Source organism: Squalius cephalus (assembly GCF_949319135.1).
Source record: "Squalius cephalus genome assembly, chromosome: 3".
NCBI lineage: Eukaryota > Metazoa > Chordata > Actinopteri > Cypriniformes > Leuciscidae > Squalius > Squalius cephalus.
This window is the reverse complement of record NC_137124.1, coordinates 34,466,521-34,537,942: the sequence shown is the minus strand read 5'-3', so window position 1 is coordinate 34,537,942 and position 71,422 is coordinate 34,466,521. Positions and strand designations below refer to the sequence as shown.

General features: G+C 37.7%; 5 protein-coding genes across 7 annotated transcripts; 2 read left to right on the top strand and 3 right to left on the bottom strand.

Moving 5' to 3' along the window:
* Positions 1-1,882: 1,882 nt before the first annotated feature.
* On the bottom strand, positions 1,883-3,715 carry ascl1b (achaete-scute family bHLH transcription factor 1b). Its single transcript, XM_079865213.1, has 2 exons — positions 2,780-3,715; positions 1,883-2,497 (listed from the first exon to the last, which is right to left on the bottom strand). Exons 1-2 carry the CDS (start codon positions 3,342-3,344, stop codon positions 2,466-2,468), a joined length of 597 nt encoding a protein of 198 aa, XP_079721339.1. The 5' UTR covers positions 3,345-3,715; the 3' UTR covers positions 1,883-2,465.
* Positions 3,716-4,657: 942 nt separating this feature from the next.
* Positions 4,658-16,973, bottom strand: LOC307154961 (malignant fibrous histiocytoma-amplified sequence 1). The gene is made up of 10 exons (XM_079865212.1): positions 16,513-16,973; positions 15,162-16,029; positions 13,313-13,604; positions 13,041-13,227; positions 12,782-12,954; positions 12,191-12,687; positions 11,840-11,988; positions 5,482-5,680; positions 5,253-5,320; positions 4,658-5,165 (listed from the first exon to the last, which is right to left on the bottom strand). The coding sequence occupies exons 1-10, from the start codon at positions 16,526-16,528 to the stop codon at positions 5,152-5,154; spliced, it is 2,463 nt and encodes an 820-aa protein (XP_079721338.1). The 5' UTR covers positions 16,529-16,973; the 3' UTR covers positions 4,658-5,151.
* An 8,505-nt stretch (positions 16,974-25,478) lies between these two features.
* Positions 25,479-40,651, bottom strand: rassf7b (Ras association domain family member 7b). Of its 3 annotated transcripts, none has more exons than XM_079865090.1 (6): positions 37,732-38,116; positions 30,108-30,252; positions 29,139-30,022; positions 26,778-26,934; positions 26,523-26,630; positions 25,479-25,754 (listed from the first exon to the last, which is right to left on the bottom strand). In XM_079865090.1, the coding sequence occupies exons 2-6, from the start codon at positions 30,208-30,210 to the stop codon at positions 25,723-25,725; spliced, it is 1,284 nt and encodes a 427-aa protein (XP_079721216.1). In that variant the 5' UTR covers positions 30,211-30,252; positions 37,732-38,116; the 3' UTR covers positions 25,479-25,722. The 3 variants fall into 3 exon arrangements, with proteins under 3 accessions (XP_079721216.1, XP_079721218.1, XP_079721217.1); XM_079865092.1 differs by lacking the exon at positions 37,732-38,116 and adding an exon at positions 40,534-40,651 and having other exon boundaries at positions 25,480-25,754; positions 30,108-30,255; XM_079865091.1 differs by having other exon boundaries at positions 25,480-25,754; positions 30,108-30,255; positions 37,732-37,974.
* A 1,265-nt stretch (positions 40,652-41,916) lies between these two features.
* hrasb (HRas proto-oncogene, GTPase b) lies at positions 41,917-49,941 on the top strand. Its single transcript, XM_079865093.1, has 6 exons — positions 41,917-42,189; positions 44,130-44,263; positions 46,180-46,358; positions 46,451-46,610; positions 46,727-46,850; positions 49,187-49,941. The coding sequence occupies exons 2-5, from the start codon at positions 44,153-44,155 to the stop codon at positions 46,844-46,846; spliced, it is 570 nt and encodes a 189-aa protein (XP_079721219.1). The 5' UTR covers positions 41,917-42,189; positions 44,130-44,152; the 3' UTR covers positions 46,847-46,850; positions 49,187-49,941.
* Positions 49,942-52,041: 2,100 nt separating this feature from the next.
* tsg101b (tumor susceptibility 101b) lies at positions 52,042-57,417 on the top strand. The gene is made up of 10 exons (XM_079866173.1): positions 52,042-52,260; positions 52,345-52,429; positions 52,709-52,774; positions 52,910-53,073; positions 53,170-53,296; positions 53,433-53,493; positions 54,968-55,062; positions 56,379-56,581; positions 56,806-57,045; positions 57,138-57,417. The coding sequence occupies exons 1-10, from the start codon at positions 52,216-52,218 to the stop codon at positions 57,225-57,227; spliced, it is 1,176 nt and encodes a 391-aa protein (XP_079722299.1). The 5' UTR covers positions 52,042-52,215; the 3' UTR covers positions 57,228-57,417.
* Positions 57,418-71,422: the final 14,005 nt, after the last annotated feature.

Below are 71,422 nucleotides of genomic sequence, written 5' to 3'. Positions count from 1 at the left end.
CTGAGAGATATAGGAACTTCAGGAGCGTATTTGCTTACAAGGCCCCTGGCCAGCACCAGCGCTCAGAGAATACTCACTGACCACACACGGGTTCACCAAATCACTGTTTGTTTAAACGTCATACATTACAGGACTAATCTTTCTCTTATCTCCTATTTTTAAACAGCACTAATGAAATTTTCTCAAAAAGGGAGTCAAAGCATGAGCGTGGAATAAAGCACGCTCTCTCTTTTTGGATCGGCCGCTGGACTGAGGAGTACAGTGCTCAGAGCAGGGTTTGTTTTGGGTGTGTGTGATGAAGTTTGAGGGGGTGGGAGGGGGGTCTGGCCCTCGGCCGAGACGGATGACTATTGTGTGTGGAAGAAGGAGTGTGTGCGGAGGGTGCTGGGCAATTTAAGACAGCGTTTAGCATGCAGAGCCAGACAGGGCAAATCAACCTGACTGCACACAATCATGAGCCGTGAGCGAGAGAGAGAGAGATAAACAACCAAATGGAGAGAGAAAAAAACGGAGAAAGGACATTTTGTGAAGAATAACGGGAATATTGTCAATGTAAGGCTTAAAATCCAAGACTAAAATATTGTATTTCAGTATCTGGTTGCTGATTTGGAAAATAGTTGGAAAATTGAGGCTGTTGTTTTCCACACTGGGATTCCTTCTTTGAGAACTATCCTCTCTAAAATGAGAACTAGACAAAACTATAGAAAAGTGTCTAGATAAAAAAAAAAAACCAGAGGGAGTGAAAGATTAAAATTAGTCTGAATGAGGCCCACACCCGGCCCCTTTCATTTGTCGCCGGACCCAAATCAGGCTTTTGTGTGAGGCTCTGTAAAGTAGTGTCAATCATTCTGCTGGTGTTTTATCAGAGAAGAGAATTTTTTTATGAATTCGCTCTTCACAAATTAAAAGGACCTCCTGCTCTAAGTGCTGAAAATAGGTAATACAGACAGAAGTTAGACATCACAATGCCACTCGTACACTGGAGCGACATCAAAGTGCCCAAGACATCCAATCAGATTTATGTTGAAGGCACAATGTGATGAATATGGTGTAGCCCTCACACAAAAGTGCTTTTGTGTCACTTAAATCAGAGGCCATTCAAAATCAGCACGGGTCTGTCTGATTGGATGATGGCGAAAGGCCTTACAGTGCATCCAAACTTCACACGCACAATAGAAAATGCTAATTTTCATGCACTCAGAAGCTTGGTGCTCGGTTGACTCACATTTGAAGCACTTTGAAGGATGTCATTTGAAGCAAGAATAGATCTGCTTTTTTGCATGATCCATTTTAAATGGGGAGAGTTTGAACTGCACAAACCTAAACAAGTCTCCTTATCTTTGCTGATAAGACTCCTGTATATATCTGAAAGACAAATTTAACAGGAAAACAGACATTGGTAGGAAATTTTGGATGCCCTCCAGGACAGTTAGTTCATCACCATTAGTCTTCAGTTGACGTCTATTCACAGCCTCCATAGGTTGGTACGGACACATTGGTTGCAGCACAAAGGTATTCGGGGGTTATAAATTGCTTTACACTTCAACTTTTTTGTTGTTGCTTAAAAATTAACTGTTCACACACTGTATCCCAAGGTTGTGTTCCTTCTACAGCTGCCTGTCACTCTCCTTTGTGCTTATACAGTAAATGACTCCCATTAATTAAACCATGCTGACATACTCAAAAGCCACTTCTTTTGAATATTTGAAATCAAGAGTGTATCTGTAGTGGTTATTTCCATGTAAATCAGCACTATTCTATTATATATACTTAAGTATCTACATTTGTGTAAAGTGTATTTCCGCAAGCAAACGTTTATTTTTCAAACTTTTTAAACATATTTGGCGTTGGTTGATTTCAAACAAACACAAGGCAATTATCTGAATAAATAAAGTCTTTATTTTACATAAAATAGGTTTTCTCTTATAAAAAATTGCATATACACAAGTTTGTAGAAAAACACACAAGTGCACACTTTGATACAAAAGTTATTCATCCAGTACAAAAACGCTGTCACATATCTAGAACAAAATATTATAATATACAGGTTGCATGTGGGCTGCCTAGTGTAACGTTAGTGTATTCCCCTAACAGATGGCGTTTATGGGACCTGATACTATTTTTCCTCATTCGTTTATCTACAACTGGTCACCTCGATATTTGTACAATGTGGAAGGAACGAACTGGCTCATTCAGTCGCATTTACACATTATTGCATCAACGGGGCAAAATGTTGAATACAGAATGGGGTGACAAGACAAAAGTCAGCAGTTTAGACATCCTCGCTCGTCTCAAATCCAGTGCAGTTCTAACGTTTGGAAACGTGCGAGTGTTGCATTTGTGTGCATGAGCACATTGCTGGAAATGGCCCTCTGTGTGTCCAGTGCTCATTCAATGAACTCGGATTCTTCACAGGCACCAGCAGACAACGTATCTCCGACCGGTACCGGTCTTGTGCTGTCCATTCAGCACCAATCTTTAGTAGTCAGTGAAGCACCTGTAATAGAATAACAACAGTTATGAGTCACAGGCATACACCAAAAATGAATACAATTCAGATAAAAACTGAGGGTTTTCAACCAGAAGGTAATCAAGAAAAAGATATAGAACTCTTTTCTAATGGTATGTATCTATGCTGTTATAATAAAGTGTCAGAGATATAAATAATTTTTTTTTTTTTTTTAAACTGGAGGCCCCTGGTTTGGCTGAGGGGCCCATGGGTATGTAAAAAACAAAAAAACAAGTTGGGTCTGAAAGCGAAAAAAAAAAAAGTTCGTACCTGATTCATATCTGTCGAACCATGTGGTGAAGTCCAGCAGCTCTTGCTCCTCAGAGCTGAGAGGCTCGTAGCTGCCTTCATCAGAGGAGTAAGCAGAACGAGGAGACTCCGTGCCCGCAGAGTACGCGTTGGAGACCGATGGAGACGAGACACCGCACTGCAACACAGCAGACACGGCGTCGTGCTCGTCCAGCAGCTGCTGAAGCGCTCGGATGTACTCCACTGCCGAGCGCAGCGTCTCCACTTTGCTCATCTTCTTGTTCGCCGCTCCGTTCGGCACATGCTGGCGAAGCGTCTGGAAGCCCATGTTCACCTGCTTGACGCGGTTTCTTTCGCGCTCGTTCCGTCTGGCCACCGCCATGGGCTGCTGTTGAGGGATAGTATAGCCGAGTCCGTTGAAGGTCAGTCTCCTCTTGCACCTGAGTAGCTCTGGGCTGCTCGAGCGCTGTCTCTTCAGCACTTTACACTCCATGTCCTGCTTCGCATGAGGCAGGAGGGTCTCCGAAAACGGCTGATAAAACGAGTCTTGCGTTATTTGCGTCGTGGCGATGACAGTTGCCTCCATGTCGCGTCAAATAAATAGATAAATAGATGAGGTGAGGAGTTTGCAAGTAATGCGCCGCTCTCGTGCCTTTCGCGTGGCTCGCAAGAAACGATACACCTGTTAGGCGAATGATTTGAGGGGAAAGCAACTTGCTCTCCCTTTTCTACACGTGCGCCACACCTCCACCCCCTTTCGGGCCGCACGCTCCTAAAGGAAGACCCCGCCCCCTGTATGAATCCCCTGCTCGGGCTTCGCGCGCCGGGCGCGTGGCTTTGACAAACTCAAAGGAACTATTCTGTGCGCTCACTGCGCCACGCTTATGAGGCATTGCCCATCTCTGTGGAATCATGCTCTCCCGGCGCACGCGTAGGCCTACATGTTCCGTGTTGTGGAATGTAAAACGTGCCAACTATTGATATTAAATAGAACGATGGAGTGACGTCAGTTTTTAGAAGTTCAACTATAATATACCTGTTGTCAGTCTGCGGGTTATTACCTAACAGCGACTTACATGTTATTAACAAAAAGTGCCAAAAAGTAGGCTATCATGGTACAAATAGCCTATCAAAGAACCATCATCAACATGGAACTGCCACAGTTTTGTTAGGGGCATAATGCAAACAAGTAGCCTGAATGAGAAATTTAATTTGAATATAATAACTTTTATCCTCTAGATTGCATAGCAGCCTATGGAGGAAAAATAAGTTTTTATAAAGACTTTTTTTTTACCATAATTAATATTTTGATCCGATTTTTCATTGTCGGGATCAAATGTCTCCACAAAGAATAGTACTGAAATCGCCTAAATTTTGTGGATCAGCCGGTCCTAATGAGAAAAAAAAAAGCACTTATTAACTCATGTCTTAACAAGGCTTAGGTTTCGGGGATATAAAATAACATTGTCTCAATTTAAATATAAAGTTAAGTCAACGGAAAGCCTTGTGTTTGTGCTTGCGCGCGTGCCAAACCCCAGATTGCTCCAAGCTGAACCGTCAGTCATAATTATAAGTATAGGCTACTGTAAATCTCGTTCAAACAAATCAACTGGCATAGACAGCATGCTAGGCTATACTTACTTTATAATGAAGTAAACATCGGAACATAAATGAACAGATGGAAATTGAAAAAAGAGTCAGATAAAAAGAGTTTGTGAAAAATATAACTAGGCTATATATATAAAAAATATACTCTCTCTCTCTCTCTCTCTCTCTCTCTGTGTGTGTGTGTGTGTGTGTGTGTGTGTGTGTGTGTGTGTGTGTGTAAAAATTGCTACTTGTGTTGAAGTAAACAAGTAAGTAAGTAAGCAAGTATGATCTGACAATACAAGACTTGGTAAATTCCATGGTACTTTGGTATGTGGATATCTTTATTGGACAATTAACTAACATGATAAAGCCAGGACTCCATAACAGCAAGACTTTAGCCCTCAACAAATAGTTCTCAAACAAAATGTGTCACGTAAATGATTGGATCACCCCCTAGCGGCGACAATATGTTTCTACAAGACAGCATATCCACTGAACAAATTTATAACTGTAGATTAAACAACAAAAATGTTGTGTATTTTCACCTAAATAACGTTTGATTGTCCATTCTAGACACATTTTAAAAATATATAAACATTTCCTACATTAGGCAACTAGTTCATTGGTTTGGAGCAATTACCATTTACAGTGTTGAATATATTAAGACAGTATTTTTTATGCTCACAATCAAGTTGATTATTAATTAATTTATCAATCACATAAACCTTTTACATCAAGTCAAGTCATTTTTTTTTGTATTAGTTCTTTGTTGCATTATTATTTCAGGTGTCCTCCCTTCAGGTCTAGGCATCAGGAGCTGCATACAAAAAAAGTAATTACAAAGAATTATAAAAGGCAGAAGAATAAATGTGTGTTGTATTTCTCTGTAAATAAATGCATTTACTTCTAGGGAGCAGCAACTCTGTCCTTCGTTGGTGACCATTACGGCAAGTTTGATTCTCCTCTAGTCCTCTATAAGACAGAACACAGTACTCAGTCACCTGATTTTATCTTAATACGATTAAAAACAAGATGAGCCTAACATATAATTCAATAAAAGAATATGACTATACAACGAAAGCAAAAATGCTCTGTTGAGAACACAAAACAAGACGAATCAAATGACAACTTACACATTAAATGGGTTTGTTCCGAAATCTTCTAACCATTCTTGCCAGTCATTCCATTCAAAGTAGTCATCACAGTCCTGGGCCTTGCAAGGACTGTGGACAGTCTGGTACAACCCTTGCCACTGCTCTGTCAGTGTGTTCAGCCGTTTCATAATCTCCCTTATCACTTTCCATGCTTTCTGGATGTCTTCTGAGGTTTCAACTACAGGAAGAAACATTTTGAAAATGTACATTACCAACATTAAGTACAATGCAGGCTACTTGTACAGTGGTTGTTTTTTTGTGAGCTATTGTAATCCAGTGATATTTTCTATGATCAGAGTCATTGTCAACTGTTAATTTAAAATATAGTTAATTTAAAGGTATAGCGGAGGATTTTCTTTTTCTGGGTGGATCAGCAAGACTATTGGTCCTCCTAAGTGTCAATCATTCTGGTGATATGTTTACGTAAGGCCGTCGTACGTGCTCGTCCCTGAGTAGTTTTCGCTTTCTGCGCATGCGCACTTTCAGGTGTATATGAGTGGTGAGCTACGGTTTCAACCATTCCTTTGAAAATGGCAAGAGAAAAAAAGTCTACGAGGTGTATGAGAAGAAGAGAAAGGCCGCAGAAGATAGAAACAAGACCAGAGTGTTTTTGGGAGAATATTTCACATGATGGCGTGCACTCAAAACACAGGTTGGGCTTCCCACTGATGCCTCAGTCACGAAGTTTCTACTCGACAGGTAAAGTTTGGCATGCTATTTGGAGAAATCCATTTAAAATCACTGCTAGTAAAAGTTAATGTAAGCTATGATTAGCGATGCTAGCCCTGGCACAAGTCACGCACCGCGTAGACAAGTTAAACATCTCGATTTGCTCTCTCGTGCACACGTTTAATAGGCGTTCCCTCTCGGGAGCAGAGTGTTGCGCATGTGCATTTTTCCAAAAAGTGGAGAGGGCGGTTCTTTTCTAAAATTCGGGAAAATCCTCCGCTATACCTTTAAAATATAGAATTATATTTTTTTATGAAAAAAACACAGACATACATACATGTATAAAAATAAATCCAAACTTCAAAGCAACTTCTGCGTCCATCTTCAGGCCTTCTCGCTTTCTAACGTCCCTGCAGCGCTGGAAAGCTTTTCCAATATTAACGCGGGTCCTAGCTCTTGCCTGATCGTTCCAATTATATTCCTCTGACCTTTTCAACTTTGGTAATATCTCAGCCATCTCTCTTTCTACAGTCTTTCTAAAAAAATGTCCCGCTTGTGCACTCACTTTCTCAATACCTCTCCAACAAAAATGTGTTATATACTGCTCCTGCGTTTTTTAACGTTATAAAAGCCCATAGAAAGAGGTCTACATGGAATTTTCAGTCCCAGTCCAGTTAGATTCTGTCTCGTTTTGGTGTCTATAGGCTATTTTTTCCACACACGTTGCTTCATATCTCAAGTGACAGAATTCTGCGTGCTGTTATTATTAGATTATTGTATTTTTGCCGTGCAAATATCTCTATCTTCCCTCCTGTATCCGCAATCAGCAATTCAAAACTTGTCCTGCGCCGCACTCTATTGCATCGGGTCAGGATTGCACACCTCTACTTTGGGGCTCAGTCTGTTTTTACTGGATATTTGATTAAATTGATGCAGCCTTTGTGACCATAAGAGACTTCTTTCAGAAATATAAAAAAATCGGTCGTACACACGTTGCCAAGAGAGTCGAGTTTAGGCAGAAGGGTGACCTCTGACGCGAAGTATGACATATGACCCTTTCACCGGAAGTCGACTGTCTCGTGAACATGCGCATGGCCGTTGCTGGAAGCCAGGGATTAAAGTTTATAAAGTTTTAAATAAGGATATTTTTTCCTACAGAAACCCATAGCTTCACTTCTGAAGGCATTTATTAACCCACTGGAGTTTAGATTACTTTTATGATGGATGGATTCGCTTTTTGGAGTTGAAAAACAATCGGACACTATTCAAAGCCATTACAAAGCTGGGAAGAGACTGGATGTTATTTAATATACAGATGGTGGTCAACCAGAATGAGACTTTTACCGCCGCCGTTCCCGCGGCGGCAAAATTGGGATGTGTATTTGCTGCCTTTTACCGCTGAGTGGCGCTGTAATCACAGACTTTGAAAAGTGTCAGTTTATTCTCTTTATGACGTAATCTGCCGCGGCAGTAATTTGAGCTGAGGTCACAGATAAATTCAAGATAAATATTGTGGTTAAACGAATTCAAATTCATTAAATTTAAACAAAGTAGACACACGTTAACATTGTGTGCCCAGTTTTTCTATAATTTAGAAAGGCTATGTCAATAGGTTACTTGTCATTTTCTTCGTGTTATTTTAATGTGTTTGTAGATTTATTAACTGAAACATAACAGTGAAATAACTTAAAATAATTTACCGTGAAATTAAAACATTTTCAGGACTTGCAGCTCCTAACCGATGTAGTCGGTTTAAGCATTCTTTGTTATATTCAGAACTAAATAGCCTTACATGTTACAAACTTTTAAAACAGAGAAAATAGTAGACGTTGGCGATTCTGACGGTAGCTCTGTGGTCAAAGCATTAACAATAGCCTCTCGGAGCTTCAAACGATCTGAGATCGAATCTCAGTGTTGCCGACAGTGTTTATGTTTTTCCGTTCTTGATGCTTGAATATGTATCTGTTTATTAAAGTCAATCATCTTGTTTAATTATCAATTGTACATTACAACATAAATTTGCTACATTCCCGCTGCAAAGACGACACATCTGATGAAGGAAGACTGTCAGCCGATTGCACCAGAAAATGAAGATGATTCGTCTTTAATCTGCTAAATTATTTTTGTGTGTGTGTGTGAATCATTCACGAGATTGAGATGACTGACAGTGATACCCGGCCATATCAACGGAAGACATTTTTCAAAACAGATCGAACAAATCAGAAAAATACTTTCAATACAGTATTGCTTTCAATTAAAAAATAAACAATGAAAATGTAAAATAAAAATAAAATTAATTAAGTTTGAAAACCCATCGCACATTTTAAGATATGAATAAAGTGTCGGGACAGTTTATTTATTTAAACAGGGTTGCATCGATAGAGTTTATTCCCTTTGTGATGCAACATAAGAAACACAGAATCTTAGGCCTATTCTTGCAACATTTTAAATTTCTATTGTCAAAGAAATTGCAGCTAAATTAAAAAATTAAAACGGTACAAAACGGAAAAAGTTCAAAGCAACATAAATTAAGAACAGGCATTAAGAACTTTGTCTCTCTCGCGATGGATATTTTTTTAGTAAGTTTGGTCTCCCTCACTGCGCGCGGCGAGTCTTTCTCGAAATTAAGCATTTCAGCGTAAAAAAACACCATACAGCTGATAATACTGTATATGTCGCTGTGTGTCATCCACACAAATCACGAAAGAAAAAACTGTAACAAATAGCTTTTGTTCCTTCAAAGATACAACATGCCTTGCTGAATTCACCTTACAATAAAACGAGGTGGGTCGCCAATAAAAGAGCTCTGTATCTGCTAAATTTAAATTGTTTGTGGAAAACCTATACAATCAATAAAACTACAATATATAATTTAATAAGATATAGGGCCTACTGTACATAGGCTATGGACTTTTGGAGATTTTGAGATTAATCCTTAAAAGAATTTTGCCTTTGCCTCATCAGGCTGGCTCCGACACTCTCCATATGAAAGACGGAACATTAACACCTCTGTCCTCCACCCCCACGATAAAGCAAAGTATTGCCTTCTCCAAACCCCCCACAGGCTAGCTGAGTTTGCAAAACAAAACAAAGAGTTTGCCACTCGTCGTGCCAAACAAATTATAAACTTCAATATTTAATTCAAAACAATCTCAAAACGCTTTGTGACATTTTGAAAAGCCGTGGATGCATTACTGCCACTGGAACCATGAACGCAACAGAATACTGGTTCTGATTTTATTGTTTGTCGTTTAAACGTCATATATATGAATTATTATAGGCTACAGAAGTAAAGTCATTGTATAATATTTGTTCCTTAGTGTAAAATGGAAATGCATGGCGATTTTATTTTGTAAATAGGCAAAAAAAAAATGTTTTAGAAGACAAATCTCTCTGCATCAACAATAGACTATAAAATGCATTAATAGGCTAATATAAAAACACCAGTAGTCCAAGTTAGTTCGGGATTCGAACCCGTGTCATCTAAATGATCGTAACGTACGTTCAACCACTCGGCCACTATTCACTCGTTGCGATACGGCCTAACGTTCCAGTGTGTGTTCGCTCGCACGAGCGAGAAACGCTCTTCATTCAAATGAACGCGCCGCCGCATTTGTTGAACACTAATTCAACATGCCAGAATAAAACCTGGCTTTAGAACAATGCATAGCGCCACTCGTCGTGGTGTGCCAAAAAATTACAATAATTTAGTTTAATTTATTTCAGTGTTAATGTTTGAGTTAAAAAATCCTCTACAAATTAAATTAACCCAAAGTCGGCTATAAGAGTCCTTTAGGCTACGTAAAAAAGCAAAGGGCTTACAGTCTTAACATTTAGGCTACTTTGCTTAAATTCGATACATTTATTTTCAGTAGGGCCTAATACATTTGTAGGGATGTAATTTCAGTATGCTTTACCAACGCTATGTATTCAATTAAAGTTCCAAGAGGTCTGGTCTCTATATTTCCTTCCCAGCTGACACTTATATGCAAGTGCACAGCAAAAATCACAACTTGTGCTTGCTGCGAACGCAAGTTATTTAAGGTGTCTCAACTGTACACAGTCTACCCTACAGTGTGAATTCGTTACAAGGTTTCATTTAATTACATTAACGTGCAGCAATTTGTACAAATAGAGTCTATAGGCCTACTGTTGTAGACATTAAATAATCTCATTTAGTATCATATTTGTTAAAATATTATAATGTTGTTTTTTCAATCTATGTTGAATATGAAAAGTGAACAGCATGAGTAAGATAGTATGCATTATATCGAGAGATGGATATGGAGTGGGTCAGACATGATTTTGACCACTTCATTAAGTTTTGTTGAGTAGAAACCTTTTTTTAAAGTGAATTTCGTTTTCTATAAATTGTATCTTAATTTTAATCATTTTTTCATCACCCAATTGTCTGGATTCAATAAGTAAGAGAAGCAAACAGACACTAATCATAGAGGCGCCCGTGAGGTCACTTGCATTGCACGTCAGCTGGAGCGCATCTCATCCTCCTAACTTAACGAAACTCAGCGTATGCCTCACACAGACATGATAAATACATCAAATACACAAAGCTTGAAATGTCTTCAAACGAAATAATTCAAAACGAAAAAGAAAAAGGCTACTCTCTGATTATGTCTTTGTGCATTTCTCTCTAGGTGCGTTCACTACAAATATGGCGATCGTCAACTTCATCTTTGCAGTCGACACTGTCAGAAAACACTAGTTCATTGATAAAAATCATATGAAGACAAGGCATATATTAAGTTATTTTAGCTGTTATGAGAAAAATAAATCTAACAAAACCTAAAATCTAAATCTAATAAATAAATAAAAAAAATATTAACGCCAATTCAACATGCCAGAATAAAACCTGATTTTTGAACAATGCGTAACGCCACTCGGCCTGGTGTGCCAAAACACTACATTTTAAACTTCAATGTTTAATTCAAAACAATCTCAAAACGCGTTGTGAATTTTTTTTAAAGCCTAGCCTATATACATTAAGGGCATTGAAACCAGGATCTTAACTAAAACGTGTTCCGCGTAATCTCTCAAAAATTATGCCACACTACTCCATGTAATTTTTTTTTTTTTTTAAGGACTGCTTTTGAAATCACTATAAATTGTATCGCTCACGAGAGCTCTTCGTTTATCTAATTCCTCAATAGAATAGTAAAAATATTCAGCGTCATTGCTCCTAACATCGTCTCTATTTTTAACTTTTGATTCTATTTTTTCAGCTGTAAAATTGATTCTATCTTTGGTTCTATTCTGTTGTAGCCTAATAGGCCTATTTATATATATGAAAAATATGCCTATTATTTAACCCACTTACATTTTAAAATACGGCAATTGCTGCTGTTTTGCACAATGTCCCTTTGCGCCACCTGGCGGTCATTTCGGGAACGACTTTGAAATGCGGCTGGTTTATTTTCGCCGCGGTAATTTCGCCGCGGCGGCTGGCGCGGCGGTAATAGGCATTCTGGTTGACCACCATCTGTAACCCCTATTGTGTTAGATTGAAAGAAGATAGCCATATACACCTAGAACGGCTTGAGGGTGAGTAAATTATGGGTGAATTATTCCTTTAAAAGGAAACTTGCAAAACTTGCACACATAAAAAGGCAAAAAGTTAATGTATAAATGTAATCAAAAAGAGGGGTCTTACGTTCACTCTCTTTGCAGCGGATCTCAATGAACTGATCCTCATCATCACAGCGTTCTCTGAGCAGAAAACGTTTGTTGCCACTGCACAGCATACACTGGTCTTTTCCTATCCAGTATGGAGAGTATAAGGAGCATGTCCTGATGACAAGCCTGTAAAGCGACAGTATTACAAGTCATAACAGTCATCCAAGGTAATATTCACAATCAAATCAGTTTAAATTAGCTTTTTGAGCAAATTATTCTGGTATCTGGGTTGATGATGCTTTGCACATTCACTTACAGTGAATAAATCCAAAATGTTCTTCAATGTATTTCGTTATTTTGTCTAAAAAAGACAAGCATAAGCATTCACCTGTGGAAGAAACCATGTGGAATCTCAGGTAGGAGGTATACATGGATGTTGAGGTCTTCTGTATTGTCTGATTCCCACTTTTGCTTTACCTGTTCATTGTCTGCCAGGTTATTCGGGAAAAGACAAGCATCTGGCTCGTACACAATTGGATTTGAGGCCACCCAGTCTTTTTTTGGACAGAATTCGTTGGCTTTTGGATTGAGAGGACTGTTATGTTTGGTTGACAAACATACATCAAAGTGTTTTAGTAGTGAAAGGAGACTCCCCTCCTTCTTTCTGGACCCAACAACCTCCTCAATTAGCTCTTCATCATTCTTGCCGTAACTCTTCTGGAGCTCAGTCCGCACAAGGATCCTAATAGCCACATTGCTTAAGGATGCTCTGTCTTTATAGTCACTGATCCATCTTTTCTTCTGAATTACAAGTGCGTTTTCTGACTTCAGCTGTGCAGCGGAAATCTTGTTCAGTTCCTGGACCAGGTCATGTCTCACAATAGTCTGTGTCAGAATCAAAAGAAATAAGTGATGAAGGATTTTAAGTGATACACGGATAACATTTAATGGTTGTAGTTTAAATGTTTGACGCATGAACCTTGAACAGTGAGATGAGGAATGATGGTTTCACAAACACAGAACCTGCCAATTCTGGGATTTCCTTGTACCACATAATGACACCAATTCGGTGAAGATACTGAAGAATTAACCTCAGTTTGTCATCGTCCAGTGTATCATGTCTATTCTTCAGCTCAGGCAAGAGGACAATTCCTGTTAATAGGTGCAGATTTCAGACTTTAGAAAATGATCAATTAAAGAAACTAATTTAAGAACAAACAAAACAAAAAACTACTCACCATGCTCTGGAATATCACCGTTCTTCACAAGGTCATAGATATCCTTCTCCACATCACAGTAGCTCCTAGGTAAAGTCTTTTCAATGTTGGGGAATGTTTCTTTGTTCAAAACATCGTTTTTGATGCGAGTAAGTAGTCTGTCAATGTCTTCCTGTTTAGTGCAATCTATAAGTATAAATTCAAGGACCTAAAAACATAAGGAAATGAAGCAGATCATAGCAGCACATTTCATTGGATGCATATTTTAAGACAGCAATACAAAACCAAATTACCTTTAGTTTGTACTCAGTGAGTCTTTCGATTTGATGCATCTGGTCGTAGTTCAAAGATGGGTTGTCCCCATCCTGGAGGTTCTTTCTCCGCTGCTCTAAGGTATCTGTGTGCTTTTTAAGCATTTCCTTCACCCCCACATCGATGTGTTTTTTCTTTTCATTCACCTCAGTCTCTGTGCACTGGTCAACATGAGTGCCTACAAGCAGGACCACTGAGTCTGGTATCTTAAGCTGTAGATTTTTGATCCAGAACTCCACGTTCTCTTTGAAACTCTGGTTGTCCAAGTTGTAACTAAAATAAATGAATAAATATATAATTTTTTATATATATTCATTTAAATAAAGTTATTTTAACTTAAAGTTAATCTTAAAGGGGTCCTATTATGCCCTTTTACGAAGTCTTGAATTTGTTTTTGGGATGTTCTAGAATATGCTTTCATGCTTGACTATTCAAAACATACATTATTTTTCACATATTTTACATTATTACACAGCACTTCTCTCGTGGAAGTAAAATAATGTTTTTGAAACAAAAAAGCTTGTTGAATTGCACTTGAAAAAAATGTGCATTGCATTAACCCTGCTTGCATTTTAATGCATTGTATTTTTAGGGCTGGAATTTAAGCTGTGAATATTTCAATTCAAAATATTTCACACACGTTTTCATTTTGAAAAATTCAATGATCCATATTCACCTTTCAGATTTCACTTCCAAAATATTAATTCTGTTTAAAAATACAACCTATAATATTCGACAGGCAATTTGCTTCCACAAATTCAGTGGTTCAAATTCCACAGAAAATTCAACATTTGACATCCGGGAATGAGGAATATCAGTGCCGATTGATAATCTCCATAGCTGTTAGTCGACCTCATCAGCAGGAGGTGCTGTTGATGAAGACTAGAGCAACAGGTGAGAGAGTCATTCATTCAAAAAAAATGGATTTACAGAAATGGAGCAAGCGGTAAGTATTTGTGATGATTATCAGGGCCAGTATATGGAAAAGTCTTCACATTTAGTTTTGCACATGTAGCTTTCATACCGTGGAAGAGATTATAATGTTATTTCTCCATGCTGATGTAAAGATAAAACTTTAAATCTGATGTAGTAGACATATATTTCTCTCGGTTGTTTAGTTTTCTTAACTTTATATCGTTACAGCGTCTCTTCAACATAGCGACAACACTTTCTTCTCTAATGAAGCTCAACCAGGCCTTGTCCGCTTTTTTGCATTTTCCGTTGGTGGGAATTATTTTGATGAGTAACATTGTGACTTCATAAAATCCGGAAAAATCGCATTGTAGTCCAAACAAGCCGTTCGTTGTAGTTCTTGAAAAGGGGATTCTGTTTGGACTTTGAGCTTTGTAGCCTTGCAGATCTTTTTTATGCTCAACATTACACACTAACAAAGTTGAAAACGTGAAAAAGCATAATAGGACCCCTTTAAAAAAAATATCTAAAAAAATGAATTAATATATAAATAAAAATAAAGTTCATCTTGTATGACAAATATGTGCAAATTCACAATAAAAAAAAAAATCAATTGTAAAAATGTGAGAGGAGTTAAATGAATGTTAATTGTGAATCCTCTATAATATTCTGGTTTTGCCTATTTTATTGTCCACAATGCAGAGATCACATATCTGATTGTTTAGAAAAGTAATAATAGCCCATCCTAAAGCCCATCACACAAACGATTTAAAAGGACAGGCAAAAGTAATAAGAGATTCTTGCTAATAGAGGAATGAATTTTCATTGACTTGTATAGTGTGTTTAGTGGTTAGAGTATATTGAACCGTTTGATCTAACAGTAGAAAAAAGATTAAATGAAAAAAAAAAATGCTTTACCTGGAAAGGTTGATGGCAAGTATGACAAAGGCTTGAGCTGTTATAAAAACATGATGGGTGATGTAGTATTCCTCTTGTCCAGCAAAGTCCCAAAAGAAGAAACGGATGCCATCTCTATCAACTTCACTGATATCGATCCCTACAGTACGATCAGCCTCTTCCACTGGTACAGGGCAACCCTGCTCCAGACTTCGGCACAGAGTGGATTTCCCTGCCATGGAGTTCCCCAGAAACATGGTCTTCACAGTGTAGACATGGGGGGCGTTTGCCTCAAGCATTGAAAAATAACTCTGGATATCTCTCAATCCCCCAGTACAGACCTCCACAGGTGGCTTTCTAAGAGGGTTGCCATTAGCTTTGAACAGAGTTAAACTACTGTTTTGAAAGAGCTTGTCTGGTAGCTCATACAACTGGTTCCTCTCGACATAAAGTTCTTTAAGGTGTGAAAGATCCACAATAGGATCCAAATTCTTCAGGCAGTTGTTGGACAGGTTCAGATAGGTGAGATCTTGGCACCTGTTCAAATCGATGGGTAGCTTTTCAATCCGATTGGTGCTCAACTTTAAGAAATTAAGTTTCCCCAAAGATGGAAATACATTTTCTGGAATGGTTTTGAGACTGTTCTGATTCAAATAAAGTTTCTCCAATTGGTGTAACCCTCTAATCTCAAGGGGGAAGTCAGTGATCTCATTCCTGCTCAGGTTAAGCTCTTTCAGGTTTGTAAGTTGCGAGATGCCAGTGATTTGTTTGAGTCTGTTACGCTGTAGATCTACCCTGACAGCTTCTCCACCTTTCTTGAGTAGCTCAGTGGGAAGTGTTTTTAACTTCTTTCCAGAAAAGTCATCGTCCTTTTTGCCATTTTGATTTCCTATGTGAATATCATTGTTAATGTAAACACGTCACACACACACACACACACACACACACACACACACACACACACACACACAGAGACAACACAAAGTGTGTCATTTTATGCTTATTATTCTTTTTTTTTTTAAATAACCAACATACTCCTAACATCGTCAGATGACTTGGAGAAGCAAGGCATACATATTTCAACATGAATAATAAATGAGTGTTTTCATTCTAAACAGAAAAAAATAATTCAAACTCAACGTGAGTTTGTCAAGAATAACAATTATTATATCCACTATAATGATACACATTGATACAGCACGAAATGTTACATGACATGATACTACTATGATAAAGCAAATCCGGAGTCACCCTCACTGTACAGACAAACTAATTATAATAACCTATATGGTGTTCACTTTTCTTAGGTAATTATACATTCACACGAATCATTAGCGAATTTTGAAGATAAAGATAAAAAGTGTGAACATACCATTTAAAGTGGGCATGTTGTTGAGATGCTAAAGAAACTCTTTCGCTCGTCTGTGTGTCTGGTATGTAATCTACTTCCTCATGTCCCGTGGATCAGAGTGGTGACGGACTTTTAACAGAGCAATACGCCTGGATTTACTTTCATTTTCAAGAAAATGCAGCGGTATCGGTTTCAGATTCTCTCACGTGATTTACACAATGCAGCACTGCAGTGCCATCATCTGGCTAAAAAGTGCAACAGTGTGCTTACGAAAAGACAGAAGCAATGAAGTAAGATTCAACTTAAGTCACCATGAAGTCAAATTGACCATTCTTATTTTTCATGGAATATTGCAGTATTTCTTATAAAGGATTTATCTGTGCACATCTTTTTTGTATTATTATACATGATCCATTGTAAACAATCAAAATAACTTCCCTCCCACATGCAGCAGCTTGTTTGAGATGCGCCTTGCCTCGCCTGAAATGTAGACGAGAGTAGGCGGCTGCAGTGAGGGGAGGAGTGCAAGACCATCTCGCTGTGGATCCGGCCCCTGCGAGATCAAAGGCGGATATCGCGGGATTCACGCTCGTGCATGGTGTTGCTAATAAACTGGATGTAATTTAAGTTCTGTTGCTTTTAAATGAAAATAAATATAATGAACAAGACTCCCAAAGTACTTATTTAATTACATACTAAAGACGTGTTTATCAATCATTTTACTTTAGCCTACAGACATGTTTTATATAGTATATATTTTTATAAATATGACAACAATCAAATAACCCATCACACTGTCAGAGAGTTTAGGAATACTCACACATAATGTACACATAAAAACATAAATCAGTGTTTTAAAATCAAACATTTTAAAAGAGAACAATACATTACGGTTGTTTAAACCAATGAGCATTAAGCTGTGCCGTCAGCGAGTCGTTTCCCATCATGGCTTTTGATCAGCGCCACTGCGCTTGACTGCAGAATCCGACAGTTTTTTGACATACGTCAGCATGACATCAGAGCAAGTCGGACCGCACGCGGACACATTTCTAACCGGCATGTATCTCGCAGTGATCACCGGTGATCGGTTCTGCGCGGATTATTATGGAAAGCCAAAAGGGCCACAAGGTGTGAAACTGTTGTGTTAACGCAATTTACACGTCAGCACGCAATTTACGCATTAACACGTTTTGGCGCTTTTGGCCTTCCATAGAGTTCGCTCAGAGTTGGAGTAAATCACTCCGCAGAAGTAGCAGTGCTTCGCCTTCTGAGAATATAGTTCCCAGTATGTATACGGTTAGAAGATTGGCAGTGTCTCATGTGACCTTGTTATTTGTATACGCTGTGACTATACAAATCATAACATGCAAATAGGAAAATGTTGGCGTTATTTTGTATTGGGAGCAGTATGCTAGCTGGAGCCGTTCACCTCCAGTCTTTGTGCTAAGCTAGGCTAGCGGTGGGTGCGTCAGACAGAGTTACGGCACGCACAGAGATGAAAAGGGTATGTATGGACTTATCTAACTCTGGAGGATACGGTGAATAAGCTAAAGTCCCAAAAAGGCGGCGCGTTCCTTTAACCATAGGAAAAGTAAATTTCCTGCTAAATTTATTTTTTCATCTCAGTTTTTAGTGTTTATTTAAAATGCTTTTATTTTAATCTACATTCTGTTATTTCAATGTTCAGACACTATTATTTCAAGAAATGTAAAGCATTCTGGCTCGCCTGTTTGTCTCCTGTTCTGTGTGTGGTGGAAGGGGAGGGGTGTGTTGTGTTCAGCCCTGTAACGTTTCAATGTGTTTCTTCATCTATTTGCCCACATTGTCTTGAACTATGCTGTATATCTGTTTTGTGGTGTGTTTATTGTCATTTTTCATTAAAAAACGCCATTATTTTATATGAAAATAGATTTTTATGGACAAAATATTTTAGTTTTATATATATACAGTGAGGAAAATAAGTATTTGAACACCCTGCTATTTTGCAAGTTCTCCCACTTGGAAATCATGGATGGGTCTGAAATTGTCATCGTAGGTGCATGTCCACTGTGAGAGACATAATCTAAAAAAAAAAAATCCAGAAATCACAATATATGATTTTTTAACTATTTATTTGTATGATACAGCTGCAAATAAGTATTTGAACACCTGTCTATCAGCTAGAATTCTGACCCTCAAAGACCTGTTAGTCTGCCTTTAAAATGTCCACCTCCACTCCATTTATTATCCTAAATTAGATGCACCTGTTTGAGGTCGTTAGCTGCATAAAGACACCTGTCCACCCCATAGTCCACCCCATACAATCAGTAAGAATCCAACTACTAACATGGCCAAGACCAAAGAGCTGTCCAAAGACACTAGAGACAAAATTGTACACCTCCACAAGGCTGGAAAGGGCTACAGGGAAATTGCCAAGCAGCTTGAAAAAAGGTCCACTGTTGGAGCAATCATTAGAAAATGGAAGAAGCTAAACATGACTGTCAATCTCCCTCGGACTGGGGCTCCATGCAAGATCTCACCTCGTGGGGTCTCAATGATCCTAAGAAAGGTGAGAAATCAGCCCAGAACTACACGGGAGGAGCTGGTCAATGACCTGAAAAGAGCTGGGACCACCGTTTCCAAGGTTACTGTTGGTAATACACTAAGACGTCATGGTTTGAAATCATGCATGGCACGGAAGGTTCCCCTGCTTAAACCAGCACATGTCAAGGCCCATCTTAAAGGGATAGTTCAGGATTTTAGACATGAATCTCTATAGCTTCCCCATAAGCAGTGTGGTGCATTGACCATGACTTACCCCCGACAGCGTCCTGTGAGCCGAGCTCCGGTCCAGTTTTGGTCAAGATGAAATTAGTCCGGCAAGTTTGCTGGGGTCACGGCAATAAAGCTTTTTTCTTCTCAAATCAATATGTGTTCAAAAGAGTGATATATTTGCAGCACAAAACCGCTGTCTATGGAGAGGTCAGACCTCGTAATGGCTTGGCACTATTTTCTTCCCCGTCATATCACTGCGCGCTGCCGCTACCTACAGCCAGCTGGGAGCCGCGCACGTGTCACTTTGTTTATAGCTCGTAAAGAGAACGATAACATGTCTGACTACAGCAGCGACGATGAGAACATTGACTTCAACACACAGCCAAAAGGATTACAAACTGATCGCTCTTGGTGAGTAACGTTAGCTATGTTAGCTCGTTCGTGCAGCTGTTCTGAGCACGTAAACACTGCTGTAAACACTGCTGTAAACACTGCCGAACAACTGAAAAAGTGGTGTGCGCCTGCGCAGCTCCCAGCTGGCTGTAGGTAGCGGCAGCGCGCAGTGATATGACGGGGAAGAAAATAGTGCCAAGCCATTACGAGGTCTGACCTCTCCATAGACAGCGGTTTTGTGCTGCAAATATATCACTCTTTTGAACACATATTGATTTGAGAAGAAAAAAGCTTTATTGCCGTGACCCCAGCAAACTTGCCGGACTAATTTCATCTTGACCAAAACTGGACCGGAGCTCGGCTCACAGGACGCTGTCGGGGGTAAGTCATGGTCAATGCACCACACTGCTTATGGGGAAGCTATAGAGATTCATGTCTAAAATCCTGAACTATCCCTTTAAGTTTGCCAATGACCATTTGGATGATCCAGAGGAGTCATGGGAGAAAGTCACGTGGTCAGATGAGACCAAAATAGAACTTTTTGGTCATAATTCCACTAAACGTGTTTGGAGGAAGAAGAATGATGAGTACCATCCCAAGAACACCATCCCTACTGTGAAGCATGGGGGTGGTAGCATCATGCTTTGGGGGTGTTTTTCTGCACATGGGACAGGGCGACTGCACTGTATTAAGGAGAGGATGACCGGGGCCATGTATTGCGAGATTTTGGGGAACAACCTCCTTCCCTCAGTTAGAGCATTGAAGATGGGTCGAGGCTGGGTCTTCCAACATGACAATGACCCCGAAGCACACAGCCAGGATAACCAAGGAGTGGCTCTGTAAGAAGCATATCAAGGTTCTGGCGTGGCCTAGCCAGTCTCCAGACCTAAACCCAATAGAGAATCTTTGGAGGGAGCTCAAACTCCGTGTTTCTCAGCGACAGCCCAGAAACCTGACTGATCTAGAGAAGATCTGTGTGGAGGAGTGGGCCAAAATCGCTCCTGCAGTGTGTGCAAACCTGGTGAAAAACTACAGGAAACGTTTGACCTCTGTAATTGCAAACAAAGGCTACTGTACCACATATTAACATTGATTTTCTCAGGTGCTCAAATACTTATTTGCAGCTGTATCATACAAATAAATAGTTAAAAAATCATACATTGTGATTTCTGGATTTTTTCTTTTTAGATTATGTCTCTCACAGTGGACATGCACCTACGATGACAATTTCAGACCCCTCCATGATTTCTAAGTGGGAGAACTTGCAAAATAGCAGGGTGTTCAAATACTTATTTTCCTCACTGTATATATATATATTAGGGATGCCACAATTCTCAATATAATATTGAACCGTTCGGTACGACATCCACGGTTCAATACGCGCTTGTGAATTGCGGTTTTTTCGGTTTTACGTTTAAATAATTTATGTGCGTTTTATTTCTCTCCGAATTGACTGTTTGTGTGTGCCTGTAAGTCTACAAGCTGATAAGGAAATTCCCCGCGAGTAAATATTCAATATGCTCTAAATTTAGGGGGCGCTTAACCATCATTCCACACTTTAACATGGCGAGCGGCGGTGAAGTGAGGCTACAGTACGAGGAAGCGCCGGCGTCTTTCAAATCCGTGGTGTGGGGACATTTCGGTTTTGCCGTTGAGTATAGTGCCGAGGAAGAAAAAACGGTAAACAATAAAAATAACTGTGTGCAAGCATTGTTTTACACGTGTAGCCTACTCAAACGGAAACACTTCCAACATGACTGCACATCTGCGGCGCCATCACCCAATATCACTGTCTGAAGGCACATATGTTTATTTGAAATGGTCAATTTAAAGGGGTCGCACACCGGACGCGCAGCGCCACGTCTTTTAAATTCGAAAACATTATTCTCTATGAGTGTACGTAGCGCTACACACACCGTCGGCGCCTTTCGGCTCAGGACCGTGTTCAAAATCCTGCCGCGCCACAGAATGCCATCTATATAGTTTTACATTAAATGTACATTTATTTGTCTCAAATCGTCGTTAATGTATATACTGACTTCACCCTGTGCTGCAATATACATTTAGTTTTACATTCATTCACAGAAATCAGCTGCTTGAATGAAAATTGCTGATGTTATCGGATTTTCAGGTGACATTCAGTTAACGGACGCTCTGAGGTAAAGAGATGTCAGTGTTAATTGTATATTATACAATACACTAAGAACTAGTGGACTTTGCTTAGCTTTTAAGTAAAATAAAGGAGTATTGCAATAAATCGTTTTTATTTTTTTCTCCTTAACCTCTTACTGTTCCTATTGCCTAAGCACAGAATAACAAAAAAACACTATTATGTGTCAAGCCATCAGAACCGAACCGAACCGAAAACCGTGGTTAAAAAACCGAGGTATGTATTGAACCGTGGGCTAACTGTATTGTTGCATCCCTAATATATATATATATATATTTTTTTTTTTTATTACATCAGATAACATTTTGAGCTGTCATATGGTCATGTTACAACGTGATCCTCATGTTATGAAGTGCCACATGTATGGGGCATGTTGTCACATTTCACTTCCATTCACAAGACCACATAATTGTACTAGATGTGTGAAATTAAAGCTAGGGTAGGTAATCCTGTTCAGAAACACTTTTTTTTATACTGGGTGAAATGGTCCTTCCATCCTGAGAGTAGTCAATACATTATGTGTTCAGAAAAAGGAATGAAAACAATCAGACCTCTGTAGCAGCTGCAGGACAGTAAAAACTCTGACCAATCACTGCCACTCGGTCCGAGTGTAAAGAACCAATCAGATGCCTTCAGAGCCAGGAGGAGTGTCTTAGCAGTGTCAATCAAGTTCGCGTACGCACTGATCGCCCCTCTCTTGCACAGCGCGTACCGTCATTCAAAATCAAGATTGCCGGTGTGCCGAGCAGCTGTGCTAATGGCGGACAAACAACCAAAACTGCCAATTTCTCGAGTGGAACCTGCTCATACAACAAAGACAGGTAAACGGGAAAAGACCGATGACGATAAACAAGCCCGTCGGAGCCCATTGACTCAGTGTTAAAACTCTAGCCGCATAACATACAGATAAAATGTCACGCACTGTGCAAAGCAACAATTGAAACCTGCTAATTCACTGGCTTGTCATGTTGCTAAAATAATGTACTAGCAAACCTTATTTAGCATTACATATCGCTAGAATAATTATTTACATAGCCTACTGCAACGTTAGTTACCGTTATATTATCTTACTAGCTATTTATAACTCATAGAAAGAGTGCAACGTTATAAAGTTACATTACATGTATTGCATAATACGTAATGATTTGAGGACCAAGTTTGTAGTCAAAGTATGGGCAGGCCAGTCAATGTAAAGCATTTCGTCCCTACCAGTGAATGTGCCATAACTGTTTATCCGTCGTCATCGGTGACCCTGCATGTTTACTAGCCTGCGCGTTCACGGCAGGCTCCGCTGTGGGGGGAACTTTACATAACAAAATACATGTTTAACAGCTAGTAGGCCTAACGTTATATGTTATGAATCTTACACGAAATTCATCTTCATCACAGTGCAACTAATGGAAATGGAAAAACGTGTATCAATACAACCTGTTTTTAGCTTTGCCTTAGCTGCTATAGTTATAACTAGCTCGTTAGCGAATCAAAAAATGTAACGTTATATTTTAAACTTTACCAATATCGATATGATAGCTTGATAGTGAGTAGGCTACTAAAATAAATCTTATTTGTTTATATTCATAATGATAAAGTTAGATTTTTTTATTACATGTGATTCTGACATGATGCTACATGCACTGCGCTCCTTCCTCTCCGCTCGTCTCAGGTAAATAATGCGTCTTCCAGCTCAGCTGTCGGAGTCGCGCGTTCATGTGTTTTGGGGGCGTGGCTTTGGAAGGACCCCAGAAGGGAGAGGGTGGACTGAATGGAAATAACGAGCTGTCTTTAAAACAGTCGTTAGAGGTCTACATACACTCGATTTTTATACTTTCTTTTTCAGAATACTTACATTTTAATTATGTATTGATATATACATAAAGTTTAAACAAATTAGAAAAATACGTTTTTTAGACCATTCTTACCTACCCCAGCTTTAATGTAGAAAAAAACTAATACTCTGAACCCCATGTGGTTTAACACAAATTCAAAAAGTCTCCCCTAATGTTTCTTTTTCCTCTATAGTCTGCAAGAAATGTCTGCAAGTCTGCATGTCTCCTCTATAGTCTGCAAGTGAATGTTGCAAGCAATGAGTTAGTGAGATTTCAAAAGGTTTTTGTGCACATGCTATAAATTTAAAGATATATATTAGTTTGTCTTTAACAATAGATACAAAAATAAAGAGATACAATGTAAAACAGTAAGATAAACTTATTTGGAATATTAATTAGAGTAGCAGTAGCACTGAATCCAGAGACATCCTGTACGATAGCGTGTGTTTACTATCGTCTCTGCACACAGGAATGTAGGCTATATGGAAAAATGACCTTGCTCAATAGATTCAACTGCAGCATATTAAGTGATGAAAATGTGAGTTTTCTCATGTTGATCAAGTGGGTTTCCATATAGGCCTACTAGTTCCATTTATGTTTTGCCAACTGATTCTTGAATTAGTTGAATTAGTTTTGCTTTCATAAATTACATAAATTACATAAGTTATACCAGGGGGCTCTTGAATGCTTCTGAATGTTTGACGAATGTACACACACAGTTCTAGGTCTGCTGACCGCATTACAGTTCCATATTACTTCACCAAATTATTTCAAAGGTCCTTAAAGCCTACAAAGACACTGACAAAGCAAACAAATATGACAAACAATAGGATAAAAATGGCAAATATTCCATATTCTATGCCATGTACATGCTTGTGTCCTCCAAAATGATGAAAAACGTAATATAGCAGACATATACATTTCAAATGTAGTCTTTCTCTTCAGAAGAAACGGTCCAAAATATTAATTACTCATTCTGTAGAGAATTTTTGTCAAATCAAATGCTCCTCCCCTTAATATCGCCTGTAGGCAAACAATCCTGATCAGACATGAGAATTTATTATTGTTATAAAAGAGATCAACAAAAACATATGTATCAAAAGAGAGAAATCCTTTTTTTAATTTGAGTGATCAAATTGGTCTCAAGTTTAAATCTCAGCAGAATTCTTATAGCATAATCTAAATAAACCAAGTAAAACTGCAACTGTATATCAGTAGATATGTATCAGTAACCAATAAGCATTTTATTTTGTGATCATTTTGTGAACATATCACCCACTCTTATGTTAAAGATTGTGTTGATTCATCTTCAGAACAGAAGGCTTCCAGACAAACTTCAGTGTTAATGTTAATAGCTAAATGATTTTCAATAATGATTTAAAAATAATTAAAAGCTAAAACCTGTCTCAGCTTAAAAAAGGTTTTGTTGTGCTAAATTTTAAATACTTTTTTGTTCAGTTGTATAAATAATATAGTTTGTTGGAGTATATGTAGTTCAGTCATGAAACTCTAGATGGCGCAAGCTTACATACCGCCTGCTGGCAACCACATCACATGGCACAAGCTGATTGGCCTCTGCTGATTCTTCAGCCAATGAGATCGCTTGCTCAACATTTAAATGGTCAGGTTCAGTGTTTGCTGTTCCTCTGAAACCCTCCACCACCCCTAACTCCACCTGTCTTGATCTGCTGCAGGATTTATGTAAGTCTATTCACGCAGCAGCATATTTTACATGCTCACAGCAGCATTCTGTAATGAAATTGGCGGTAGCAAGTCCATACTTGTTTTGCAGCAGAGTGTGTAGCAGATCTATAATTATAGAGTGGGAAATCAATAAACCTAAAAACTTGTAATGATTTCTTTTTATTTTGGTATGTTTTTAGTTAATGAAATATATGAAGATTGTTAAAATACATTCAAAAATCTTAATCTGTTTAATAATTACAAAGACAGCACTATATTTACATAGACTTAAGTTGCATTTCACAGAGTATCATACAAAAGAAAATGTAATTAACATATTCAGACAAATAAAGAAAATAATATAAAGTGAACAGTGAATAATTCCTTGGGGTTGTAGTCCAGACTTTATCGCCATGATGTCTCTCTTAATGACAGGACTGCAACACACACACACACACAAAATGGAATGAGATTCTGGGCTTCATGGAGGATGATTGGAAAATATGTTTTAAATACAACTGGTGATGATAATGTTTCATATCGCAGATACAGGGAAGATTACATAAAGAAAGAAGGGTGTGGAAAATGTAAACAAAGAAAAAGACAAAAGCAGCAGCATAAAACCTCAAAATGCTCCATTTACAGTCAGACCTTGAGTCTGTTGCAGCATCCAGTGGAGACAGTTCCATAGAAAGATGTGAAATAAATAACTACTTGATTTCTTTCTACATAACACACTTGTGTCAGGCAGGAAACACGGAGCAAAGCACACTGATAGCTCATGATTCATGTGAGCCTACATGAAAGAACCCCAAGGCAATGCAGGTTTCAGCAAAATGAGAAAGTGACCATTTTTTTTGTAGTAGTAGCTTGACGCAGCAAGAAAGAGGCTTGCTATCTGATTATAGGAAACCACAAAAGACAAAGTGAGCATGCTGTTTTTGTGTTCTTGCTAAAAAAATAACATAATTAAAAATATAAATGTCCGCAATCTGTCTTTTTGGCAGTACACTTGAATTGTCTAATCAGAAAAATGCCCATTACAGTGCGTTTGACAATACACAGAGCCACCAGAGAGAAGAGGAGTTGTGCAGTGAAACGAGGAGTGTGCGTTCTGAGAAGCAGGAAGAGGTAGAGGTGGACAAGCAGAAGACTTAGGCCAGCAGAGGGCAGCGGTGTGCAAGCTGTGTGTCACACATACACACCCTCAGGATGAAGGCTGGAGACAAGCGGATTCTGGAGGCTGCGTGGGTTCCCTAGTATTTGCTTGGCAGTGGTGCGAGGGTTAAACTCCAAGATGGAGGAATTTGAATCTGTCATAAACACAGTGTCAGTTATTTGCTTATGTATAGTTTTCTTCTGAAACCACCAGATTCATTTGGAAGACATTAACATATTACCATGTATAGCAGAAAAGACCCAACTAGTGGCTTATGAAAAGTGCTTGTAATTTTACACACCTTCATCACTCTGTCCATCAGGTTTGAGGAGAGCAAAATCGATCTCTTCGGTTTGCTGATTGGATTGTGCTGGAGTGACTCCTGTTTGCAGGATAAATTGCTGCAGGTTACACTGGCGTAGCTCCTTGTTCAGATCATCCATTTCCTTGGTTTTAGCCTACGGGGAACATAAGGGAGGATTTAGTGTTGGGTTGGAGGGAAAAAGTTGAAGCAGTGACTTTCAAACATCAATGATCCTTTATCACACATAGTTCTCTTTTCTTGAAATGAAAGGCCCACACAGACTTAACTTCTACAATGAGGTCTAAATGCCAAGCGATGTGTTTGAAATGTCATTTTTCATTCCTTACTACGATCAGAAATAATTGTTAGATAAAGCCACAAACTCGCTTTTTTTATTTCAACCATCCAAGGTGTGACTAGTATTGTTGGTAATAACAACAACCTGTAGGACGAATTAATATAGCACTGCCCTTGCAGAAGGGAGTGAGACAACATATTACGTAGTGTGTATGCAGCCCTGAGGTTCAGTTAGTCATGATGAGAACACACAACATGCTTTTGTGTGTCCGCATTTAATGTACCGCTGTGAGGCAACAACTAGTACAAAGAGGTTTTATGTAAGGGATACTGTAGAGTCAGCCAGTCATTACCATTAACTAAACCCCGACAGGGTGTTTAGGACCCCCATATATGTGAACATGAAATGTTGAGTTGAAATTACTTTATAATCCTGCCTGTACATGATCTTAAAAAACTTCCACTAATAAAAATGTACAAAATAATCAGGCTAGCAACAGAACATTACAGTAATATTAACACTTTGGTCCACTGATGTCATTTTCACTACAATCAATAAATGAGATGAAACAAGAGAGGCCGAGTCAGGTGTGATACGAGAGACATGAGTGTTGTGCCTGTGAGCGGGCAAATATAGACCGTAGTCAGATTAGACGCCATATTGAATTTAACACGGATGAAAATGAGGCTGTGAGGGTTAGACTTACAGTCTTTACAATGGCAAGCACTGCATAAAGTTCCTAGATCAAGTCATTTTCACATCTCACAACTATCAATAATGTTTTAAAGAGTTTTTGTCTACTGAAAGGTTTTTTTGGAAAGATGTTTTGTCATCTGAACAATCGGGTTAAACAACAGTAAAATCCACTGAACGCACTTTACTTCTATCCCTCAACAGCTTCGTTCTCATTCTTGTCAAAACTTAAATATGGCACTACCCTGATTAAGGTCTTTACAGTGTTACAGAATATCAGACCACCAAATGCCAAGACTGACCAATCAGGATCAAGTATTCCAGTATTTGCATACTGTCTAAGTCACAGGTGTCAAACTCGGTTCCTGGAGGGCCACAGCCCTACACAGTTTTGTTCCAACCCTGCTTCAACACACACACACACCTGCAGTTTTCAAATAAGCCTGAAGGACTTGATTAGCTGATCAGGTGTGTTTAATTAGGGTTGAAGCTAAACTCTGCAGGGCTGTGGCCCTCCAGGAACTGAGTTTGACACCCCTGGTCTAAGTAGATACTACATTTAATGAAAAACGGTTACTTCTGTAACTGTAAACTGTTAAAAACGTATGTTCTATGTAGTATAAATGTGTGTATTATGAATGAAATCCGGGCATACTATATATCTGCTATGTTGGCTTTGTCATGTGACCTACGGCATCAATTGAATAGCTACACTCACATTCACAGCTCCTCACCCGTGGCTTCATGGGATAGTAAAGTGTCCATCGAATGCACACTCCAGAATCTCTGCGGAAGTAGTAAGTCATCCGGGTAGATTTTAACTACTGTTTTTCAAATACTATAGTTGGTGCAATATACACTACGCACTATGTACTCAGTGGTATAGTGCATGTCTGATAGCCCCTCCCTCTTAAATAAATAAATAGGGCTTAAAGCTGTGATAAAGCATAAATCTGTGCATCGAAGTATTTGAAGTGCACTTTTACTTTTTGGTATTTTAAGTCTGAACACACTAATCGCACTATTTATACTACAAAATGGTATAGAATAGTGCATAAGTATGAATTGGAACACATCTTTTGTCTTTGGACATACTACACTTTTCCCGCACTGTTTTTCACATTCTATATAGGGAAGTATGCATATTTGGATGCAGCATTTAAAGTACTAAAGTCTCCAAATAATGTCAGTGAGCCCATGCAATATTGTCTCATAATATACGAGGATACATTGATTGGATTATGCATTTTGAAGTGTTTTACACATGAAAATAAATAAATAAATGAGTATTAGAAACGTAACCTCTAGTGGGACAGATAATATGACAAGTGTGTAGCATTATGGGTGATAAAAACAGCAATGCACACCTGCAGTTGTTCATCTACCAGCCTTAACACCTTTTCTGTCTCTTCAACTGATGCCTGCAGTTCAGCCCCCTGACGCTGATGGTTGTCCAGTTGTTCTTTCACTATGAGTACAGATTCTTCAACACTGGGTCTGGCTTGAAGCATACCGTTTCTCTTGCTTTCAATAAGCAGCTGAATATCTCGCTCTAGCAGCTCAGATTGGCTGTCTGTGTCATGCAGCCTCTGACTGTGTTTGTCTAGGGATAAATGGAGTACATTTTTTTTCCGTAGCATGTCCTTTTCTATTTGAACTTCAGACTGAAATTCATTTTCCCAGTACGGCACATGAGCCAGCTCATCCTCGTTCCGTCTAAAAAGACGCTGTAGGTGGTCCATTTCCTCAAGGAGGTCAGGGGAAAGGGTTGGAGGAGGAGACTGCTCCCAAACGGCCGCCTCCCTCTCTAGAGTCTCCAGCTGTACCTGCAGAGACTGTAGCTGCCCCTGTTGTCGTAGAATCTGCTGATAGAGTGTGTCTTTGGATGGACCAGCTTGGGCAAGAGACGAGGGTGGCGATGGGGACACCCCTCGCGCTTGGGAGTCTCTGGGTGTTTTTTCAACCTGTTTTGCACGAGTCCGGGGTGACGTGGAGGGCCCGAGATTGAAAGTAAGAGCTTTTTTTGGCTCCTTGTGTTTGAGGGGCACTGGATCTGGGTGTCTGGGTAATTGCGGGGCTCGACTTTGGTCTGAGGCTTCACTGCTCGTGGGACCGGTGCGCCGTAGGATGAATTGCACTTCATTGCCCAACTGACCCAGTTTAGCCAGGGACTCCAATGGGCGCTCATTGGCCACAAGCTGCCGTTCTTTATCCCGTAGTTTCTGGATGAGAACATACCGACCTGTTTGCCCTGAAAAAGTTCAAATGTAAATGCATTAGCTTCTCAACGAGAAAGAAAAAAAAATGGAGAAAGAGAGAGATATTTAATAACTTACCTATAGCCTGGGCAAGAGCAATGACTACATCCTGACAAGATGTATCTTCTGATAGGCCACAAACGACACGTGGAATGCCATCCACCCATACTTTCAGCTCCATGACTGTGAGGGAGTCAAAGGAGCGTCTCTACATCACAATGCTCTGCTGAACAGATTGTGAAGAACAATTACTTACAATTCAGAGCAATTCAACTGCACTTGAAAAACAACAAAAGTTGCTCTAAAACAGCTCTTTAGAAACGATTAAAGGCATAATTTATTTATTGTTTGTAAAGTTTAAAAATTGTATATGAAAAATAGATTTTTATGTTCAAACGGTAATGTAAATTCAGATATGAACCACCAGGCACTGATTTCTGTGTGTTGTTAAATGCATATTAATCAAGGGAGAATGTACAGTAGAGAAGTGGGTTTGGATGTGAACTGTCCTTTAATATTCTTGATATCAGCAGTCAGCTTTACCTTTTAAGTGATTTGACACATATTGTGTTAAAGGGAAAGTACTTTATGAATGAGTGTTTAAGTTGTTATGTGTGAATAAAAGCCTAGTAAATGAAACATCATCCTATAAAGTAATTGTGTCCTCTTCAGAAGGTTTGGATTAAAACCCTCGATTCATATGGATTACTTTTACAATGTCTTACATTTTGAAGTGTCAGAGTTTTGGTTGCATGGACTTTTAAAGGAGGGATAGAAATCTCTCTGGTTTCATAAAAAAAATCTTCATTTGTGTTATGAAGAGGCTTATTTGTTTGGAAGAACATGGGTGATTAAATTATGACAGAATGTTCATTTTTTGGTGAACTAACCTATTAAGCAGTTCAACTTTTAGGACAATTCAACAAAAATGATCCTTTGTTTTTAAAATGAAGCGGCTAAGCAGCCCAGGTTACACTTTAAACTGGGAGCTTTCTTTCCTTCAGAAAGGAAAATTGCGATTGTAGTTAAATGTAATAGATCAAACTAACTAAACTCACCAAAACTATAACAAGAAACATTGTCTGTGCAATAAAAGGTTTTTGTATTCTATAATGAGAAATGCTGCTTTTATAAGTCAGATAATGGCAAAGTGTGCCATTGAATAAACCAATGAATGCCAAAATGTATTATAAACATTGTTACCGTTAGATAATGTTTAATACCACATCAAAGAGTTGTGTTAAGATGAAAATGCATATGTCATGTAGCTGTAGTTCAAAAAAGGTAGAATAGGATAAACACTTTCAACCTGACACCACATTCCTCTAGAAGCATGCATGGTAAAATGTTCATCTAGACTGCAAATGAACCAGGTGTATTTTTCAGAGAGCATATCTTAAAACAACTTCTGCTCTGGCATGTCAGCAATGCAAGACAACAATCCCCTTCAACCAACACATTAATGAGAAGACACGTTAAAAAAACTTTTTTTTTTATTAAGAGTTCAAGGCCTTTAGACGCAACAGATCAAAGTGCTTCAATGATACCATAGAGTATGATCTGAAAAAATAGCAATAAAAAAATTCAATCCTATTTTGAAACGCAGATGTTTCCTTTGCATCTGCCAAACGAACAGGTTAAGACATTGGATCTCTTAAAAACTGTCTGTCCTCTGCTCTGTGAGGTGAGTTAGCATGTGTCTCATGTCCTCAACCTGCACATAACGCTCAACTCCTGAGGCAATCATTAACCAACCTTCACATTCTTGTAAACCTTGAAACTGTGCGCACATGCTCAAAGAATGTGTGTACTGTACTCACACAGTCACAACACTTCTGCCTGTCACACTAGATCATTCATTTGACAAAATGGCAATACAGGATGCAGGATGAAGTTAAAACAAATGTAGTCTGTCTTTCAGTCTCTCCACAGAACATGGCTCAGGTTTCGTAGCTTGTATTTTATAATGCTATATTGTAAAAGTGATGTCATGCCTTTGAACTGATTGTCACGCCTCTGTTGTAGCCTAATCATTGACTTATTTTAGCAAAATGACCTTCCCAGATTTAACCTTAATTAAACGTTAAGCTAACATGTCTGAACATTTTGTTTTTATAGGAGTCATAGCTGCTTTAACACACTGAATTTGGTAAATTACCATAAAATTGTCAGATTAATTTTTCCGGTAGATGTCTGCCGGACCATATCTGCTGTTCACACACTTCTTTTGGGATAACATTCACACATCAGCTCACATTTTCTTTATCTCCCGGCATGAGGAGAAGTGCTTTAGATCCAAAAGTGTCCAAAATTAATGCTGCTCAACAATGCAACCAACAAACTCTCATGGCAATTTGGTGGCTAATTCAGATGAATTTGTACAATCTAATTTGTATGTTTGCGTACGATTTACATACGGTAACCATGAAATCAAAATTGGCAGTTCAAATAAAGTCCTGTCCAACATTTTTTTTTCTTGTTCAAGAAGCAATTCACTTGGATATGTGTCACAATAGGGAAGAAAAGACTATCGCAACTTCCCTACTGATGGTTAGGTTCACTTTGTAAAATAGTTTTCTCATGAGATCAGGTTGTGTGCAACTGCAGAGCCGCAGTGCAGATGAATGAATAAAAAGGCAGGGTCTCGAGACCCTCTTGAGGCTCATGTGCAAGACGCTGAAAAAGCAGCAAGTGCGAGAGACACCGCAACAGTCCATCTAGAGCATGTTTAAATTTATAAAACACATTCTGAACCAGCCTTTATAACTGTAAACGGCACAGAGCATTCACGACTTCTCCATCAGAACTTTATGAATGGCCCAAAGCTGTGTGTGTGAAATCCCCATAGCATGTGTTGCTGTGAAAACATTCAATTTTCTGAAAGGAGGTGTTAATTTATACCAGTGACAGCCATGTCATTACAATACAACTAAAAAGCTGGGTGGTGCAATAATCATAGTGTATAGTTCTGTTTTTATTACTGCTAAGAACAAAGGTGTTCTGATTCATCACGCATATAAACTGCCTGTAATAAGAAATGTAGTTATTTAGAATCACAAGTTTTTCGCTAGTTCGCACTTGCATATAATCAGATATAGAATATGCATATTTTGGCGTGCTGTCCGAGGAGAAGAGGGCTCGGGATTTGGCCCAAACCTAAAGTACTCCCCCCATCCCTGGGAGGGATAGCAATAATCGAGAGTGAGGAGTTGGGGCGGAGAAGGGATGCTGGAAAACAGTCGTGGAACTGGGTCAAGTTGGCTCTATATATGCCTCCTCTCATAATGATTAGATTGTTATTACTATATACTTTGTTAATAAAACATTAAAAAACACAGCATTTTCAAAATTCACAATTGAGGTATGATCTGTAATATATGTTGTAAAGCAAAAAGTGTAAATCTTTATGATGTTACCCACATATCTTGTTTTACTCATAAATCCAAAACAGCTATTCTAAAAATAAGATTACAAAAAAAAACCTGCTCTGTACAGGTAAAGTGGAACATGTTTTGTTAGGTAGCAAATGGTCTCACAAAATGCATCAAACAGCGCATCAAGTTCCTCTAATTCACCTCTAATTCACTATAAGAAATACAAGAAAAAGTATATAATAATAACATAATATTCAATGTATGTTTAAAACCTATTAAACAAAAAAAAAAGTCAGCAAACATTGCGTACAGCTTCCTCGCTGTCTGTAGCAGATCTGATGATGTGTGTGTAATCACATACCGTCCACCTCCGTCAGCAGACCTGCAGTAGATCCTGGTCTCTGTTGTTCTTAGTGTCTTTTAAACAAATATGAAGTGTGGAGACCCATGCAATCTGCCTACTTTTTGCCTAGACATTCCGTTACTGAAATTTAAGACCATAAACCCTAAACCAGTATCATGAGCCAGAACATCAAAGATTCAGTAGCTCTAACTGACTCAACGAACTCAGTAATATTGTGTAAAGAACTAGGAATCTAGTAATGAAGTTCACCTGGTTCATCTAAAAATGAAAATTTTGTCATCATTTACTCACCCTCAAGTTGTTCCAAACTTGTATGAATTTCTTTCTTCTGCTGAACACAAAAGAAGATATTTTGAAGAATGTTGGTAACCAAACAGTTGATGGGCCAGCCCAATTGACTTCCAGTATTTTTATACTATGGAAGCCGATGGGGCCTTGGGCCTGTTTGGTTGCCCATATTCTTCAAAATATCATCTTTTGGGTTTGTCAGAGGAAAGATATGAACATTTTGGGTGAACTGGAATCTTTAAGACACCTTTAAAACAATTATGGTAGTTAGTTAAATTACTAACATCAATTTCACAATGTTTCCTCTACAGGTAAGTCCGAATCGTCAGTTGTTTGTATATTGTGTCTTTGAAGGTGGGAAGCTCAAATATGCTTGGGAAAACCATCCCTTTTCTCATGTTTCCCTGTCAACATGGGTTTTGAAGAGCACCAAGGAGGGCACACGCTACCAGAAACATATGGCAAACTAGAAATACAGGTTTCAGGCTCTTTCTTCCGTCTGATTATGACAGATGAGATTGTCTGACAGCTGAATGACCAATAGAGAACTCTCTGCTTTTGAAATGTCATCTGTATGAAGGTAATATGATGCCATAAAAAATCGCATGCGCAGGGTAAGATTTGTGAAAGTGTACATAAGATTGGAAGCGTGAATAAAATTTTCGTGTGCTAGAGAAGATTTGTAAAGGTGTAAATCACATTTCAAGTGTAGGAAAGAAATATTTGCAGAATTTTACTGTTATTCGTAGTGTAATGCATGTATTGTGAAACTGCAGCTTCATGCTTATGCAAAATAAATATGATTTGTATTCTTCTGACTTCCATTTTTCCACTTTTGGCACGTTTTTTTTTTTTTTTTGCACAAATACTGGCAAAAGCATTGGAGGCCTGTGAACAGAAATTTGCAAGCGAAAACAACAGGGTCAGGAACTGCAAAACAGATTGATCGCGTAAAATCAACCTTTGTGTAAAAATTTTAAATGCAAATGTCTAAATGACTTCTTGTGTACATGAGGCAAAAAGTTTCCGTAATAACCTCGATTTGTACAGTTGCTTCTTACTTTTACCTGCTCTTATAGTTTTGGCACGATTCTCTCACTCTCGCGATGAGGAGGGCGGGTCCACCTTCATCATGTAGCCAATCAAATGAGCTTCTCGCTGACTCTCGATTTACTCTTATCTGATTGGTTCAATAAACACGCCAGTCACCAGAACCACATCTTTATCTTCATTTGGCTCACCATCGTTCTCATTGCCGAAATTGTACTTTTAATGCACACATACATGGTACATAAATAAATAAATCATGATTGCTTAATAAGCTGTGTACCATTAGGCTGACTATATGAGTCAGAAGAATACAGATCATATTTATTTTGCGTAACCATGAAGCTGCAGTTTCACAATACATGCATTACACTACGAATAACAGTAAAATGCTGCAAATATTTCTTTCTTACACTTGAAATGTGATTTACACCTTTACAAATCTTCTCTAGCACACGGAAATTTTATTTACGCTTCCAATCTTATGCACAAATCTTACCCTGCGCATGCGATTCTTTATGGCATCATATTACCTTCATACATCTGATAGTTCACCTACACTAAATGAGACTGTATGTTGATGGCATTCTCACTCAGTGAACAATGAGAACCAAGAAAAATGTTTACACTGTCTGAATTCCATTTGTTATGTGAACCAGCCAGAAGCAGGCTCAGGGATGTGTCTCACAGGCATTAGGTTTCTTGTGTTAAAGGGGTGAAACTGGCCTGCTTACGTAGGCAGCATATCTAAACCTTGTCCATTGTGTGCAGAAGGAGTGTACTCCCTCCCTCTCATGTGAGTTCATTGACGACTGCAAGTAAATAGTGTCTCCAAACAATGTACGATACCTTTGGTATGCAGCATTACAGGTGCATCAACCTCACTTTTCCTGCTAAAGAATTCCAGACGAATTTTATGTAGAAAAGAAGTATTCTTAACAGAACTCTCTGGTTAAAAAAAACGTAGTAAGAGGTTAAAGTAAAAATCTGTGTGAGATGTGCAATATCTATTTCAGCTCATCTTCTTCAATGTTTCCCAACCTTTTTTGTCTTATTTGTCCCACATTATAAAAAATGGCATGATCAATAAGTCATGATGAAATTAAAATAAGTAAATACATTTTTAAGTTAATGTAATTTAAGTTGAAATGACTTATACAGCCAAGTTGCTCAAGCACCTCCAAACCAAAAGTGTGTTCCTTTTAGCGTTATCATTAAAACACACATATTGTTTTTTGAATGCATTGTTTCTGATTAGTCAATAGACTATGTTTTTATTTTATTGTGTTGAAAACCTCTGATTTACTGGCATTTCCACAAAGAATAACCACAAAGTCACTTTAGGTTGGGAGTAGTCCTCTCTTTCAAACCATCCTCAGAGCGAGACAACCTCTATTCTAAATTTACGACATGATTCGTAGCCTTGAGCTGCAGGAACATAAATCAGATAGACTGCTCTTTCTTTTTTTCACACACTGATTTCATCACTAATGCTTTTCAAACTTGTTTCAAGATCCATAATTTAAACTGCATCAATCGGAATGCACCGGTCTCGCCTGCAGTTGGTCAGTTCGATGAAATCAACCATTTTCCCTCACAAAGTTTGCCAACAGCAGTATATGTGACTTTGTTGTTTGCTTTGCATATCCAAATATAGTGACATAATTTTGTCAGGTGATTGGAATGCAGCAGAATTTAAATGGAAATGTATGTAATCAGATATTTCCTTAAATGTTTTGAGGACAGAATGTGGAGAAGAATCTACTTGATAGAATTGAATTGATCTCCGAGTTAATAAATTCATCAAAACATCAAGGCAAACTAGTTGTGGCCCTGTTTGTTGAGCACATGAAATAAGCATATTGCAAAGGTAAATGACAGTAGATCCTGTTGTTTTTAATCTGGATGGCTGATTGGCAACTTTGCAAATTGATCTTACTTATTCATTTATGAAATTGAACTTCAAATATTCAAAAAGTCCATAAAAAGATACATTATGGGCTTGTTTTGTCATTTTTTGATGTTACATTTTCAAGGACCAGTTAATCAACAGAAGAACTTCATCGAAGAAATATCATCAGATACAGCACAATACCCAGATGGTTAAACAAACAGATCCTTATCGAATCACAAATACAAACTCTACAGAGTGACATAATGACAGAATGAGCTAAAGGGCCTTGACAGCAGTTTTCACTGAGAAAAGCACAACTCATATTGGACAATCCACACAAGCGAAATACATTATATGAATTAGCCATGGACAATACAAAGATAAACCATTTTAACTAATTACCCTCAGGCATTTTTTCCCTTTTCATTAATAAAAACTTTTTTTTTATATACAAAACCTGGTGACCTCATTGAGTTTTTCAGGTAACAGACTGCTTCCAAACAGAACAAGTTTACCCATTATCTGTCCCAGTTGTCTGTACATTTTTTTCATTTCCTTGTTACTGATTAAAATCAATGACATAATCCAAAAACAATTTCGGCAACTTATTCCTTGTTTGAACTACTTTCCTTTCCAGGCAGGAGGGTAGCACCTGCGTACATTTTTAGCACATTTTTTGTCAAGTCTGTAGATTAACTAGACAAACCTGCTGGTCAGAGAGAAAGCTAAATTTACCTTAGAGTTGAAAGCTTGCTTCTGTGTGTCCCCCTTCCTGGTTACCATGATGAATAAATTTCGAAAAGTACCGTCATACGTGTCTAATGTAAAATCAAAGAGTTAACCTGTAACGCAGATGTAAGAGTCCAACAGGTGTTGTTTTTCCTGTATCTATAGGAGCAGGATTAATGGCGCACTACTCGTTTCGCCTCTTGAAAGTGACTCGCTCTTTCCGCTCACTCCAATGCTAACACATACCACAGCCTTCCCATGCTCCTCCCCCTCCACAGGTAACAGAGCTCTCATTATCTCTCTCTGTATTTCTCTGCCCTTCTTCTCATTCTCCCAGTCTTAGCACGGTTTGTAAAATGGGCAGTGTACACTTGGTATTACTTTATTATATATATTTTTTCTGTTGCCTGTCATTGCATTTATGTGACATAATTGTGGCATTGTGTTCCTGTAAAGATCAAATGATTTGGCTTCCTCTATAAACTGAATAACTTCCTCCTTATAGCTTACCAGATGATACCTACCTGTAAGAAACTGTAAATGTTGTAACAATAGGATGGTATGGGAAGTTACCAGGCCATTGCTATGAGTTAAATAAGTTGTTTAGAGTGTTTTTGTGCATTGTATATGTAGTTGGTAAAATGTGAATGTTACTAGGGTGTTTTGGATTGTATCTTAAGCTGAATATTTCCCCACCTTTTCATTTTAAAGTGCTACTTCCAGTGTCTTGCTATTTGGTTTCTAAGGTCTTCTAAGTGTTTTGTAACCTGTTGCTGTAAGGTTGATAAGGTGTGTTGAGTGGTTGCTAGGCAATTGCTTACCAGCCCAAGTCAAAAAAGCCCAACCCCGTAGTATCTTTTTAATAATCTGAAATGTATCAGGACACCTAAATGTAAAACTCAGCTGTGCTGGTATATATTTTTGTGGAAACCATTTTGGCCAATTTAATGCATCCTTACTAAATAAAAGTATTATTTAAAAAAAAAAAAAAAAAAAAAACATCTACTGACCCCAAACTTTTGAACAGTTTACCTGATGCAGAAAAAGTTCAAACCCCAAATCTATAATCCTAAGCATGAGTGAAAAGACGATGTTTTAAACACTTGTTGCGCTACATGACCATTAAAGGGTTAGTTCACCCAAAAATGAAAATACTCGCTCTCATGTCGTTCCAAACCCGTAAGACTTTTGTTCATCTTCAGAACACAAATGAAGATATTTTTAATGAAATCTGCAAAGCTTTCTGTCCCTCCATTGACAGCCTATGCAACTACCACTTTCAAGCCTCAGAAAGGTGGTAAAGACATCATTAAAGTAACCCATGTGACTCCAGTGGTTTAACCCCAATTTTTATAAAGCGTGCTTCATAAAATTTTCCCATACCTGCTAGGAAAAAGCCCAGCAAGCTCAAACCTGGCTGTCAGAAATGTGAGGTAAAGTCACGACAAAAGATCATCCAGCGAGACAGGACCACCGACGTGACCGACACACAGCACTACATGCCTAGAGACACTTTTATAAATAGTATAAGATTAAACATTTTAATTGCCACATTTATTCTCATCTGTATTCCATGCTATATTTTATTCTACATATTTTTGTCATTATTATTATTGTTATTTTTCTTTATTATTATTATTATTATGTGTGTAGGCCCTTCTATAAATTATGTTATTAATGCTTTGGCAATGTAAAGATTAATTTCACCATAGCAATAAAGCGAATTGATTCTGAATCTGAGTGCTTTGATTGTGTGTTCACGAGAGACAGATGCGTGTTGTTTTGACGCGAGAGCGTTGCGTGAACGTGCATCGGAGATTCAAATTTAGTAAATAAAGAGGTAGGGCCTAAATTATGTTTTTTTTTTTTGTTTTTTTTTTTACTTAATTTGTGTTCCGAAGATGAACGAAGGTCTTACTGGTTTGGAACGACATGAGGGTGAGTAATTAATGACAGCATTTTTATTTCTGGGTGAACTATGTCTTTAAACTGCCACATTAACACATAAAAACACTACTGTACCCTCAACATAATCCAAAACTCCCTGGACAACGCAGGTAAAAGCACTGAACAGCATCTAGTTAACATACTCAGTTAAAAATCAATACAATGATATCCTGCATGGGCTCTTGGGACAATATTTGTACATATAACAACATTTCTTCCATAAATCCGTTAAATACAAATTATTACTGCTACACAAGCAAACTTTCCAGTGCTTTTCATTTTTTAAAGAAATGACGGCAACTTGTTGCATCTCTAGAGGTGATATTCAAGTTGGCCAGCAGAAATACATTTGCCTCTATTTCATGCTTCCACTATCAACATGGCCACCTTGATGAGTCTGTGTTTGCTCTTAATTTACATGACAGAGAGGGGAAGAGGCTCACATCACTCATGAGGCTACAGACACCATTATCTACAATGGAACATCTTGCACTTGTTAGACATGGATAGCATGAATAAAGTCTGAAAGTGATGAACGCCGGACTGAAACAAATGGAGACTATTTGCTCAAAGCACACTGTCATTTAACAATCCAAAAGCCTAAAGAATTGTGGCAACTCAGTCACCATTATTCAAGTAAACTATTTTATATTCTTTAATGGCATACTTTGTTTTGCTGATCAATGACAAGCAAAGAAAATAACCCACTTGATGCAATATGTAAAATAATTATAAAATGTCATGCATTATCTTTCAGGACCCCTCATCGTATGTGATCTGTCTGCAGCTTTCATCATTACAAGAAATATACTTCTATGGATAAACAGCACATTACATGCTACATCTCATCTATTGACTTACCTCTTATAAACTCTTGAGTTGCACAGGAGAGGAGAGAGTGAATCAAAAAGCAGAAGGTAAAAAAGGATCTGTGTGACTTTGTCAAGGCCTCACCAGACAAGTGAAGTGGGACTGCGGCTCTTGGTTGCCTTGACGACGGATGCTTTTTCAAGCAAATCAGCCAATGAAATGCGCGCTGGTCATCATACAAAAGGCCATGTGACTCTCTGGCTGCCTTTCAGCAGGAGGAGACAAGAAACACGAGGAAAAATGACGCGTGAATGACAGCACTATTCTATTTCTTTATACCCTTTTATGTCTGCTTTTATGATGACTGCGGTCCCATAACTAAAGTAGATGTCTGAAATATATTTGAGGTTAAATTGGGATTGGAAGTGTGTGCCTTAAGTCTACGGAGATGAAAGATTGCCACCTAGTGGACAATTGTGAAAATTACATCAGTGCTGGCCCTCTAGTTTGAAAATTATTTCATTTAAAAGTGATTTTGAAATAATAAAACACTCAGTAATTAAACCCTGAGAAAGGTTTATGGTAATTAAGTATGAAATGAAAATAAATCACCAGCCATACCTGAGAAATACAGCAACGACACATAAATATCGCCTGCTTATCAAATATACTCCATCATTGTTTGTTTTTTTGTTGTTTTTATAGAGAATCATTAACTATTTCTCAAAGGACTCAGTAATGTTTTGTATCTATTCGCTGTATACGTCCCTCAGACTCACAAAACTCATCTTGATAAAACAAGTTTAATAGGCGTTTGAGATGAAAATAAAGAAATATGTCAGTTTTTAAATAATAATAATAAAAAACATTACAAAAACAATAACTCTGCTATATTGTCATTGTTCTGTAATAATAATAATACAAAAAGAAGAAAATTAAAAAAGAATAATTTTTTTTAAGGTTGAGACACTTAAGTGTTTATAATTTGAAATTTCCTTCTGATTGTCAGTGATTTTTAAAACTATTTTTAAGAAAGAAACTGATCTTTTAATTATATATGGACATTGTTCTATAAAAATGATAAAAAGATAGAAAAGTAATTAGCCAAAAATAATTTTTGTCATCAAGAGTTTGTCATCTGAAATTTCTCAGTGATTTTATGAGAATTAAACTCTATATGGGGAATGGTCTGCAATAAAAAATAGAAAAAAAGAAAAGAAAGAAAGAAAGAAAGAAAGAAAGAAAGAAAGAAAGAAAGAAAGAAAGAAAGAAAGAAAGAAAGAAAGAAAGAAACGATGTTATTTTTGTGTTTGCAACATAAGACAGCCCACCTGTAATGTAAAGGGTTGAGAGTGTGTGTGTGTTGTGTGTATTGAAACACTGGGTTTGGGCGTGTGCTGTGGCTCTAAGCTCCCTCTTCTTCTTCTTCCCCCTACACACACAACACTCACACACACACACTGCTCGCTCGCTCGTTCGCTTATCAGTCGACCCACACCGGCAGCTCGTTGTTCGATGTTTGTGTTGCTCGCATCTGCTTCAGCGAATCTGTAGCGCGCGAGAAGAAGAACAAGAATAACACGAGCTGTCTAATGACGAAAATAGTTGAGAGCAACGGAGAATTGAGGGGAGCAGCGGGAAGGATGTCGACATATTATTGACTTGTGCTGAGTGTCGTCGAGACGAGCGAACAGCGCCGTGGATTCTGTAAGTACTAGTCCAGCTGCTGTCTTTCTATGCTGTGTGTCGTGCAGGAATAACAGCAGCAACAAAATGTTCCTTGTAGACGCTGGACGGAATTATTTTTTTATTTATTTTTTTATTTTTTTATTTTTTTGCCACCAAGGCGTAAATCATTTCACAAGCATCTCGAAACTGAAGAACTACTCCTGTAAGTGAACATGGAAAACGAAACAAATGCGTCAAATCAGTGCGCGCGCGCCTGAATTCCATTCATTTCTAGTTCGTTACATTGTAGCGAGCTGTGCAACTATATTCATATAGGCTACATACAGCGGTGTTGCGTAGCTACTATGGACATAATGGTCGATGCAGGAGAAATAAGTTTATTTAAACCAACAGAGCAAGAAAGGTTTTTTTAAAGACTAGTTTTTGTTGCCTACTCGAGTCTTTACGTTTTTGAAACTTATGTCATCACATAGATTGGTTGCCATTGTATTGTAGGGCTAGCAGAGATCCACTCACTAAAATGACTACGTTGTTTACATTGCGCATCGTCTGAAAAGTCAATAAAGGTGATGTCATTGCATTTCAGCGGTAATGGGAAAAATGAAAGGGATTTATTACACATATACATAGCCTGCCTACACAAACACACACACACACACACACACACACACACACACACACACACACACACACACACACATATATATATATATATATATATATATAGTTCAGATGCAAAAGCCTCTAAGTGCCATCTGAAATTTTCTTCTAGAATGATCATTTTTATAAAGCTTGTATATTTAAGTTCAGTAATTTCACTTAAATGACAATTAATAGGTAATTTACATTGCCATTTAAGTGAAATTACAGAACTTAAATATACGAGCTTGATAAAAATGATCATTCTAGAAGAAAATTTCAGATGGCACTTAGAGGTTTTTGCATCTGAATTCTTCATATATATATATATATATATATATATATATATATATATATATATATAATATTAGTGTGGGACTGTGTGTGTTTTTAAAGGGTGAGGTATCCTACAGTGTGATCACTAATTTTATGGGCAAAAAAAACCCTCTTTTGATTCGGTAATTAAAAGTTGTTTTGCCTGACATGTGATCCAGAGCCTAAAGGCAATATAAAAGTTGTAAATTTCACAGGTAAGGCTACATGACAGGTGGAGGAGCTAAAAATAGATTTTCAAATGGAATACTTGATGCAGTGTCCAGTGACAAAGCTGAACCTGATGGCTTGACTGATGTTTTTTAACAGTGCACAGAAATTCAAATGAACCATACTTTATTTTTTCTCATTAGCAAAGAATAGAATAGTTGTATAATACGATTTGTTTGACTCATATTTGGTTACTTTATTAACTGCTCCATGAAAAAAAATTCACAAAAATGGTTTAGGAAATACTTTCAGATAAATATTCAGAAAAAAAATCCAAGCACATCTTAGATGATCAGATGTTATATATAGGTTCTGTGATGTGTATATTCTCCTGTGGATCCATAATTTATTAAGTCAGAATTTCAAATCTAGTTTGAAAGGGATGAAATTACACAGGTTATGAGTGAAATGGATTCTACTGGCACTGAATCAAACATTTTAACTAATAACACAAATAGATCGCTATAAGGGAAAGTCCTGTTGACAAGTTTCCGCCGCAGCCCAAAATAGATTTTTTTTGTTGGTCAAGTGTTACATCACTAGACAATATTGTCAGCAAGACAAGTGCTTTACTCCAGGAAGCACTGGTATACTCTTCATGGATGTTGACTGGAATCCCCCCTTTACTTTTTTATTGAATGAACTCCCTGTCAGTTCTGTTTCCTTGAAAGCTTATTTTAACTTGTTCAACAGACTGTTTCAAGTGTATAAGTCCTATAATGATTCATTTTATAAAAAAAAATCTAATTTCCTTGTTCCTTCTTGGTTTCTTTCAGTTTCTGACTCCGCAGCAGTGAGAATGACAGAATATAAGTTGGTGGTGGTAGGTGCAGGTGGTGTGGGCAAGAGTGCTCTGACCATCCAGCTCATTCAGAACCACTTTGTAGATGAATACGACCCAACCATTGAGGTAAGCCTAAAGTCACAATGGTAGTTTCTGTCATTACCTTTGTCTCATATGTAATAGTTTATTATATGTTCAGTTATGAAATTCAGATGGCACAGGCTGATAGGTCCTTTACATGCAATCTGCAAGCAGTTACACCATTACCACATGGCACAAGCTGTTTGTTCTCTGCTGATCCTGCAGCCAATGAGATTGCTTGCCTAACATTTAAATAGTTTGGTTCATTGTATGCTGTAAGCTGGCCCTGCAGCGTGCTATCAGTGTTCCTATGAAACCCTCCACCTCCCCCAGCTCCTCCTGTCTTGATCTGCTATTAGATTTATGTATTTCTGTTCATGCAGCAGCATATCTCACATGCACATGAGAGCGTGTCTGTGTATCTATTGGCAGTAGCAAGTCAATACTTGCTCTGCAGCAGCATAGTAGATCTAGTCCGTGAAGACCAAATACATTAACATTGCCATAATCAATAACATGCCAAAACTTCTTAGAGTTCTCATGATTGCAAAAAAAAAAAAAAACAGACCTCAGTGCAGAATATACTTCCATAATTTCAAATAAAAAAGTTTATGAATAGAAAACATCAAAATTTAATCTGAGGGTAAAACATTCGCCCCACTTTGGTCAAATAATCCACAGTTTCCACTTTCTCTTTATCAGTAACAGAATATATTTCACTGTATATTGCAGTGTCAATTGAGCAGTAAGAGAATTCACAATTAGAGCTGTCATGATTCTTCGATTAAATTCAAGTACTCGATTTAAAAAATCCTCGATTGCAATTTAGAAGGGATACTTCAGGATTTAGCATTAAGCTTTGTATTAGTAGAAAACCTGTAGTATTTTCGAATTACCGTGCTTTCCACCCTCATAAAATCGTCATTTTGCGTAATTTTTTGCGTCAAAATCGTCATTTTGCGTCATCGGAGGATTTTTTGGCCAGAGGCTAAAGACTACAGCCAGTAGTAGGGGCTGTCCCGCATGTTATCAACCCGCCCATAGAGGGTGGGATCTCACTCACAGAATGTACACATAGTGTCAGCCATCTTTCTTTGGAAGCTAAGCTAGCAGGCTCTTGTTCTGTGGAGAAAGCTGAGTAGTAGGGGTTACCATCCTCTTTTTCCCAGACATGTCCGGCCGTCGAGATCGTCCAAAATGTCCGGGATTCGGCTTTTGCTTTCTGCAGTCGCCATTCATTGTTTACATGCACACCTTTTGTTTCAATCTAACTGAATTCATTCCGATTGGTGAATTTGAGTAGTGTTTACTTGAACTCTAAACAAGTGATCTATATATGTGTGTGTGCTTTAATTATTTAGATGCATGTAGGTTATGTGCATCACAGAGCGGATCCATTCACAGTAAATGCTGCTCCACATGAACTGTTACCATTTACATGCATGGAGCGCATCTCACACACTATCTCTGCATATGCTGTGAATTTGGGTTGCTTATAACGTTCATCTGGGAACGCAATGTGCGCCATTTCATCAGATTTGAAAGGTAAATAATTTATAAACCTACGCCAACACAGGAGAATACATCAATATGTTTCTAAATATGCAAACTGTTCATCGCGTGAAGTTTGCTCGTTTTGATGTCCACATATTCTTGTTCAGGAAATTACAGTGGTTGTAGCATTTCTATTGTAAAGAAGTGGCCAAATATGTAAGATTAAGTAAACATTTCAATTAAATGCAGTTTGGCCAATTTTAAATGAGGATTCTTGATCATACTGTAAAGTGTAACAACAACAATCACCAGGCGTTGGCGCCCATTTGTTATAATAAATAACGGACATAAGATGATTGTTTATATTATGTATATCATGTATTTTAACAGTGTTATGCTATAAAACCATCATAATTTATTTGAATCAAATATTATTGCCTCTTACATTGGATATTTCTTCCTCACAGGACTCATACAGGAAACAGGTGGTGATTGATGGAGAGACGTGTCTGTTAGATATCCTGGATACTGCAGGTCAGGAAGAGTACAGTGCAATGAGAGACCAGTACATGAGGACCGGAGAGGGCTTTCTCTGCGTCTTTGCCATCAACAATACCAAGTCTTTTGAGGACATTCATCAGTACAGGTTAAATGATAGGAAACACATAAAAATACATCTTTTTGTTTCTTATAATAAATATCATTATAAATGTGGATTGTTTGCACTGCTTTTTAAAGGGAACAGATTAAAAGGGTTAAAGACTCAGATGATGTGCCTATGGTGCTTGTGGGTAATAAATGTGACCTACCAGCACGCACTGTGGACACAAGGCAAGCCCAGGAACTCGCCCGTAGCTACGGTATACCCTACATTGAAACCTCAGCCAAGACAAGACAGGTTAGAAACATTTCAGCCAAATATATTCTGTTGTATAACCAATCATTTTCAACCTAATTTAATTGTATGGTTGAATGTATATAACTGAATGTATATGTGCGTGTGTTTCTGATTAGGGAGTGGAAGATGCCTTTTACACACTCGTCCGTGAAATCAGGCAGCATAAGTTGAGGAAACTGAACCCGCCAGATGACAACGGCCAAGATTGTATGAACTGCCGCTGTGTGGTGTCATGATCTGGTAAATTCCTTTATTCCGTTAGCTGGTGGCCCTATTATGCTTTTTTAGATGTTACTTTTCATGTTGTGTGTAATATAGCAATATACGATAAATTAAGTTATGTCTGCTAAAAGAAAGAACCGATTCTGAAGTCTTACTTCCTCCATAAACCTATGTAGGTTTATAACAAATTTGCTTGTTCATTGGCTTCCCGCGAACCACATCTACTTTGACCCGCCCTCAAACACTGTAATTGTTGCTGGGGAAGAGTTTGGTTCTTGTTGTCGACATGTCGAGATACTATTTTCTGCTCTGCGAAAGCAAATCCACTTTGCATGCATGAATGAGTCCATGGGCTCGAATTGATACACCGGTAAAACCAACGGCCTTGTTACTGTTCATATCACTGTGTATACAATTGGAGGAGGTGAAATTCAGATATGGTAATGGGCATTTCGTTTTCAACACACGCTGAAGATTTGGTTTATGTCCACTTATTATTATGGATACTGCAGGTCAGGGACCACAGAGACCACCAGTAGACCAGGGGTGCCCAGTCCTGCTCCTGCCGATCGATTGTCCTGCACAGTTCATCTCCAACCCTAATCAAACACACCTGAAGCAACCAATTAAGGTCTTCAGGATCACTTAAAAATTAAAGGCAGGTGTGTTTGATTAGGGTTGGAGATGAACTGTGCAGGACAGTCGATCGGCAGGAGCAGGATTGGGCACCCCTGCAGTAGACCAATCACAACAGACTGGGCCATCAGACCTGACAGCAGAGTAGGCTCTCAGAAAGGAGGGGTTTAGAGATAATTTATCAAACCGTTTCAGACACTGTGAAAAAAGAGGTGATGCTACAATGTATATATGAGAAAATTAAAGGGTTAGCTCACCCAAAAATTCTGTCATTAATAATTACTCACCATCATGTCGTTTCAAACCAGTAATACTTTCGTTCATCTTTAGAACACAAATGAAGATATTTTGAATAAAATCTGAGTTATTTCTGTCCCTCCATTGAGAGCTATGCAACTACCAAATTGAAGTTTCAAATAGTTCATAAAGAGGTCTTTAATCTCTGGTTTAATAAAAACTTTAGATGATGAACAGATTGAATTTAGGCTTTTATTCACTTATAAACATTTCTCACTTCACACATCAGTTGTGGTAAGCGGAAGCTCAAGCATGTTCGCTTGACGTGCGAGAACCAATGAGATTCGTTCCCGTGTGTTACGCATGTTCGCTTGAGCTTGTGTTTATGTTAGCTGTCAATGTTTATTTGTGAAAAAAAAAAGCCTAAATTCAATCTGTTCATCATAATCGATCGAGTCTCTTCAAAAAATTTAGACTAAACCGCTCAATTCATATGGATTAGTTTTACGATCTCTTTATGAACTTTTTGAAGCATCAAAGTGGTAATTGCGTAGCCTGGAAATCCAGACCCAAATATGAAAGCTTAAGGGTCTGGCATCGAGTAATGAAACGCATCGGCCAGCTCAGGGGCGGCACCAAGCATGCATTTGAAAATCTCACTGCACGCAATTGGATAACACTACGACCAATCACAACAAGCCCCATACGCTTAGCTACCAGTGGAGCTAACTGGTAGATTAGACTCTTGCCGTATCCGGTCGGCAAAACAGCAAAAACGTCCTTCTTGCAAAGGAACGATTCGAGCGGCGTCTTCTGTTCCACTTATAGATAAAAAGCCAAGTCTAACTCGTTCATTGTAGCGGCCAAAGCCGTTTCAAACAACTGGTGTTCATCCATAGCCATCTTGCAATGTTTACTAATGACTTGACTTCATAGCGCTGTCGTCATCTGTTTAGCTCGCCTATATCAGATAACCTGATGTGATTGGTGCAGCTCGTATACAAGGGCATATTTAATGAGCATCATTACTCAACGCCAGAGTAAACTCGCTGAGCAAATTCAATCTGTGCCCTCGCGAGAACTCTGGATTTCCAGGGTAGTAATTGCGTAGCTGTCTCTCAGATTTCATTAAAATATCTTCATTTGTGTTCCGAAGATCTTAAAGTCTCGGAAAGTCTAACTGGTTTGGAAAGACATGAGGGTGAGTAATTAATGACATAATTAAAATTTTCGGGTGAACTAACCCTTTAAAGTGTTTTTGTGTTGTTGTTTTTTTACCTGCGTGTAAACCAATTGTAGCAGACCTCCAAAACAAAATTAGGAACCATTACAATATAATAAATGGGGCACTTTAATAAATGATCCAACCATGGCTATATGACATAAATCTCTCAATAACATAAATATACAAGTATTCATGAATAATTAAACAATTGTGTAGTGCTGTACATGTTTACTCAGTTCTCTCCTTCTCTTTGCAGTGAAAGTGCATGGCGTGGCTTTGAAAGCAGTGCAGCCCTACAGACCACAAACACTGCAACACCTACACAGATGCTGGACGTTTAGAGCAGACTGTGTAAAAGGGAAATCTTTATTCTGGCAGCCCTGCAGTCTTCTTAGGGATGTTCCCATCGCTCTCCTTTACTGGAGAGGAAAGAAGTTGTACCTCATTTTAATGGTCTCAACACTGGAGTTGCTATACGACTGGATGAGCGCTGTCACACTTAAATATATTTACATTAAACAAACTATTTACTCTTAACTGGAAGTAATAGCTCAGAAAATAACCTCTCATATTGATTTGTCAGATGTGTATGTTAGAAAAACACTTTACGAGATGGGGAGGAGAATTACTACATCAGTTAGATTAGCATATGTCTGGATGTGAGGAAGATTTGTATTGTCATTTGCTTAGAAGAAGTCTAACCTAATAAAATGTACATAATTCATTACATTCTCTTGCAAAGAGAATAGTCATATGCAGTGTGTTTATCACAAGTTATAGTGCAATAGATTGCGATTAGAAGGTACATCTCCGATAGGACATGCTATGGAATCGCATTTATTCTTTGTTAGCCTTTTTGTATTTGAATGGCCCTCAGGGTCTTTGAATTGTGGCTTGATTAAATATCCAGATGTGATGCTTTTCATTTACATTATTAGACACATGCATCACAAATAATTGCATTGGCTAAAGAAGACAAATAAATGAAGGTCTCTTCAGAAAAAAAAAAAACTATTCTTGTTGGAAAATGAATGCAAACCGACTATAAACTTCAAAGCTTGGACTGAAAAGCTTTTGTTGATATTGCCAGCACTGTGCAGTTCCCATGTTCAGGTTATGCTTGAAACGTTTGTCTAATCTTCAAATGCATTTGTCCCCTTTTACCTTTAGGAAGTACATTTTACATGTTTTGTGTCAACAAGGAGTAATATACTTCTACCAGACATCAGATTGCTTGTATTATACACTTATTGTAAATCATCATGTAAATTCATCATTGCTATAAATTATGATGAGACCTCCTTTCTGTTAGATTTCAAATCTAAACAAAGGTCTTTCGATTTAATTTACGTGAATCAGATGAACACCTAACAGTGTCTCTGACTAGTGGTGAGTGTCTTCTCTTTCTGGCTGAAATTTGATGATTTTGCTCGATAAAGATTGCAGAGTGTTTTGTTCCTTGAAGTCTATTGATTGTTCTCAAGGACATACATGGGCGGATATGATTCTCCCTTTAAATCACATGTCGGTAGCTATGGATATGACCTTCAAGGGTTTCTATCAGAATGCTGTGGGCATCCAGATCGTTTTGATGGATTTAGCTACTCTGCCACAGAGTAATGTGGGTTTATCACGTGGTGTGATGGCTCCCACGACTTACTGAATATTGTTGTACATTAATATTGTTAATGTCCATTTTCCATGACACTCTTATTAACATTATGTAAAATACACAAATACATGACCTCGAATTACATAGGACCTCTATGTTATTCTGTTTTAAACATGTCATAAGCAAAATGCTGCTACTAAATCATTTTCATGGAGGATTTTTATTTTTTATTTTTACAACAACAATAGCAGAACACAGCGTTATAGTAGCGTTCCTTCAGAAGAAATAGCAAAAGTCTGTGTTTGCTCTGGTATTTAAATAATTCGGGTCTGTTTTTTTTTTTTTTTTAAAGAAGTTGTTCTTATTTTGTGTCTATGGTGTGAAGGCAACACTGAATTTCATTTTAACAATCTGTCATTATATATTTGTGCCTACCATTATGCAGAGGTGGACAATGTACACAACTTCCCTACTTGAGTGAAAGTACAGATACTACTGGTCAAATATTACTCCGTTACAAGTAAAAGTTGTAAAGACCTATTTTTACTTAAGTAAAAGTACAGAAGTACTCGTTTTTAAAAGTACTTAAGTATCAAAAGTAAATGTCAATGCATTGTTTTATTATTGTTGCATTGTTGTATGTAATACTTACAGTACAGTACCTTATGCCTCTGAATCTATGCCCGCCTGCCTACCCTCATATCAATATCACATTTATTTCTAGAACACAGTTCCAGTAGTGGGGTTGAATGTGAGATTGAATAAGTCACTCAATAACGTCCACAATGGACACCCAAATGGCTGTTCCCTCAAATACTGCCATATTTAAAGTTTTTTGGCTTTTAGTATGAATATGTTAGCCTTACTGTTATCTATAAGCTAGTGTGCTCCAAAACAATGACAAAATTTGAATTTAGAAGACCAAACTGGTCTGAAGGTTGAAAATCAGGTTGGTGTCAGAATCCAACATCAGATTGACACTCCAATGTTGGACACCAAAATCCAACGTCGGGTTCAGACATCAAACTGACGTCAACCCGACTTTCATTTACAACCAAAATGCAACCTAATGTTACTACTTTCTACTCAAGGACCTTGACAGAAATGTAGTGGAGTAAAAAGTATGATATTTGTCTTTCAAATGTAGTGAAGTTAAAGTAACAAGTTTCCAGAAAAAATAATACTCAAGTAAAGTACAGATACTCAAAAAGTGTACTTAAGTACAGTACTCAAGTAAATGTACTTTGCTACTGTCCACCTCTGCCATTATGATTATTGTGTAAAGAAAGTGTCAAATAAAGAAGTAAAGCTTTTTTTGATTTCCTGAACATGTTTCACATTTGAATATTTTTAAAGATCTTTAAAAGTCGAATTTTACCTAGTCACTACATCCTGAATATGGATTTGTAAAGTTTAAAAATTATTATTGTAGCAAAACTGTAGTAAAGTAGAACCTACTCTTCAACCAATGAAGTGCAACTTCTGAGTTCTGCGTCATCAGTCATCTGACCGGAAGTGAAGTAATGCCAGTTCAGCCGAGATTTCCTTGTTTGTTATGGATGCGATGATTTGGTCTTTATGAGTTTACATTCATAACACAACTATATGATTTATCTGGTAAACGCTGTACAATCGTTTTTAAAGTGATATATTAGTTCATAATCACTGTAAACATGACGACAATGAACGAAAATTCTCTACGGAAAATTCTGATGAAGGTATGTTGTCAAACACTTGCGTACCAGAGAAGATGTTTACAAAGTGTTTTACGTGATCTGGGTAATGTTTTTCTGTGTACACAGATTTATAAATACAGGGATCTGACCGCACGCGACTTAAACGTGACGTCTCACTATAAAGATCTTAAACCTGTGTTGGACCACTACGGTAAGACTTAACGTTAGCCTACTGTGGCTCTAAACTTCAAACACACGACTTACAAATGTTTAAATATCGTTTTTATATTTTAAAGCACTTAACATTTATTTTCAATAAAGATAACATGAACATAAAAAGTTCGCAAGGTTTTAAATTTGGCTGTATGAAGTAATTTATACTTTTGGTTTCATTTTTAATTATATGTATACCAAATGATATCAGCTCAATTTGTACTTTAAATATATTTCCCTGGCCTGCACTCATTCAGCATTTTATCTTTTATTTTAGTGTTCAATGATGGCTCTACCAAAGAGCTGCTGAGTCTCGCAGGAACGGTGCCAGTAAACTACAGAGGTATGGATACACTGCTTTCAAAGAAGAAGTTTCTCCACTCTTCAGACTGCCTTAATAAACAATCCAGCTGTATCCAGATGAATAAAGTCCTTATGTTGAACCCTTTTCCCTATTTAATATTTTCCTCTTCTATAGGAAATGTGTACAACATTCCCATCTGCCTGTGGCTTCTTGACACGTATCCCTACAACCCTCCCATCTGTTTTGTCAAACCCACAAGTGCCATGATGATAAAACCCGGGAAACACGTTGATGCCAATGGAAAGATTTACCTCCCATACCTGCATGAATGGAAACCTGTAAGTGTTTTTTTTGTTTTTTTAATCTTTGTATGTTTAATTCAGAAGGGCGTAAACTCATGCATCTTTCATTTGCTTTGGTCTTCTCTTCTTTAGCCCCAGTCTAATTTGTTGGGACTGATCCAGATGATGATTCTGGTGTTTGGAGAGGAACCACCAGTCTTCTCACGGCCCAGCACTCAGGCAACTTACCCAGCTTACCCGGCAGCAGGCCCACCTAACAGTAAGCATACACTTGCGTCTGATTGTTCTGGTTCAGCGCAATATATTGGATCTGATAGATAATGTATTTTAAGATTTAGGTTAGCATTTGACTTCGGGCATCAGCAGTAATTATATCATTTCATTTTTCTTTCCAGCTTCCTACATGCCAAGCACACCAGGCTTGCCTTATAGTCAAGGACACTCAGCCAATACAGGGTAAGCGCTTTCAGTGTGCAAGTCACAAATCTTGACCATATGGTCTACCAGTTGACTATGTGCACAAAAGTTTAAAGTTGTGGGTGGTTTTTTTGTGAAAAAAAAAAATACTTTTGAGCAAGGATGCATTAAATTGATAAAAAAGTAACAATAAAGACATTTATAATGTAACAAAAGATAACCAATTTTAAATAAATCCCGATGACCCGATCTTTTGAATGTTCTATTCATCAAAGAACTAAAAAAAGATGTATAGAAAACAGTTATTTTAAATTGTAATAATATTAAAATATTACTGTTTTTACTATATTTTTGTTCATATAAATGCAGCCTTGATGAGCATAAGAGAAAAAAAAAAACATTTAAAAACCGTACTGACCCCAAACGGTAGTTTATTTCTCAGACATCTGCCACAGATCATTGGTCTTGTTACGTGAGACAGCAAAAACACATACAATTTTTCTCATCTGATTTGGGCCTCTTTCATATGCGTTTCTAAATCCAATACATATCAGATATCTGGTCATCTGACCTATGTCTAAAGACTTAAATCCGATCCTCCTCTTATTTCACAATATTCCATCATTGACATCCATTGTAACAGAATATTTTGGTCACACTTTATATAAGGTGTCCTTAATTACTATGTACTATTTTTAAGTACAATGTAAGAACATGTATGTATACAATAAGTGCATAGATTAAATCATTAATTTAAATGGTAATACATGGTAGTTAAAGACACCTAATATAAAGTGGGACAGTTAAGCATGCATTTTGCAGCAAAAAGACATTTATTTTTATACCAGCATTAAAAGATTAGAGCATAACGCTGCCGGGAAGTGGATATGGAGGGCCAGAGTTGAGAACCCCTGCTGTAAAATCAAAATACACACTTGGTGAAAGCACCATAAGTTTCTCTAGAGACTCATGAAAATCTTGCGATAGACTCAAGGCTGTTTTTTTGGCACAAATGAAACAACATACATGAGTAGGAATTAATAATTTCATTAAATTAGTGAGCAGAATTGGCAAACTCTAGAATAATACATGGTATGAGTGAACAGTATTTCCAGGAGAGAATAGCAGGAAAATAACGAACTTCAGACGAATACGGCTTTAATTAACAATACATTTTCTGAACAGATATACTCTATAGGATTCCAACTTTTTTTTGTAATGAAGGCTTAACCAGAATATAATCATGCTAGATCTCTTTGAAATTGCCGCTCGATGCTCATGCAAGTGTTCCTATAACGAATCATGAATATAATCGTATTTTCCTTCTTTGAAGAATTATTTGAATTCACTGGATTAAAAAGAGTTAACAGTGTAACTACAAATGTTAATTAATTGCATTAAATGTAATTACAATGCACCATCATGTATGAACATTATAAGTATATTGTAGCAAATGTTTAACTTAAGGCCACCTGATATAAAGCGTGACCATATTTTCTTTTCTGTCTGTCAGGGGATTTCAGGGCTACCCTTATCCTGCAACAGCTTCTGGATACCCCTCTACCGGGTCCTCTCTCTATAACCCGGTGTCGCCTGTTACTACAGTGGGTGAGCAATAGTAGTGAAATCTCAGAAACCAAGAATCTAAAGAAACTAATGCATTTCTAATCTTGTATCTGTCTCAAAAACAAGTACACTACCACTGGGGTTAGTGGTAAGATTTAAAAAATAAAATAAACTTTTTTTCAGCAAGGATAGATTAAATTGATCAAAAGTGACAGTAAAGTCATTTATAATGTTATCATGTAAGATTTCTTCAAAGAATCCAGTCAACACACTCACTGCGCTCTCCCAGCTTTGGTACTGAGACCTATGTATCAATCCAAAACTGCAAAAATGGTCTGTACTCCAAAAACCTTTTATTGTAAACAGGAGATTAAGTTAACAAACTGTTGGCTCTTTGCCTTTCTCAGTGTGCACACTGACAAAGGCAAAGAGCCGAAACGGTTGTTAACTTTTGTTAACTTTATCTCCTGTTTACAATAAACGATTTTTATAGTGCAGACCTTTTTTGCATTTTCAAGGGGAAAAAATGCATCATAGTTTACCATGGAAATATCAAGTGGTACAACTGTTTTCAACATTGATAATAAGAAACTTATTTAGAGATATCAGCCGAATGGCTTAGTGCAGGCGCTAATGGAATCTAGGCTGTATCTCATAAATTACCCCACTAATAATGCCTGGAATGGTACCAAACTTCTACAGTTGGACAAATAGGTTCTGTACTCATAAAACGAGGCATTGCAAAGTTTGTAAGTACATCAGGAGTTTATTTAAATAACACTTGCCTGACGGCTCATGCTACTGCTAACCCAGACGTCGAGGTCACTTCATTGGTTTGGGAAAAGCACGTAAAAGTCCTGACAGAAAGCCAGTATATCCAATATTTTTTATTATTTTTTTCCGAAGTGTTGACAACTTAGTGTTAACTAATAATTGTTGCAAACTGGTACTACCAACAAAATATTAGTTCATTCCTGGAACTGGGGTTCGTTACATCCTTATGCATCGCTTTCTGTCAGGACTTTTACAGGCTTCCCCCCCCCCCCCCCAAAAAAAAGCCTGGTGGTGTGGGGGGGGGGGGGGGGGGGGGGGTTGTGTTTGGCTCGAGGTCATGGTGCAAAGGACCCTAGGTTGAAATTACTCTGAACCATCCCTTTAAACTGTAATGATACTCAATATTTCTGTTTTTACTGTATTTTTGATCAAATAAATGCAGCCTTGTTGAGCAAATTAAGACACTACTTTTAAGAACATTAATAAATCTTACCAACCAAAAAATTTTCAACGGTAGTGAACAAACTTATTCCAAAAAAAAACTGTACTTTCAAACCCCTGCAAATATTTTTGCTGTGTTTCAGGGCCCACTCGTGATGGTACCATCGGAGAGGACACAATCCGTGCATCTCTGGTGTCTGCGGTCAGTGACAAATTGCGCTGGCGGATGAAAGAAGAGATGGATCGAGCACAGGCAGAGCTGGATGCCCTGAAAAGGACAGAGGAGGACCTGAAGAGAGGCCACCAGAAGCTGGAGGAGATGGTGACCAAACTAGACCTGGAGATGGTACAAGAGAAACATTCGTAATTGTACAGCTACAGTTGAAATGAGCCAAACATTCTGATTTGTTGTTGATGATACCTCAGATAATACTGACTGAAGCTTATAACGCTACTAATTTATACTATCTAATAAGTCACTTTTTAACAAGGTATCTGCCTGAAAGCGTTGTACTATTAAATATTTTATAAAATGTAAAAATCAAACATGTTCTTTCCATTGAATCACAGGCTGATGTGGACAAAAACATCGATAGCCTCAAGCAGAAAGATGAGGAGCTGACTGTTGCACTGGAGAGAATGCAGAACCAATCTGAGGACAATGACCTCGATGATGTGATTGTGCCGACCGCTCCTCTTTATAAGCAGATTCTGAACCTCTACGCTGAAGAAAACGCCATTGAAGACACTATCTTCTACTTGGGTGAAGCGTTACGCAGAGATGTCATTGACTTGGATGTCTTCCTCAAGGTTAGTCAACAGCCCTTTTTGTCATTGTCTTGTTGGCTAAGCTAAAACACAGTATTTGAAATATATTAATGTGAATATCCTGTTGTGTGCAGCATGTGCGCCTCCTCTCCAGAAAACAGTTCCAGTTGCGAGCCTTGATGCAGAAGGCCCGGAAAGTAGCAGGCCTCAGTGACCTGTACTGACCTGCCCAAATAAATCATTCTCCCTCTCAGTTATACCACGTGGTAAACTAAATCACAGTCTTTGTGATGTGAAAGGTGATTGTAATTTACCCAGGACCAAAACCCCAAATCTCTGTGAAATGGAGAGATTGAAGTTTACATTCATAGCATCTGTAGACAACAAGTGCAATGAATTAATCTTTATTATGTTAAAAAAAAATATATATATATAAATAATAGTGACCTTTAAGGTTCTTAACTTTGTTGAGAGGGGAACAAAGAAAGGAAATCAAACAGTTGCAAGATACATTTTTGCTCAGCTAAGGAGTTTAGCATAGCCTTATAAAAACAGCAATCGTTGCACTTTTTGTAACTTGTGCCTCATTCTTCTCAAGTGTCTTTTCAGGTAAAGGGTAAAGGTAAAGAAGTATGGGAATTGCATTCAATATGCTCAACCTGAATGTTAGTCTTATTTGTATATTGTTTAATCTCCAAATAGTACCTGTAACTGAATAATTATCTTAAAATCTGCACTTTGTTTTATTTTTAGATAAGTTAGTAAACCAATCTACTTTAACATCTCAGAATCTAATTGTATCATTGTTAATGCTCAATGCATTGAAGCATTTTTGCAGTTCTACTTATGATAACAGTTGTTATGCTGGCAGTTTACATGAATGTACTTGGTTGAACTGCAAGCATATTATGCAGACATCTTCAGATTAAACTTGTGTATCTATTTGAGATATGATGTATAAAACCACAAAGAATGAAGGGAACTGTTTTTGTTGTTGCAGAGAATGTAACGGCATTCTAATCATGAATGAAGTGTTTTGCTTACAATCATGGGAAACAAGGGAATGAAAGACCAAATTATTGTGCAGTGTGTCTTTGAGGTATGAAGGTATTTAAAATGTTTAATGATTATCTGTAATAAAAATAAAAACTATAAGCTAAATCTGGGTCTAGTTATCTAAATATCGTACACTGTCACAGCAGATATCTGACATTTTAAAAATGTAAAATCCATAGTTATTCGGTGTAATTTCAAACAGTTTCAATTTCATTTATTTTTCTGTTAACTGCACAAACCTCATATGATACCTTACGGAAGAGGATTAGGGCCAGGCAATAATAAAAAAATAAAACCATCTCGAGATTAAAGTCATTATAATGCGAGATTAAACTCGTTAAATTTCGAGAAAAAAAGTCGAAATACAATCTTGAGAATAAACTCATTAAATATTGAGAATAAAGTCGTTGTGTTTCGAGAAAAAACTCGTTAAATTTCGAGAAAAAAGTCGAAATACAATCTTGAGAATAAACTCATTAAATTTCGAGAATAAAGTCGTTGTGTTTCGAGAAAAAACTCGTTAAATTTCGAGAAAAAAGTCGAAGTAATTGTGAGAATAAACTCGTTAAATGTCGAGAATAAAGTCGTTGTGTTTCGAGAAAAAAAGTCGAAATGAAATGTAACGTTAGAGAATAACGCATTTGATCAGTGTTCATTGCATAACCTGATAGAGGACATGGCAGAGTTAGATCACTTAGACAATCTATATTTTTGACTTTCTTTCAGTAACAAAGAATAGAACATTAGGTCTAGGTCGGCTAGGTGTTTTTAGAAGAAAAAATCAGTCCAATTTGCGCGATGTACTCGCTTTTGTCCAACATGAAATTCATGGAGGTTTCGTGGTTTCCCAGGATACCATAAGACGCATTATTAAACTTGTTGATCCTCAAGGTGTGGAATTTCGACGAAGGAGACGCTTGAGAAGACGCCACTTGCGCTGGCCCAAATACACTCTGGCATATGGACAGCTATGATAAACTAAAACCGTACAGCATTGCCATTAATCGCTGTATAGATGGTTACAGTCGTTACATTCTGTGGATGGAGGCGTACACAACCAACAACGATTAATAATGTGTCTTATGGTATCCTGGGAAACCACGAAACCTCGATGAGGTTGATATCAGTAGGCTATGCAATGAACACTGATCGAATGCGTTATTCTCTACATTTCATTTCGACTTTTTCTCTCGAAACACGACTTTATTCTCGAAATTTAATGAGTTTATTCTCAAGATTGTATTTCAACATTTTTTCTCGAAATTTAACGAGTTTTTTCTCGCAACACAACGACTTTATTCTCGATATTTAATGAGTTTATTCTCGAGATTGTATTTCGACTTTTTTTCTCGAAATTTAACGAGTTTTTTCTCGCAACACAACGACTTTATTCTCGATATTTAATGTGTTTATTCTCAAGATTGTATTTCGACTTTTTTTCTCGAAATTTAACGAGTTTAATCTCGCATTATAATGACTTTAATCTCGAGATGGTTTTATTTTTTTATTATTGCCTGGCCCTAATCCTCTTCCGTAATACCTTGATCAGGGGCCGTATTCACAAAGCATTTTATCTTACCACTAGGAATACTCCTAAATCGCACTAAAAGATTTTAGCTAGGAGTTTTCTCTTAAAAGTTATTCACAACGCCTTTCAGACCTACTCTTAGTAAAGAAAAATGACAACTCCTAAACTAAGAGTGAGTCTTCGTTGCTATGGACGACGTCATTACTCATGCACGAGCTTGACTGAAGTGACCACCTTGATTGGCTGATGATTGTAACGCGGGGATGATTCCAAACACCTCCCCTACGATGATGAGTGACAGGTGACAGGTCTGAGAATGCGTGCGCTACACAAGTAGTGCGAAGGACGGAAGATGATGAATAACTGAATAAATAGCCTAAATGAATAAAGAGTAAGGCAAAACAAATAGCCTAGTAGCCTAATGAAACATATGGATTGATGCAATATCTTTGCAACATTATTGAATTAATCTGTCACTATATGCCTCTGCCTACGTTTGCAAAGAGAAGAACATTTTAATTTGATTCACAATGATATGTTACAATTAGTTTACATGCAATGAGTTGTAGCCTAGTTTTGGTTGTTGTTGGTGGCGTTATTGCATAGTTATGCGCCTACAATGCAAAATTGTTCCCTCGCGGTTGGAAGCTCCTGTAGCCGCCGCATACGCATTTCAAAACATTGCAACGTGAAATGCCACAAAAAGCGGTTTGTGAATAGGTCTTAGTGAGTTAGGAGTCCTCTCGACTTCTTTTAAGCTGTCCCAGACTTAGGTGCTACTTTTAGGGCTAAAATGCTTCGTGAATTACTCTTAGTAAAACAAAATAGGAGTCCTAAAGATACGAGTGACACGCCCTTTAGTTTTAGGAGTTGCTCCTAAATTCGCCAGTTAGGAGCTACTTTTAGCCTTAAAATTCTTTGTGAATACGGCCCCAGTTGTACACAATGTTACTCGTTTTGCTTTGAACAACTGACCAGGGCTGCCAGGTCTGCAGTTTTCCTGCAGAACCTGGGCTACTTTTAAGCTGTTTTCTTGTAGGTAAATGTTTGATAAATTGCCTGTGCATGGCTGTTTTCATGTCCATGGTATTTCCAGGATTGTTGCTAATGCTAGTAAACTAAAAATAGTATCAAAAAGTCAATTACGAAATAATTTTATTATTAAAGGGATAGTTCACCCAAAAATGAAAATTCTGTCATCATTTACTCACCCTCAAGTTGTTTCAAACCTGTAAAAATTTATTTTTTCTGCTGAACACAAAAGAAGATATTTTGAAAAATGTCTGTAACCAAACAGTTGATGGACCCCATTGACTTCCATAGTATATTTTTTTCCTACTATGGAAGTCAAGTCAAGTCAAGTATATTTGTATAGCGCTTTTCACAATACAGATTGTATCAAAGCAGCTTCACAGTATTCAATTAAAATAATACAACAAGGTTTGTTTCTAGTGGAATTTACTGATTGATAAAATAAAATTAAATATCCCCAACTGAGCAAGCCAAAGGCAACAGTGGCAAGGAACCGAAAAACTCTATCAAGTGACCTAATGGTGTCCTAAAACTTCATCAGGTGACCTAATGGAGAAAAAAAAAACCTTGGGAGAACCCAGGCTCAGTCGGGGGCCAGTTCTCCTCTGGCATTTATGAACTAGAGGCCGGATTGTAGTTTGAACTGTAAGATTACAAATATTATATGAATGCCTGGCCGAAAAGATGTGTCTTTAATCTAGTTTTAAACTGGGAGAGCGAGTCTGAGCAACGAACAGTATCAGGAAGGCTATTCCAGAGTTTTGGAGATAAATGTGAAAATGATCTCCCTCCTTTGGTTGATCTGGATATCCTAGGTATGACCAAAAGCCTCGAATTTATTGATCTTAAAGAGCGCGATGGATTATAGGGCGATAGAAGATCCGTTAAATAGACTGGAGCTAAGCCGTTTAGGGCACTCGTCAAGTCAGTGGGGTCCATCAACTGTTTGGTTACAGACATTTTTCAAAATATCTTCTTTTGTGTTCAGCAGAAAAAAGATATTCTTACAGGTTTGAAACAACTTGAGGGTGAGTAAATGATGACAGAATTTTCATTTTTGGGTGAACTATCCCTTTAATATACATAATATACTATTATAAACATAAAAATATCCCGATTTTTTTTATTGAGATTGTAATCTATAAATTGTTCATTTTTAAATAGTTCTAAAATATAGGATTATCACCCCCACCGATGGAATTTTCAAGAACTACCCATGCAAAAACTGCTTTGTATACAATTGTTTTAAACCCATGTCTATCGTTAACATTCATATCTTTCAATACAGAGTGTGTCCTGTTAGCACTTGACTGATAAATGTTCATCTTCATATGTTCCTTTTAGCTGTGATGTGTGACCTTGCATATTGTGTCTTGTGCCTTCTTATACTCTCTAACACTCGCATACACACACTGCACCTCAGACTGTCTCTGTTCGACCATCGAAATTTCATTTCACAGATGATGGACTTCAGCCTCTAATCCAGCAGCTGTGAAGGAGGGTAGGACCGGTCAACTGTTTCAACTCTAATCAGCTTTTATTGCACACGGGAGAAAGAAACAGCCCGTCGCCGCTGGAACCTGTGCTGTTCGTGATTCGGGTTTGGGTTGAGGGGGACAGGAGATGTGTGACTGCTGGATGTGATGTTAAATCTAATTCACTCATTGCTGCTAGGCAGTGATGTGTCAGCAGGTGGAGATGTTAAAGCTAATAGGCCTGTCATAGTTGCTAACCTCAATCACTAACCTTCATAACAGCCTATGCTCCTTTTAACCCAACCCTCTCTGCCTTTTCTTTCCACAATCTTGGTTGAAATTCAGAATTTTATTTTTTATTTTTTTGCCTGCAGCGGTGCAGCTGCACTGACTGATAACCTTCTTGCGTCCTTTTTTAACTGAACAGATTACAACCCTTCTCAGTGTCTTTTATCTCAAAGGTGACAAAAGTCAAGTTTGATTTACTGAATATTTGATGTAGTATCTCAGATCAGGCCTGTAAACGCACAAAAAAAAGCGCACAGAGCCCACAAATATTTTTATGGGCCTTAATGTGTCACCTTGGCATTGTCGATTTTTACTGGCCCATATGTGTGCGGTGGAAGAAACTGGCGGAGGTGTTTATTGGCTGTCAGGTCATTGCCGTCGCTCTCAGCTGGAGTGACGGCCGTAGCCTGCAGTGACAAGACAAAGCTGAAACATTGATTGTCTGTTCAGTGGAAGCCCCATCGTATGGGAATGTTATATGTTTTCATCTTTCTGACAGCCTGTTGGCCTTAGTTTGAGAAAGTCCTCTCGGCAAAACCCAGGGCACAAGGGTTTGACTGAACTTGAACCCAGGGCACAAGGGTTTGACTGAACTTGAACCCAGGGCGCAAGGGTTTGACTGAAAAATATTATTCATTGTGAAGGCCTCAGGATTTGAAACACACCCTCCAAACACTGAAAGGCTGTTGGATTGATGGAAAAACAATGTAATTTGCCCATACTTGTGGTTGAAAGTCACCATAATATCAACATTGACTTCTCATTTTTTATGGATTATTGAGTATTTATTATAAATGGTTTATCCGTGCACATAGGCTAATTATTTTTAATTCATGTGCCCTCGTAAGCTTTGACAGGGCCCCGACAAGTAAATACTGGTGCATTAAATATTGATTTGTGTTTAATCAATCCATCCATTCTCCCAACTGCTTAGGGTCGCTGGGATGCTGGAGCCTTTCCCAGTGTTTTGGGCTGCAGGCAGGGAATCACCCTGGCCAGTCCATCACAAATTATTTCATACATTTCCACTTACATATAAATGTACAAAACAATTGACTCACTAACACGACAACCACTGCTGCATTTTGCGGGAGTTTCTACATGAAATAAGATCGAGCGAATCCGAGGTGTGATACAAGAGACATGAAAGTATAGTGCTGGTGTTGTAGAATTCCGACCCCCTGACAATGGGTGTTTCTCGATCAGAAGGCTGCATCCTTGTAAGGATGCATATCTTGGCTGCCACGTCATAAAGCTTCATCAAAAGATGCAGTCTTCGATTTGGGTCCTTCATTTGGCTTATTTTGAAGGATGCATCAAGTGTATCCTTCATGTCCTCCAGTTAACCACAATCCTTTGCACACATTCCAATTTACAAAAAAGAATTATCAGAAATTGAATTGGCACTGAGCTTCATTATGTAATGTAAGACCAAAAAAAAATCTTGTTGTAAATTAATCACAGATGCTAAATGTGGAAACATTTATTACGCAGCAATGCGCAATTCCTAATCCTAGACCGTCTCATTCTAGCGTTTCATGCTGAGGAGGACGCAGTTTCAGTCCAATTTTTTATGCCCTTCCTCCGTCTCATTCACTTGAATGCACGTCATTGTGTGGAACCCTTGCAATGTGTGGAATCTGCAATGGAGCCGATTTATCATTTACAGTTTTTTGCTTTATGAATTTGTTTTATGCACCATTCTATAAGCCTGTATGCATGTTTGGGCTGTTGGAGAAAATATAAAAAATTGTAATGAAAATGAAAATGCTGCATCCCAATATGCCTACTTATACTATGCCCTAAAAGCATGTACTAATTTTGTTAAGAAAAAGTACATACTTTTGAGTGTGTAGCAGAATAGTAGGCACACTTTGGGACAGCTGCGTCTTTAACGGAGAGCTCTGTTGCTAAGTTACGTGCATCCTGTCACCGTTTAAAGGGGTGGTTGATTATGATTTCACTTTTCTAACTTTAGTTAGTGTGTAATGTTGCTGTTTGAGCATAAACAACATCTGCAAAGTTACAACGCTCAAAGTTCAAAGCAAAGGGAGATATTTGCTTTAAAAGAAATCGCTTTACAACAAACGGCTGGTAGGGACTACACAACATTCCTCCCGGGTTAGTGACATCATTAACCCTAAACTTTACATAAACCCCGCCCCCGGAACACGATTTATAGATTATCAAGACCGAATATGCTAATCAATGACGACACATAAGCTACATAAATTCATCAACTAACCGTTCAGAAATGTCCTGTTGCTTCATGTTGTCACTTCTTCTTGAGTCTCTCCATCATTGTCTGACTCCGGTTTGAACATAAAAGGCTAAAAGTTTTAGAGATGTTCAGTGCATGTCTGTGTGAGTGCAAGCTCTTGAAGCTCCGCCCTCTGTGCTGGTAGCAGCAGCTCATTTGCATTTAAAGGAACAGACACAAAACGGTGTGTTTTTGCTCACCCTCAAAAAGTGACAATTTAACATGCTATATAAAAATATCTGTGGGGTATTTTGAGCTAAAACTGCACATACACACTCTGGGGACATCAGAGACTTATTTTACATCTTGTGAAAAGGGCATTATACCACCCCTTTAAACTGCCCGGTCAATCGTCTTGTCAGTTAAAATCCTCCACATCCAATTTAATTTAATTTCCTTCCGTTTTGGAGAGACATTAATGCGGAGAACTCTCCTCATGTGTTTGCAATTAATGATGCATTAAAAGTTAATGACCAAACGTATCTTTACAAAAGTTCACAATGCTTTTGCAGATGAAATATAATGTGGTTAACATTAAATAAATATATTTTCGTCAGTTTAGATACTGATTATTAATCACTCAAACCCCTTTAGCTAAACCTCTCTACTTAACCGTCGGACTCGCACACCCGCCATGTTTGTAGTTTTATTGAACACTTTTTTTTTTTTGTAGTTCTCATCGAATCCTTATCCAATGCGCAATGGGTTGTGGGCAATATTAGCCATTTCTAATCGGAAAAAAGTCTGGGTAACTTTGGAATACTCATTTCAACATACTATGATTTGGTACACATAATTCTAATTTCAAATACTATTTAGGACGGATAATATGCGAATTGGGATGCAGCAATAGAGTATTGCTAAATAAATAAACTTCCCTGGCCCACTTGACAAAGTTGAACACACTTCAAATTTGCAGGGATTCCCCAGAGGGGAAGTTCTTAGGAAAGTTTGTGACTTTGATGCACCTCTTGATGGAAATAACATCACAATATTTATTTCATGAAGAGGTGCATCAATTTTTGGTCAAGATCTTGTATTGACAATGCAAGAGTCGAGCACTTTGTAAAGTCTACTCCAGCACATCCCAACGACTTTCAAAGAATTTAAGACTCAAGGGTGCAAATCCATGTGTGAAATTGATTCTTCATGTTCCCTCCCAACCATTCTTTCACAGTTTGAGCCGGGCAGTGTATAATCCACCGCGTTCAAGTGGATTATATGTGGACTAGTGCAGGGAACATTGAAGGGTATGGGGGGTGATTTCAGATACAGTTCTTACCATACTGTGGACTGAATGGTCAGGAATAAGACATATCATCTTGAATACTATAGAGAGCCGTATAATAAAGAATTGTAAAAACAAAAGACAATAAGCATAAAACCAAAGCCCACACTTTAGGAACAAGCAAGTATTAAAGGGTAGAGGAGATGTGTTCTGCATTAAGTCAGGGGTTAACTATATAGCTTGGGTTAATGTAATTGCATTGATTTGAAGGGACTACAATTGCAACACAGCATTCTGTGTTAGCCACTGTGCAATTATTTAAGCACTGCAGACTTAATTATCTCTGCTTGCACCATAGTCTCCTCCTAATTACTAACAATTTGTGCCTTATGTAGTAATTATTTACCCCAGAAACTCTCTAATTATAATTAAGGAAGAGCAGTATATTCTCTCCTAAAGCCTACTTTATGCACTTGTAACATAATGAGCTGCAGAAAAGTTGAGTTCTCTCTCATGCTCTTTGCTTTTGAGTCAGAGCGATGTATCTTATGATAGATTCATTTACTGCTACTTGGCAACCATTTGATTTCAGGAAGTATCTGACAACTTCTAATGAAAGTTTACCGCATTTCCACCCGCAAAGTGAAGCAGTCTGGAGTGCAGATAGAAAAGGTAAGCAGAATGCAAGGTCATGAATATTTAAATGAGTTGTATAGTGGATGAGCAAGCCTGAATATGATAAAAAAAAAAAATTATGGAGAAAAGTGTTTGCATGTCGTTGTAGGAAATACTCCACAATATGTAGAGTAGAGCAGGGGTTTTAACTGGGTCCAGGGAAAAATTTAAGAAGAAGAAGAAGAAGAAAATGAATGTTTGGGCTGTCAAAGTTAATGTGCTAACTTAAAGGAAGGGTAAGCAATTTTCTGAGCGCCTAGCAATAGCAAGTTAGCTTTGAAAGCATGAGATCCCACCCTCCCTTCAGAACGCCTTATTCAAAACGTGAAGCAGAGTTTGCAAAGCATCACGAGAGATGGCGTTAAACTCAGACATCCCAAGTCTCTCGGAAGTTCCGGGAGTCTCCCCCATGTTGATCGCGGCTCCCTGATGCCCGCAAATTAGTTAAAATCTCCCGGAATCTAGAGCGAGCGAGCACGTCAGAGAGAGGGAGCGAGAGACCTTGCGTGTGTGTGCTAGTGTGTGTTCCTCACGAAGCGCATGTAAGGACCCAACCAATCAATTGTCAGTGCGGGCGGGCTTTTATATACTCTGAATTAAACAGAACCGAACCACTCCACTCACCCCCCTCCCCCCCCCCATTGGAGATTTCTGGACTCCCGGAAATGACTTTGTGCAGGTTGGGATGTCTGTAAACTCAAAGCACATAATATTACAATAATAATGAACATAAACAAATTAACTGTAGGCCTATCACCTGACTGCTGCAGATTTGGCGTGATAATGTTGCCATTGAAAGTTGCCAGTCACCAACCGCTCCGAGTATAATGTCATGGGTTTACATCTCTTCCAAATTACAGTAGTTATGGCATGAACGCAGCATAAGCTCATTGTTTTGGTTCAGGAGGAACTGTAAAAGGTGGTTGCGGTGCTCGGTGACTGACATCCGTCTAACTCTGCATAGCATGAAACGCACTGATGAAGTGTGATGTCTGCTTGAAAAGGGTGCACTGAGGTATGAAAATATATACAGTGACAGGCAGGCAGGTAAGATGAATGCAATGATTGGATGAACATTTTATGGTCCTATGCCTTCCACAGAATATATATAACATATCTGAGAATAACATATTTAGACCACTTAACTGATTGATATCAGGATGTGAAGAGACTTTAAACCAGCATAACAAAAAATGTTTCTGGAACAAATAGCCTGTACCCATAGGTTTTGATTGAAATAACAAATTTTAAAACATTAAATTCATTTATTATTGTTACGGTTTAGTTTTATTAAATATTTTTCAGATCATCTTTTAATAATTTGCTTCAGCTTTAGTAAAAAATTATTTAACTTTGGAAACGTGTTGTTTTTATATAATAATGCATTCAATTATTCTCACAAATTGGTCTTTGTACATTGCATGGAAATATATTTTGGAAAGAGGTTTTTGTTTATAGCTTTCGCATACTAAAGAACTGAATTCCACATATCTTCCAGTGTCTACAAATACTGCACATCTAACTTTAGGTTCTGCTTTACTACCTTTAATTCTGATCAGAATCTGCAACACTGGTGAGTCAAGTCAAGTCAAGTCAAGTCACATAATATTGTGACATATTGTGAGTCACATAATATTCTCTGGGAAATATAAACAAAAATGCATGTACTATTGCAAAAATGTCTTTTGTTTTTGTCTTTATTGTTGTGTGGCTAAATGTAACAAAAATGTAATAACAGTATTGGCTAGTGTTCCTTCTGTCCTCTAATGCTCATCATCAGATAAAAAAAAAAAAAAAAAAAAACATTATTCATGAGTGCAGATTGCAGTTCTGAGTGTCCTGAGAGTTTCAGAGATGTCCTGAAGAGGGCATTGCAGCAGTGTCGCAAACTTCACAGCCTTGCTTGGTCTTGCAATGAAGAATCATCAAAACCAGCTGCAGCTTGAAAATCCAAACGTTTGCAAATCCACTTAAGTTACTCAATCAATCTGATTTTTCTTAACTGTCACTTGCCCACCCGTGGGCCCACAGCAATTAAAACAGTAATATCTAAACCTAATCTTGACAAACTATATATCATTTGAAAGCTTACAATCTCTCGTTTTCATATTTGGTGACTGCTTTTCAAAATAAATTAAAGAGGAGCCATAATTTATCAATTTGCAACAAGAACATTTTCAGACCTTTATTTTGAAATAGAAAATGGCAATTTGTATTTTTCAGAAAAAAGGTCTGAATATGTTTTAAATATAAAGAAACAAATTATTGATTCTATAATGCACATATGTGTTATTTTTATGTGTTTATTAGAGGTTGAATTCATATCAAAATCTGCCAAACTTCCAAATACTACTTCTGAATATGATGTCTACTTCATAAATTGTATGAAAATTGTGGAAATATATGGTTCAGATCACTCAAACCACATAATGTGTGAAAAAGTTTAGTACTGCGCCCCAAACAAAATCTTAATGAAAGCTCATTTTTTGAGATATCAACCTAAAATTTGAAACACAACTTGCTCAGATTTTTGGCTTTGATTTTCTTGCAGTTTTAGAGTCCATCATGTTTTAAAAATATATATTTTATATAAAATATTAATCATTCAATTTTCACATTGTACATTTTTTAATAAACTCAAACTTCTCAAACTTTTTTTTTTCTGTTTCACTTTCTTAATTTATTTCACTTCTTTTTTTCATACAGAGCTAATTTATCATTAATGGCCCTTGCTCATGGACAGTATAAAACATGCAGAGCCTACATTAGCCAACACTTATAAATAATGTCAACAACTGAAGAACATTAGCCAAATATTCTTCCTAACATCTCTCATTTGGTTGAGTGAGTGAATATGAAATGCAGAATGCAAAGGTCAATAATTCCATTCAAATATGATGAGAAAGGAGACATCCATGTGACTCTAAATGGATTTTTATTTACATTAATTAACAAACAACCACAAATTATGCTGAAGGACAGCCATCTGTTCTCAAGAGGCACATTATAATTCACTTCTGTGAAGTGCTTATTCACTTCTATTAACATTAAGTTTTATTTAGTTTCATGGTAATTAAATAAATGATGGTATAAATTTAGGTTAGAACTCAATTGTTTGCAGTGTAGAATGATGTCATTATAGCTATTAGATTCGACACAATATATGAAGACCTCTGATGCAAAGCCTCTAAAAGCCACCTATGTCAAAAATGAGATGATAATATTGAGTGAATGCTCTCCGCACATAGTATACGTACATCAAATACTTTCACTTCAAACTCACTAAAAAATTCTGAAATGTCAGTAGGTAGAAACCGATAGGAGCCTGATAAAAATGTTAATATTAAAGAAAAACGTTAGGCTTTTGCATCTGAAGTCTTCATATTGTGTATAGGAGATTAAACCTCTAAAAGTTATGATGAATTTGTATCACGTAATATTTCATAGTTCAAAACATAAAAGCTCTTGTTATAGCCCCTTTCCCTCAAACTGCTTTAAAGTCTATTAGAAAAAGAGCCAAACTAATCAAACTTCGAGCAGGTACTCATTATTCACAGAGATGGACCTTTAGTGTACATCTCTTCCAGTCTTTAAACATTTGATTTTCTTTAAGCGCTCAGCATGTGCAATCTTCATTTCAGACTGAGAACAGAGACCTTCCAACCCTGTCATTTCTATATCCCCCTTTAAAACAAACTAAAACTTTTTATAAAGAATATTTTCAACAATGGACTTGAGAATTATCTGATTGCACAGAAGTGGAGTAGCTTATGTAATGTTTTACCGTGAACAGATTGTCCTATTTTGTGGGCCATTGCTAAATGACAAAAGATAATGTGGATTGATTTAGCTGTCAGGTTATGGCTTTTACAGCTTAGACAATGACTTAAATGTAATGGGGGAAGGGGATGCAATTAATTAATGAGAATTTCTGCTTGTAAAACCTCTGTTGTTATGGGCTCTACAGGTCAACCTGCTAGGCTATACCAACGACCTGTCATTCATAAGTGTCTGTCTATGTGTTACAGAGATGTTTAAAGGTCAGCCTCATCTGCCTTTTCACTACATCTTCAGCTTCTGTGATAAAAATAAAGGCAGATGGTCACAGCATTTGACCTCTGATTTAATCAGATCAGAGTGTCCTCTTCTACTAGCCTCAGACTGCAGAGATTTACTGCAGTAAAAATCACTAAAAGAATCATGAATTTATATTTAAGTGACATGATGTTTTGGAATAGCTAAAGAAAATAACCCAATGTTCTGCATGTAGCTCTTGTTTTTTGAGAGAGAGAAGAGAGAGAGAGAGAGAGAGAGAGAGAGAGAGAGAGAGAGAGAGAGAGAGAGAGAGAGAGAGAGAGAGAGACTGAGATTTGTTTACATGTCACACTCTCAACAAGAAAGTTAAAAGGGAAAGGACAGCGAAAGGGAGGATGAGAGGATGAATGAGATGACAAGACACAACCTGGCCAGATGTTCTGAGTGACTTCAAAGTCTTTAAGAAGCTCTGAAGAAAGTTACCTGGGAATATATTGAAACAAGGCCAAAATCTCAGCGGCACCAGATTCTCAAAGAGAAGCTGAGCCACGTGACTAGGTCAAAGCAAAAACATGCAGTTTTAGTGGTAAAATACATGTTTTTTGGGGTTTTTTGTTTTCAGTATTGTGGTAGTGATTTCAAAAGTATGGCAAAATGAAAATTAATTTATATAAAAATTAATAAATAATAAATTAAAACAATGTTGAGTGAAAGGAACTGCTTGCCATTCAGAACCTCTGATCATCAGGAGGTGAGATTTATATATTTTAAAATCCTGATTTATGTGATTTTCTAGCAGTAAACATTAAATAGATATTAAAATAGACAAAATCAATTGAATG

Excerpts from the sequence above, each read along its gene's own strand:
- rassf7b (XM_079865092.1), bottom strand. The coding sequence starts at position 30,210 with ATGGAGCTGAAAGTATGGGTGGATGGCATTCCACGTGTCGTTTGTGGC. Across the intron at positions 30,023-30,107 it reads TGCTCTTGCCCAGGCTATAG|GGCAAACAGGTCGGTATGTT; the intron begins GTAAGTTATTAA and ends GAACTTTTTCAG. Across the intron at positions 26,935-29,138 it reads TGGTAGATGAACAACTGCAG|GCTAAAACCAAGGAAATGGA; the intron begins GTGTGCATTGCT and ends TGTTCCCCGTAG.
- LOC307154961 (XM_079865212.1), bottom strand. Across the intron at positions 11,989-12,190 it reads CCACATGGTTTCTTCCACAG|GCTTGTCATCAGGACATGCT; the intron begins GTGAATGCTTAT and ends GTCGCTTTACAG. Across the intron at positions 5,681-11,839 it reads CCGCTGCAAAGAGAGTGAAC|TTGAAACCTCAGAAGACATC; the intron begins GTAAGACCCCTC and ends TTCTTCCTGTAG.
- tsg101b (XM_079866173.1), top strand. The coding sequence starts at position 52,216 with ATGACGACAATGAACGAAAATTCTCTACGGAAAATTCTGATGAAG. Across the intron at positions 53,494-54,967 it reads GGACACTCAGCCAATACAGG|GGGATTTCAGGGCTACCCTT; the intron begins GTAAGCGCTTTC and ends TCTGTCTGTCAG. Across the intron at positions 57,046-57,137 it reads ACTTGGATGTCTTCCTCAAG|CATGTGCGCCTCCTCTCCAG; the intron begins GTTAGTCAACAG and ends TGTTGTGTGCAG.
- ascl1b (XM_079865213.1), bottom strand. The coding sequence starts at position 3,344 with ATGGAGGCAACTGTCATCGCCACGACGCAAATAACGCAAGACTCGTTT. Across the intron at positions 2,498-2,779 it reads GTTCGACAGATATGAATCAG|GTGCTTCACTGACTACTAAA; the intron begins GTACGAACTTTT and ends ATTCTATTACAG.
- hrasb (XM_079865093.1), top strand. The coding sequence starts at position 44,153 with ATGACAGAATATAAGTTGGTGGTGGTAGGTGCAGGTGGTGTGGGCAAG. Across the intron at positions 44,264-46,179 it reads AATACGACCCAACCATTGAG|GACTCATACAGGAAACAGGT; the intron begins GTAAGCCTAAAG and ends TCTTCCTCACAG. Across the intron at positions 46,359-46,450 it reads GAGGACATTCATCAGTACAG|GGAACAGATTAAAAGGGTTA; the intron begins GTTAAATGATAG and ends TGCTTTTTAAAG.